Here is a 72,089-nt window from a genome sequence, read left to right on the forward strand (position 1 = left end):
ACAGGCTAAAAGCCCAAACCATAAAATCCCAGATGGTCCGTCACAAGCCAAAGCAAGCTTAACCCAATTCTTGATCCAATGACCCAAACCACTTTAAGCCCATCCTTGGCCCAAGTTTCCAAATTGGGCTCAACTCCTTATTGGGACTTGTCTAAAGGTCTGATCCTTTATTCAGCCCAAAACACATTTATCAAATTAGTCCAATAGGGCCCAAGTATCAAAGCCCAAAAGATGGCCCAATACCCGAAGTCCAAAGTCCGAAGTCCAAACAGGAATGTACTTTAGGCGTACCCCTTCGGTACTCTGGGCATACCACGCCTTTCCTTGACCCATTACGGGGGTTTGACTCCGAACGCGAGGCGTATAGAAAAATACGTGGGACGTACTCTCGTATGTCTTAAAACTTGCATAAGTTCTTAATGGATTAAGCACTTGAGCTCAAACTACAGATCCATGTTCCCATAATAGTCTATAACCATAAAATCTCAAACTTTAAGACTTTAGTCATCCAAAAAGGGCTTAATACATGGATTTTATCCATTAAGACCTCCTATAAAGAACTAGGGACCAAACTAGCTCAAGGAACCTTATTTTTATCCCTTAGGACCCATCCTAGGGTCTGAAAGGACAACTTAACTCGACTAAAACGAAGCATGTACAATATTGGGAATCTTGGGACAAGAAGGATGCCAAAAAGTGACCAAAACAAGATCCATACAGTTCAAGTATAAAGGTAGAGGCTTTATACCTTCTAAATCTTCCCAAGATGGTGATAACCTCAGATCTACAAACTTGATTCCTTCCTTGACTCCTCGATGCTCTTTCTTCTCATTCAATCACACCAACAGCACACTTTAGGCTCTAAAACTCTCTCTTATGGACTAGGGTTTGCTAAGAACGGATCAAAGGCTTGGAGGTTAGAAAAGATGAGAGGAAATGGTTCATAAGATGCTTAAATACTCCACAAACCCTAAAATTTAGGGTTTCTCCCTGGCAATCGTACGCCCAGCGTACATATGGGTACGCCCAATGTACTAGGTCACGCCCTAGTATGCTTAGTGTACTCACATGTACGCCTAACGTACTACTCAAGTCTCTAAAACCACCATTTTGCCACTAGGGCCTTCCTTTGCCACTTCTTTCCAAACCAAGGGCCAAAAATGACATGACATAATTTAAAGTCAATGGGATGAAATTGAAGTTACTTGAAAGTTGGGATGTTACAAATCTCCCCCTCTTAAATTCAATTTCATCCTCGAAATGATTCTTTACCATCCCCGACAACCCAACATCCTGAAGGGAGCATCCATAACCATGAAATTAGACGACCTTCGAAGGAGACTAAACCGGAAATAAATCTTTTCAATCCGAGGAAGACGAATCCGTAATCCCGTGTAGCAAAACAACCTTACTTCCTGAAAATCCACAATCTGGGAACTTATATTTGGTCTGACTTCCTGAAAAACCGCCCATACCAAACATCGCTAAATCCCTAAACAGATTACTCAACCCTGGAAACCTGGGGTTCCCACCAGAAGACAGAACCACAGATCATACACTGCTGCTGACAACTCTTTACTAGACAAAAGAGATTCGATAATCCTTCCATAGAAAACTAATTCTATTGATAAAATCTCCTAGGATATGATGAACAATGGGAGACAATTGGGAGATGAACCTTTTTGTGCTGACCGACACTACTTCCTTTAACTCCCGAACCAATATACACATTACTGCTAGCTCATAACAACAAACGCCCATGAATGGCCTGATCAGCCTCGGGCTAGAATACCAACCTGTCGTATCCAATCAACCATCAGGTTGAAATTCTTAGGGTTTGTTGGCCTACCGCCTCAACCCTACAACTCCTGCTGAGCCTCCGTGCCTACTACTTATAGTCAGCCCGCACCGGGTATCTTGGCCTACAACCTCAACCTTACTGCTCCTCCAGAGTCTCCGTGCCTACGACTTACAGTCGGCTTGCATTGGGTAGCTTGGCCTACTGCCTCAACCCTAATGCTCCTCCTAAGTCTCCGTGCCTATGAATTACAGTCGGCCCACACTAGGTATCTTGGCCTACTGCCTCAACCCTAATGCTCCTCCTGAGTCTTATCGTCGGCCCACACCGGGTATCTTGGCCTAAAGCCTCAACCTTACCGCTTCTCCTAAGTCTCCGTGCCTACGACTTATAGTTGGCCTGCACCGGGTATTTTGGCCTACTTACTCAACCCTCCCAACACAATGTATTGCCATAGATAGTCAGGAGAAAGATCTAACTCGGTTCCCAGAACTTGAAAGACAAGGACGCTCTAACCCAGCAACCCTCGATTTCCCATTGATGACATCATACATTTCGTCTGAAACTCATGACTCGCACCACAAACCAAAAGATTCCCCCATTTACCTCATTCACCTCCAGAATGCATGCCTCACACAGATACACTTGCGATTCCAAACAAAATTTTCCATTATAAGCCATCCTGAAATGGCCATCCATGAATCCACCCCAAGTTTCCGACTGAAGATACCATAAATCATGCAGAAAAGATCCTCAAACAGGTCAATAGTGAACCTCACCTAAACCGAATCCATATGATAGAAGAAAACCTTAGTATAACCCTGACTCTTTGCCATGTCATCACCAACCTTTGAACGACGAAAGAAGAAGATCAAACCAAGAACTTCCGCATTTCATCCGATCCAAACAACAACTTGCGAACAAACAAAAATACGGAGCAAACATTCCACATATTCATTCTGATACCTAACTGGCATTTTGAATGGCCCTTGACCATTCCCTTTCAAAACCAATTGATTTATGGATTCTCCGATCCTTGTCAACTTGTTACTACCGAGAGTATTATAAATAGATTAAATGAATCATCCAAGCCATTGGGCCCACAACCAATGATTGAATTTCTCCTAATCTTATACCGACCTTGAGGGGACCTAATCACCGTCCCACACAATACTGAACGCGCTCCACTATGTCGCAACCCTAGCAAGACCTTATAAACCCATGGTCGCACCCAACCCGAGGATAGGATAATGGTAGAACTCTTAACCCAATTCGAAGGCAATAACCCAACAGAACCATGCATATTCTTAGATAAAACCAACCCTCATTCAAAATGAAATATTTCCCGAGATAAAGCAACACACCGCCTCCACCAATAAAAGAAGACATCCACATCACCGATCGAAACAAGATCCCATACTTGATCGAGACTACACAGATTCTACCTACACGAAACTAGCCCGAGAAGAGTTCCAAGGCGATCTCAAAAGTTGCCAAACCCGAGTCTGCTATGAATAAGAAATTCTACTCTACCACTGAGGGCGAACTTCCCTAAGGACCAAGGGAAACATAAACACACTACACTGGAGGGTGGGTGATGCATTCCTTTCTCTAAACTGTCGCCTCTTGAATCCTTTGAGGAATTCCCGTTGAAAGATAAACTCAATGACCAATGGTTGAGGACATCCTGACACCTAAACCAGATAATCACAAACTCACCTAGAGCTGAACATACCCGCTTCTGGAAAGGTTCACCGGTCGATATCTGCCCAACAAATCTGAAAACAACAGTCCAAACCGCAACTGACAAAACCTTCAATGCATGGCACTCAACCTGAGAATTCCCAGTCCTCCCCCACTTAAGGTTCTAATTACCACCTAATAGTTAGATACCAACTCACAACTCAAACGGATCAACCCAGTATGATCATTCCTGACCATGGAATGAATAATATACACAAAATGATCCTCCCGCTACAAAACAATCGGAACCCAAGAGAAACTTGAACTTTAGCTGAAGACTTCCGACATGCAGAATGACATATAATGACCTTAATAACCCAAAAATAGCAGAAAGTCAGCCCGGGATATAACTTACCCAATCCAGCAAAATTCCAACACAATATAGTTCCTAATACAACCCCGAAGAACACAGGGGATGACACACCCTCAAAACATTCAGAGAAATCCTAACCTCTTCCTCCTAAGTTACCCTGACCAACCTGAGACACGCAGGAAAACTCCCTTTCGATCCCAAGTGACATGATCTAATCCCAATGATACTCCAACACCCGTCCTACCCGAGAATGTGGTACCTAACTTTACTCGCTAGATACTCATGCCACTTCGATCCACCTGTGCACATCGGCGGTGACATGTTGTTGCCAATCACTGTGACAAACAAACCTTGAGCTGAAAATACAACCTGACCATGGGGGTCACAATTCTACTCACTCCTTAGAACTCGGAAAAAATGGAAGGGCCTTTCCCTAGAAATCGACATTCCAATCCATCCATCAACCATCCTACTTGCATGTGCAAAGCTCAAGTTGATCATAATCATCGTTCCCTTCCTGAGTCCCGCGACTTGCATCTCGACCTCAAGCAAAACCCCTAGGCCTCAAACCAAAACTAACCATGTCTGCACCACACAACCTAAAATCCAAGATGTCACTAGGCTCACATACCAAGCCCATTCCCATGATTGAGCAGCCACAACCAAAAGATTGACAGGAACAGAACCACTGCCGCCAACCATGGTATCCAACCATGCTACCTCCCCTGACCAGCCCTTAGAATCCCTGAGATCTTCCTTGATTCGAGTATGGATCCTGTGCTTTCAGTAGTACGGGCCCAATACTACCTTCCACACCTGTCTATCCTTTCCTCAAGAATCATGGTACTTTAAGTCCTAGTCATAAAATACTTCGAAAACCTGCTCAACTGTGAAACAACCGCACTAACATACTTCTTAGGCTATCCTAGGACTCACCACACCTCCTCTGCCATCAGCTGCTGAAGAACCCCTACCAACGTCAACTAACCACTTCACGAATACAATTACATGCAACCATGCTTAAATAATCATTCGGCTAAAGGACCCAGCCTACAACGGTTGGACTCAGACGAGAGCTGTGCAATAGATCCAAGTCCTTTATCCTAATATTATTTAACCCTCATAGCATGTAATTTAATGTATCCATTTGATGGTTAGCTCTCATCAACACGGGCCCCACAAAGCACAAAGCTAGCAACTTTTGAGCAGAGAAGCCAACTAGCACTAAGATGCAATAAAATCAGACATATCCTCTCATGAAATCCTCGATCTCAGACTCCCAGTGTCTCGCGCACATCTTCGCCCTGCCCTCACTCTCTCTCGAGTGGATAATCCGTCCTCATGTTGACTCGCTATGAACCACAACCAAACCAGGGAAAACATCGCTACCTCATTCAATAACGCGACTGGTCGGCTGACCTTGCACAACTTATCCATACCACTTTTGCTACACGACCCTCCATTGGTGCCAGATGACTATCACATGAATACAATCACAGACCCCACCGTTTAAACAATCTTAGGCTTAAAGATTCAATCCTACAACACTTAGACTCAGACAAGAGTTGCACAATAGGACCAAACCTCTCAGCCTAAGACCTTTTAAACCATGTGACATGTGACTTAGCGTATCCACTCAATAGCCAGTTCACGTGTGAAAGAGACTGATAACAGCCAAACAAGGGAACTCTATACGAACTAAGGCATCACATAATCTGACAATTCTATCAAGCGATTCCTGAAGATCCCTAGCCTAATACTAGCATGTTGTTCTAAAATATCACAATATAAAATAACCGTATGGTATTTTGGGGTCTACTTACTGGCTCTGGTTGATCGTACACATCACATCCTCCCTTAGTATTTTGTAAACCATTTGAAAATCATTTTGAAAATCCTTTCCTTAGTTTGAGATTGGATTCACACGAGTGTTCCTCCAATTCACTCAAACCAAGGCTCGGATACCAACTTGTAACATCCGTATAATTCATGAAAATTAAAAACTTTTTCAAACATCTAAAAAACCATTTAGTTACAAATTGTTTTCAAAATAGTTTCATATCAGAATATCCCAGAAATCATAATCATAAAATATGAGGAGGTGCATGATCAAGCCTTTGCCTTCCTACAATCATCTTAAGTACCTAAAACAAAATCCAAAACAATAATATAACAACACTATACAAACCAAAACAATAATATAACAAAACAAAACAATAATATAACAAACAACATGCATATAGAGTTTGTAGTATAACTGGACCACCTTCACCGGGCCTTTAGTTTGTTTGGCCCACTCTCAGAACCTTCAACATGTCTGGTCCACCCTCCCGGGCCTTCAGCCTATCTGGACTGTTCTCTGGGCCTTCGGCCTGACTGATACGCCCCGATGGGTCTACGGTCTATATGGACCGCTCTGGATCTGTTGGCCTTCAGCACAAAGCAGGACAGCCTAAACCCAACCCCAAACATACAATCAATATATATATATATATATATATATATATATATATATATATATATATATATATATATATATATATATATATACTAAATGCTAGCTAGTATGTACAGACAGTCAAACCGATCTAACAGATCATTAATCATAGCATCATCCTATATACCAGGATACCGACCTAACAGGTCACTAAGCATATCATCATGCAATAACCAGAATAATGATCCAAAAAGGGCTAGCATTGGTGCCTTCGAACCTGTTAGTATAGTGAGGACAACTCACCTCGCGCTACCAAAACACGCAAACGATCCCTAACTGCTGACTGCCAGATCCCAAACCATCATCATCAAAACAATACCCCCAACAATAGTCGATTCCATGAATAGCCTCTAGCTGCAGATCCACTAACAGATACCAAAGTGACAACCATCAACATCTAGTCTCTGACCCATATAGTAAGTCCAAAAAAGAGTAAAAGACCTTTTTACCCTTCCTCAAGCTTGGCCCAAAGCCAAGGACCGAACTAGATGACAAAAAGTCGAATATCAAAATAAACTCCTTAAGTCCAATTATGGCCCAATTTTCCAAATTGGGCCTAGTAGCCTTCACTTAAGAAGATCCAACAGGCTAAAAGCCAGAACCATAAAATCCTAGACGGTCCATCACAAGCCGAAGCAAGCCAAACCCAATTCTTGATCCAAAGGCCCAAACCACTTCAAGCTCACCCTTGGCCTAACTTTCCAAATTGGGCCCAACTTCTTATTGGGCCTTGTCCAAAGGTCCGATCCTCTATTCATCCCAAAACACATTTATCAAATTAGTCCAATAGGGCCTAAGTATCAATGCCCAAAAGATGGCCCATTACCCAAAGCTCAAAGTCCGAAGTCCAAATAGGGGATGTACTTTGGGCGTACCCTTTCGGTATGTTGGACGTACTACGCCTCGCCTTGACCTATTATGGGGGTTGACTCCGAACACATGGCGCACTCTCGTATGTCTTAAAAGTTCCATAAGTGCTTAATAGATTAAGTACTTGAGCTCAAACTTCAGATCCATATTCCTTCAACACTCTATAACCATAAAGTCTCAAATTTTAAGACTTTAGTCGTCCAAAAAGGGCTTAATACATGGTATTAATCCATTAAGATCTCCTACAAAGAACTAGGGACCAAACTAGCTCAAAGGACCTCATTTTTATGCCTTAGGACCCATCCTAGGGTCTGTAAGGACACTTTAACTCGACCAAAATGAAGCATGCACAATATTGGGACTCTTAGGACAAGAAGGATGCCAAAAAGTGACCAAAAAAAGATCCATATAATTCAAGCATAGAGGTAGAAGCTTTATACATTCTAAAGCTTCCCAAGATGGTGATAACCTCATATCTAGAAGCTTGATTCCTTCCTTGACTCCTTGATGCTCTTTCTTCTCATTCAATCACACTAACAACACACTTTAGGCTCCAAAACTCTCTTATGGACTAGGGTTTGCTAAAAACGGATCAAAGGCTTAGAGGCTGGAATAGATGAGAGGAAATGGTCCATAAGATGCTTAAATACTCTCCATAAAACTTAAAAGTTAGGGTTTCTCCCTGGCACTTGTACGCCCAACGTATATATGGGTATGCCCAGCGTACTAGGTCATGCCCTAGTATGCTTAGCGTACTCACATGTGTGCCCAGTGTACTACTCAAGTCTTTAAAATCACCATTTTGCCACTAGGGCCTTCCTTTGCCACTTCTTTCCAAAACAAGGGCCAAAAATGTCATAATTCAAAGTCCATGGGATGAAATTGAAGTTACTTGAAAGTTGGGATGTAACATCGAAAAATGGTTATCTCTCGTATAAGCATTTTGGCCTTTCTTGATGATGATTTTACCGACCAAGGTATCCTTTCTTATGAGGAATCATGTTATTTTGTGTAACATCCCAAATTTCAGAAGTTTGAGTTAAGGGCTTAAAGTGTAAATTGAAGAAGGGACTCGACGAGTAGGTAAACTTACTCGCCGAGTCGGAGTGGGTTTTGGGTCGTGAATTAAGTGACCAACTCGCCGAGTCAGAAGCTGGACTCGACGAGTTGGTGCTGGAATGAGAAAAACCCTAATCTCGAGGGTTGCACCCTATTTAAAGGACTTTATATCCTTCTCTCAGCCTCATTATTGCCCTTGAGAACCAGAAAACCCTAAGCTCGTGTGTGTGACGCCTTTGGAGGAAGATTGAAGCTTTGGAAGTTGTTTCTAGTGGAAGAAACTTGAAGATAAAAAGGGCTTGCATCAAGAGAGTGGTGTGGATCCAAAATCTACTTCAGTTTGGGCACCTCTTAGAGGTAATAAGCTGTTACCTTCCCTCTTTTGCATCTAGATCTATTCATGGATGAGTTTTGGGGCCATTTTGGTATGTTTGAGATTTATTTTGGGTTTGGAGTTTAGATTTGAGGTTGCAACTTCAGAACTAGACTTGTGTTGGTCTAAAATGTCATAAAGCATCAGTCAAAGTGTTATTGGTAAATCCCCTTTGTCTTAAGCCCTATCCCTAGAGTGATTTGGACCTTTAACTCCTTGGTTTCATGTAAAGTTTAGAACTTTACGTGGGGGCTATGCCCTAGAAGAGTGGATCTACAGTTTGGAGCCCCTGCATAGCTCAAAAAGCCTCTGTATGGATGAAAGACTGAAGAGACTTGGCGAGTTCCTTGGGTGGACTCGGCGAGTCATATGAAGATGGGCATCGACTCAATGAGTTGGAAGAACAACTCGACGAGTCTGTTGAAGATTGCCTTGGACTCGGTGTAAGGTCCTGTGAATGGATCTTACCAGTGATCAATAGTAAACACAATCGAATAAAAGAGAATAAGAGTAGAAAAGGAAATAAATCAAGCTTGCACACGTTCTATTACTGAAAACGTCTGGTACAACTCGATATACGACCGTGAACTACTAGGCATCAACAACCAAAACACGACTGACTAAACCTCTATATATAGGGAACCATGACCAGAAACAGTTTACGGCCGTAAACTCATTACAGACTCGTAAACAAACATTAAACCTACCAAAATACTCTATCAACCCAAACCCACTATTATAATGCAAAGCCTAGACCGAACCATTAATTGGGCCCTTCAATCTCCCCCTTGGTTTGGTGCTAGCTTGAAGTTAACCTTTGCTGACTACCATAGCATCTGCTTGCCCAATCGCCCCACTCCACATATGCTTATTAAGAATCTCAGCAACCATGGTTGTATATACTTTAGCAACATCCTCAAAAATATCCTCCGCAACCAATATCTGAAAATAGCTCAGGTGATGAATGTCCCACTTTCGGAATTGTAACAAATATCTACGATCATAGAGACGGATGCATCCATTCTTGAGCTTGATTACAACAGCTGATGTAATCTCATCGAAAATCCAACACTCCATTGAGCATAGAGATCCATCTTGATAGTTCTGAAGCACAGGGAACTGTTTAACCTGTTTAGTTGCAGGCCACATCACAACTTGCAGAGGTTTGTCAGTCTTAGGATCAATAATATCAGGATGCTCCAACATAATGGACTCAGCAGTTTTCATGGCAGGAAATCCCTTTTTAACCTGATCCTCAAGGAAGTGCTTTGGATTATTTGTGAGATTCGAGAAAGGAGCTCATGATAATTCTGTCAAATCTATCCTAGTCCATGAGTTGAAATCATGACTATCTTTGTAAAGCTCAGAATTGCCACTCTTTCTTAGCACAATCCACATATTAAGAGGATCATGAAATCCCCAAGAAACAATTCCAGATCTATCACCGAATGTATCTCTAAACCGAACAACCTCAAGATCAGTAACAGTAATTGTTGGTTCATCCCAAGAAGCATTCTGGTTAAGGTTTCTTTTAAACAATAGTTGACCCCTCTTAGCAGCTTCTTCCTGCGCATCACGTATTATTGCTGAAACATGAGGAGCTTGGGAAGGCTCCTCCTCAATGTGATTAACAACCCTTGATGTCTGAGCAGTTGGCATGGTAACTAGAAAGGCTTGAGTATGTAAATTAATTTTATATTCATCAGCAAACGTTTTATATTTTTCACCGAGGTCTTCTTCAAGATTCTTCTTTAGCTCAAAATAACTTGAAGTCAAAAGATTGAAATGGTTTTGAAGATCAGAAATCTGCTTTGACTTTAAAGCTTTGTCTTCAAGAAGATCAACTACTTGCACATCGAGCTTTGAATTTTCAGATTGAAGTTCAGAGACTTGAACATTAAGCTTTGTATTTTCCACTTGGAGATCTGAAACATGAATATCAAGCTCAATATTGTTCTGACTGAGAACTGAGATCTCCTTCTGCAACCCAGGGATAGTAAGATTGTCTTCTCCAGAACTACCATCCCCAATAGAAATACCTTTACCACGAGGGGGAGGCATTAAAAATTGCTCCTCAGCCAAATGCATGGCTAATCTTGCGGAAGCAGCATCGTGATCAGGTCGAGGAGGAGAAAACCCTGGTGGAAAAGAAGATCCACCAACTTCAAAAGTGGTGTCTAGTCCTACAGTAAAGAGCTTGGTTGTAGTAAGACTAGGAGTAGTGGTAGGTGGTACTTGAAGGCCACTAACAAGATTCACAATTAGATCACTCTGCCTTGGATCCCTTCTTCTTCTTTTCAATGGGGGGTGACCAGTCTGTGTTTTTGTAAGATCACTCACAAATGGCTCTATAGTAGGAGGAACAGAAACAGGAGGAGGAAATCCAATAACCTTCTCCATTGGAGTGGAAGTAGTCGCCATTTGGTTTGAGACAGAAGATGTAGTTTCAAGAACTTCATCAGGCTTCCTTGTCTCTGTCGTTGGAGGAACGACTTCATCGACGTTGTTGAAGATCGAGTCAAGGTTCTCATTTATCACAAGATTAGAACTACTTGCAAGAGATGCAACAATATCATCATTGTCAAATCCGGTAAGATCAAGATTGTCAAAAGAATAATTTTTATCTCCTTCAGCTTCCGTCTCAGTTGCTACAGTCCTTTCTACATAATCACTTTGAACATGAGCAGGTATTAAATCATGTTCTTCCGCCACATTAGCTTCAGGAGTCGGAGTCTCTTCTTCTTCTTTATTCTCGTCATCAGATACGGTAATAACATCGTCATTTGGAGATGATTTCTCTGAAGATGCAGGCTCAGAAGATGCCTTTTCAGACGATCCATAAGACTCTGAGGACTCATTTAGTTCAACAAACTTTCCGAATTTCTCCAGTGGATACTTTGCTTGAAAGGTAATTTTTCCTTTACGGTTCTACTTGATGAGCCCTACAGTGTGAGGACCCAGAGATTTCATATCAAGAGTATCGCCTTCCTTCACCATATTTGGAAACTGAGTATTGATAAAAAATTGAATGAACCTAGGTTACAATAAGAAAGTATCCTGGGTTGAGGCCCTGATGTTTACCATAAACTCATCCAAGATAAATCTTGAAAAGTTGAACTTTACTCCAGCAGCAAGATAAATGATCGCTCCAGTATTCCTCAGAGAAATTTCATCAGCTCCTGATCTTCTTCCTGAAATGCAGATAACGAACACATGTGCCAAAAATCTCCAGTATGGAGGTAAGAGCTTCTTCAAAGTTGGGGGAGAAGTGCCTTCATACCCCATCCTCCTTAGAATTTTCTGAACATCCTCAATCCCAATCTCCGTGGGAAAGTTTGGTTGATCGTCAGTGAGCAATGCATTTATGGAAAAACTCTCAGTGATCACAATCTCGCGTCCTTTTACGACAGCTTTAATAGTAACAAGACCAACATCATCCATTTCCATCTTAGCAGTCGACCAGAACTCTCTGATCAAATTCTGGTAAACAACCGGATTCACAGTGATGGCTGATGCCAGACAACATTCCCTGAGTCTGTGGATCATCGACTTAAAGTCCGAGTGAGCAGCTGGAGGATCCGCCAAAACAATTGCCAGATTATGCATGTCTTCAAATTTGAGGTTCGCCATTGATCTGCACTAAACATGCCAAGTAAGACAAGAGAGCCGAATGAGCAATAAAAATTCTAAATGATTTAATTTTGACCCCAAAATGAAACAACAATTTTTTTTAAAAAATTAGGTCAAGGTCAAAATTGCAGTCAACATCAGAGTTTGCGGTCAACGAGGGTTTACGGTCGTAAACCCTTTGCCGTGAACTGATGACCATTTGGGGAGTTTACAGCCGCAAACACCTTGCGGTCGTAAACTCCGAAACCCATTTTTCGTCGATTTCAGCTTCAAAAATCGGTTAAACACAGAACGAGATGCATTTCCCTGGTCGAAAACTCATTACCTTTGAGACTATCGGATTAATTTTGTGAAATTTGATGGAAAAATTTTCGAGGAGGGTGAGAATTGGAGAGTCTTTGCGGCCAGAATCAAGAAACTGATGATGATTCCGACGGTAAACTATCTTTTATACCCATGTTACACTTACCTGATAGCCACACAGTATAAGGCAGGGTCCAACACAGTCCAATTTTTTTTCTTAAAAAATAATTCCTTTTGAGGCTTAATATTAAAACTAAAATTAAAAATAAAATAACATAAAATTAACTTTGCAAAATTTAAAATAAAAAATAATTGATAGATTTTTACAGTTAATAAAATAAATTAAAAATAAAAATAAAAATAAAATAATAAAAAATAAAATAAAATTAACTCCAACTAAAATATAAAACTTTAAAATATAATTATTGATAATGAATTTGTGACGCTGGGATCAAAGTTGTTGGACAGCCTTATTCCACTTGTCGGTACCCTTATCTTCACATCTTTATCTGATCGATCGCCAGTATTGTGGTCTACTTAAACATGAAAAATTTGTGACAATTTTTGGACAATTTACCAATGACATGATATATACTCATATAGATGATTATAAATTTTATTATCATGATTGGCCCTAATTCTTGAAGAAAATTTTCTTATGACCATTTAACTGACAAGGACCAGGGATATTGTTGTACACCTAAATTGAGCAGCGAGATCTACAGACAACCTGTATGTGTTCATTTTTAATTGTATTACAATGTGTTTCCCGCTTCCTGGCATGCCCCAACAACTCTCCGAAATCAGGGAGCTATAGGAGCAGCATTTCAGAGAGTTGTCGGTTAGCAGCCAGAGGGTTATCGGCCGAGTTCAGCAGTTCAGGTGAGTTTCCTTCCAGTAGGAACGGGTCTACGACCACAATGCCGACCCGTCTAGTTAGCAGTAGTTTCTGGACTTCGGTCCGATGCAGTAGTTCAGTGTGCTTGATGTCTTTGTGATTCAAGCATGTTTTTTTGTTATGTGTTCTGGACTTCGGTCCGACGCAATATGCAGTATATGGATTTATGCTAGTAGTTATGATTATGATATGCTATGTTCAGCCAGTTAGTACGGACTCTGGTTTGATGCAGTTAGCCGGACTTTAGTCCGATGCAGGGGGCAAGGCCCCTGTTAGTCCGGACTCCAGTCCGATGCAGTTAGCCGGACTTCGGTCTGATGCAGGGGGCAAGGCCCCAGTTAGTCCGGGCTTCGGTCCGATGCCGTTAGTCGGACTTCGGTCCGATGTAAGGGACAAGGCCCCAGTTATTCCGGACTTTGGTCCGATGTAGTGGGCAAGGCCCAGTATGTGCTTTATATGTTATTGTATGGTATGTGGTAGTTTGGGGGCGCTCACTTAGCTTCGTGCTTATAGTTTTCAGTTTTTGTTTCAGGTACTTTTGGTAACGGAAGGAAGAGCTCGGGATGATCGCATGACACATACCATATTTAGTCAGCCTGGGATGTTTCACTCTGATAATAAGATTATGTTTTGAATTAATACTCTGATTTTATGTTAAGAAGTATGTTATGGTTTGACAATCATGGTTTAAGTAATGTTATTCAAACTAAATTTTTAGTCATGATTTTTGGGTCATTTCAAGTTGGTATCAGAGCCTTGGTTTGAGCAAAATCAGCTGCTAACCAACAACTCTCCGAAATCAGGGAGCTATAGGAGCAACATTTCAGAGAGTTGTCGGTTAGCAGCCAGAGGGTTATCGGCCGAGTTCAGCAGTTCAGGTGATTTTCCTTCCAGTAGGAACGGTCTACGACCACAATACCGACCCGTCTAGTTAGCAGTAGTTCCGGACTTCGGTCCGATGCAGTAGTTCAGTGTGCTTGATGTCTTTGTGATTCAAGCATGTTTTTTTGTTATGTGTTCTGGACTTCGGTCCGACGCAGTATGCAGTATATGGATTTATGCTAGTAGTTATGATTATGCTATGCTATGTTCAGCCAATTAGTCCGGACTCTTGTCCGATGCAGTTAGCCGGACTTTGGTCCGATGCAGGGGGCAAGGCCCTTGTTAGTCCGGACTCCGGTCCGATGCAGTTAGCCGGACTTCGGTCCGATGCAGGGGCAAGGCCCCAATTAGTCCGGGCTTTGGTTCGATGTAGTTAGCCGGACTTCGGTCCGATGCAGGGGACAAGGCCCCAGTTAGTCTGGACTTTGGTCCGATGCAGTGGGCAAGGCCCAATATGTGCTTTATATGGTATTGTATGGTATGTGGTATTTTGGTGGAGCTCACTAAGCTTCGTGCTTACAGTTTTCAGTTTTTGTTTCAGGTACTTCCGGTAGTGGAGGGAAGAGCTCGGGATGATCGCATGGCATGCACCATATTTAGTCAGCCTGGGATGTTTCACTCTGATAATAAGATTATGTTTTGAATTAATACTTCGATTTTATGTTAAGAATTATGTTATGGTTTGACAATCATGGTTTAAGTAATGTTATTCAAACTAAATTTTTAGTCATGATTTTTGGGTCGTTTCAAGTTGGTATCAGAGCCTTGGTTTGAGGGATTCAGGCACACTTTCGGGTGTGTCTAAACTCAAACTGAGGAAATGGTATGAGGTTTTCAAAAGTAAAACACTTTCGAAAGAAATTTTTGAAAAAGAAACTTAAAAAGAAAGTTTTATCAAAAGCGAAAAGAATTTTTGGAAAGAAAGAACTTTGAAAAGAGAAAAGGGTTGTGGTGCATGCAATCAACCGAGCTCAAGTAAGTACTCCCAAATTACTCATACAAGTTTATGTTATGACTAAGGATCTAGAATAGGACTAAGGATCTAGGAGGATGCCTTATGTGCATGCTATATGTGTTACAACTTTATGAGAATTGCATGCTAGTATTGAGTAGACATCAGTAGGATAGCCTATTTAGGTTATGCCTAATAGTATGAGCTTAGCATTGTATGCTAGTACAGTTCTCGTTATGAGGATAGAATTGCTTGAGTAGTTTCCTGTGTCTAAATGTTGCTTGCTTTGTGCCTTGTGGGACTCTGAGTGATGGGAGTTAGCCATTAGGTGAATACGTCACATCACATGTGATCAGGGTTGAATAATCTCAGAGTACTGGATTTGGCCATATTGCGCAACTCTTGTCTGAGTCCAACCGTTGTAGGGACGTGTCTTTTACTCGAAGGATTATTTTAGCCTCGTCACATGTGATGGTATTCAGGTGATGACTAATTGGCATTATAAAGAGGCCTTCAACAGCTGAGGACTGGAATTGATTGAGTCAGAGATTTCTCTAGGGCAAGCCAAGGATGAGAGTTGCAGGGGTTAGTAGTAGTAGAAGGGACTTGGTGGAGTTAAGGTAACTCTTGAGGGAAGTATCGATAGATGTGGAACGTAGTATGGTCCTGTACTACTGAAAGCAGAGGATCCGTACTCGATTCAAGAGGGGCCAGGATGAAACCAGGGAATTTGTAGAGTATGTGTGAGACCCCTCAGTAGCGATGAGTATTCTGACCATTAATGTGAGATGTTTCCAGCATGGTGACGTTGCGCGAGATACCAGTTAGCAGTTCAGGTGCCATGGAGGGATCTGGCTTGTTAGGTCATAATATAGTGGTTTGGCCTAGGCATCTATCTTGTAAAGGTCTTGTTAGGGTCTTGGGATTAGTTATGGTGGTTGTATCTTTTGTGTGGCTGTGTGCGGCCGGACATGTGTGTGCGGCCGTACACCCTCTGTGCGGCCGCACACGCGTATGTGGCTGTACACTCATGTGTTGCTGGGTATGGTATAAATAGTAGGTTTCTATGTCAGTCTTAAGTGACGTATGTATGTGTGTGTTTCAAGGTGTACCTGACATTTGTGCGTAATAGATGTGTGCATGCTTGTTGTTATTCTCATTCTACTCCTTCTACACTCTGTTTGATTGCTTGCAATTCATTAACTACTGATTTAGATCTATAGATTGGGACTTACATGGCTCAAGCTCTAGAGCTAGACAGCATGATGATCAGATGAGAGATGTCATTTCCGCAGAGATTAAGTGCAACATCATTGATCAGACTCCTGTGATATTCAGTTTGGTTAGGGAGGCCATCGTGGAGCTTTTGGACAGTCGTCTTGAGGCCCTTAGGGTCGGTATAATTTCACGGCAGTTTGTGGCTCGTCTAGAGCCTGATTCTTATGGATCCCCGGGATCCATCAGGGAGGGGATCCCATTTTTAGCTCTTGCCATCAGGGTTCGGGAGTGATTGGGGCACCCTGTCCCCAAGAGAGTTCTCTGCATGATTGGGTTGTTGCGGAGGTTTCACGAGTCGTTCGCGAGGAGCTACCCGACATTATCGAGAGGGTCATTAATAGGCTGACCGAGAAGCTCTAGGATTAGACATCAGTTGTTAAGACGATTGATGGGGACGACGGGGTAACACATAAGTGAGAGATTGATCGGGAGTTAGAAAGGAAGAGGAAACCAGATGCGGTTCAGTGGCCCACAGGTTTGGTTAAAAGAACCAAAGGGCCAACTTCGAGATCGAGAGACTTCCAGGGCCGCAGCCGATGCGGTAAGTGTGGCAGGACGCACGGGGGTGCGTGTAGGAGTAGTAGAGGTGACGATCCTGGCTGTTTCAAGTGCAACCGGACTGGTCATTTTAGCAGAGATTGTACTGCTACCATCGCCCAAGAACTTTACCCAATATGTTTCCATTGCAGTCGGAGGGGCCACAAGAAGGCCCACTATCTGAGTTTTTGTTTAGGAGGGTAGGTGATAGCTCTTGCCCCTGTGACTTCGAGAACCGCCAGCAGACGTCAGGGTTGGGCCAGGGCGCCTATGGCTCGGAGCAGAGCATTCTGGTTGATTTCAGCAAGGATTCGAGCAGCACGAGATGTTGGAGGTACACATCTTTTACCTTCCTGTCAATTATTATTATTATTTATGTTGTTGTTATGTTACTGCACTGATTTAGTAGGTACATATATTAGAATATTATATTACCTACTTGCGAGTGAGTCATATGCCATTTCATATCTTGGATTTGGAGTGATAGCTGGAGGTCGTCCCCTGTAGAGCAGGTTCCTACGGATGTAGTAACTATAGAAAGTATGAGTGAGACTCGGTAGTATCTCACTACCTTCGAGACAGTGTCGTTCGGGTATAGATCGGTTATATTCCAGCACGAGGAGCACCTGAAGGAGGTGCTAGAGACTTTGAGGAGGGAGAGACTTTTTGCAAGGTACTCCAAATGTGAGTTCTGGTTGTGTAAGGTGCAATGTCTTGGGTACCTTGTCAATCAGAAGGGTATTCTAGTCCTCCCGACTAAGTTAGAGGCCGCGATACTGTGGGAGTTTCCGAGGTCTCCAATTGAGATTCAGAGCTTCCTGGGTCTAGCAGGTATTTATCGGAGATGTATTCAGATTCTTGGAAGTGGTGTGATCTTTTGGACTGGTTAGTATTGACACACTACCAATGGTAAGCGTGGTTTTTAGCAGATTGCGCATAGAATGGTAAGAAGGATTGAGAATCCTTTCAGCATTGTGTGTTGTAAGACGTTAGTTGAATCAAAGTGGGGGAGAATCATCCAAGGATTTAGAAGTAGGAGTAGTTTTGAAACTAGGATAAGTTTCGCATCCTTATCAGAAAGGAAGATGGTCCAGGCAACTGTGTGGTTTGAGGATAGTGTGAGATGGAAGTTTGGAAAAACTTGCCAGTAAGGAGATCGCGTTCCTGTAATGTTTGCTAGCAAGCCTTAGGGAACTAGGTTGGGGATTCCAGTCAGGAGATGGGTTCAGTATCGGATGATAGGTCGTGTGTATACTCGTCGTCGGATGTGTTCGGATCAGTAAATAGCGAATGAGATAGTTTCAGAGTGTTGTAAGTCTACGGGTGTAGCCGTAGCATTCACTAGCAGCTAGATAGTGTCAGAGTGTTGTAAGTCTATGGGTGTAGCCGTAGCATTCACTAGCAGCCTGATAGTGTCAGAGTGTTGTAAGTCTATGGGTGTAGCCGTAGAATTCACTAGCAGCCAGATAGCGTCAAAGTGTTGTAAGTTTGCGGGTGTAGCCGTAGCATTCACTAGCAGCCTTATAGTGTGAGAGTGTTGTAAGTCTGTGGGGCTAGCCGTAGTATTCACTAGCCGCCAGATAGTGTCAGAGTGTTGTAAGTCTGCGGGTGTAGCCGTAGCATTCACTAGCAGTTATATAGTGCTAGAGTGTTGTGAGATTGTGGGCGTAGCATACACTTGGCTGGTAGACAACATGAGCGCGTTGTTAGGACACGGAAGAAACATTAGCCCCCAGTTCAGGCATAGCAGTAAGGATGTGGAAATCCACGAAGTGGATTTCAGAATTATCTGGATGGACTAAACCTAGTTGCGCCAGTGATAAGACTGTAGGAATGCCGCTGCAGTTTTGAGATCGAGGAAGCAATGGATTGCTTCAGGTTACTTGTTATATAAGGCTACAATTGGTCATGAAACAATGACATTTAGCTGCGGGTTGGTAACATCAAGATTCGATGCTCGGACCCGATCGGTTGGATTAGGAGGTTGTTATAGCCTCAGTGACATGATAACTAGTGGCAACTAGTTCCAGGGGAGGTTTTGTTCGGAGGTCGTGTGAGGCGACTAAAATAAGGAGTCCTTTGGCTCCGCAATCGGGTTGGAACCCGATATTTCAGATGGCTGACGAATAAATTTAGACCAGGAAGGTGTCGAGAGATGTTGGAAAGCATCCATGTAGCAGCATGGTGTTCAGGCAGTTCAGTGTTTCAGGCAATCAGGGTTCCAGACAGTTCAGTGTTTTAGGTAGTTCAATTTTCAGGCAGTTTAGTGTTCAGGCAGTTCAATGTTCAGGCAGTTCAGTGTTTCAGGCAATCAGTGTTCCAGGCAGTTCAGTGTTTTCAGGAAGTTCAGTGTTTTCAGACAGTCTTGGGTCTCCAACAGTAATGGTATTTTGGATTTTCATGGATAGCTTGTGGTGTGGCAAGTCACTCATAGCACGATTATCTGAGTTATGGCCAAGTATAAGTGAATCATAGGGATAAGTGGATCTGTGAAATCTGTTATTCTAGTGGGAACCTGGGGTAGTTAGCATGAAAGGAATGGATTCAAGAAGAGGAAATAATGAATTCCAACCTTGCGAGTTGCTCGGGTTATCGTTATATATGGAAACAGGGAGGATAGTTTGGCACTGGAAGAGGACCCAGTGAATTATTGTGGTATATAACTTTCGCAAGTCACGAAAGTGTGTTCCTGTCAGGAAGGGGACAATATCATCGAGTGATACTGGGTTGTTATGTGTTGACATTGAGGCCGGTGGTCGGCATGGAGTTTTGGCAAGGATGCCACGCAATAAGAAGTTATTTTAAAAAGGGGTGCACTGGTAGGGTCTGGAAGGACCTGAGTTATTTAGGAATTCGGAGTCTGCAGTGCAAGTGGTTAGTTCGGAAGCGTATACTGAAGTAGGCTTCGAGGACGAAGCCTAATTTAAGTGGGGGAGAGTTGTAACATCCCAAAATTCAGAAGTTTGAGTTAAGGGCTTAAAGTGTAAATTGAAGAAGGGACTCGATGAGTAGATATACTTACTCGCCGTGTCGGAGCGGGTTTTGGGTCGCGAATTAAGTGACCAACTCGCCGAGTTGGAAGCTGGACTCGACGAGTTGGTGCTGGAATGAGAAAAACCCTAATATCGAGGGTTGCACCCTATTTAAAGGACTTTATGTCCTTCTCTCAACCTCCTTATTGCCCTTGAGAACCAGAAAACCCTAAGCTCGTGTGTGTGAGGCCTTTGGAGGAAGATTGAAGCTTTGGAAGTTGTTTCTAGTGGAAGAAACTTGAAGATCAAAAGGTCTTGCATCAAGAGAGTGGTGTGGATCCAGAATCTACTTCAGTTTGGGCACATCTTGGAGGTAATAAGCTGTCACCTTCCCTCTTTTGCATCTAGATCTATTCATGGATAAGTTTTGGGGCCATTTTGGTATGTTTGAGATTTATTTTGGGTTTGGAGTTTAGATATGAGGTTGCTACTTCAGATCTAGACTTGTGTTGGTCTAAAATGTCATAAAGCATCAGTCAAAGAGTTATTGGTAAAGCCCCATTGTCTTAAGCCCTAGCCTTAGAGTCATATGAAGATGGGCATGGACTGGACGAGTTGGAAGAACAACTCGGCGAGTCTGTTGAAGATTGCCTTGGACTTGGCGAGTCTGTTCTTGGACTCGGCGAGTCAGGTCATAGACCCCCAACCTCTTTTGGTTAAGCTTCGGATCTGTGAGTCAGTTGGCGACTCAGTAAGTTGGTCAAGACGGAAATCAGAGATCGTTCAACTCGATGAGTCCTGGGGCGACTCGGCGAGTTGAGTCGTGTTATGAAAGTTTTCTGAGTATAAGAACTCGACGAGTCGACGGGTTGACTTGGCGAGTAGAGTCAATCAGGAAGGTTGACTTTGACCAGGACTTTGACCAAAGTTGACTTAGTTGACCCCAGGAGGACAGTTCAGTCTAAGTGTTGTTATTGGTATTGGTTGCTCAGGGAGCTATAGGAGTAGCATTTCGGAGAGTTGTCGGTTAGCTGCCAGAGGGTTATCGGCCGAGTTCAGCAATTCAAGTGAGTTTCCTTCCAGTAGGAACGGGTCTACGGCCACAATGCCGACCCGTCTAGTTAGCAGTAGTTTCCGGACATCGGTACGATGCAGTAGTTCAGTGTGCTTGATGTCTTTGTGATTCAAGCATGTTTTTTTTGTTATATGGTCCAGACTTCGGTCCGATGCAATATGAAGTATATGGATTTATGCTAGTAGTTATGATTATGCTATGCTATGTTCATCCAGTTAGTCCGGACTCCGGTCCGATGCAGTTAGCCAGACTTCGGTCCGATGCAGGGAGCAAGGCCCCAGTTAGTCCGGACTCCGGTCCCATGCAGTTAGACGGACTTCGGTCCAATGTAGGGGGCAAGACCCCATTTAGTCTGGGCTTCAGTCCGATGCAGTTAGCCAGACTTCGGTCCGATGCAGGGGGCAAGGCCCCAGTTAGTCCGGACTTTGGTCCGATGCAGTGGGCAAGGCCCAGTATGTGCTTTATATGTTATTGTATGGTATGTGGTAGTTTGGGGGAGCTCACTAAGCTTCGTGCTTATAGTTTTTAGTTTTGGTTTTAGGTACTTCCGGTAGTGGAGGGAAGAGCTCGTGATGATCGCATGACATGCACCATATTTAGTCAGCCTAGGATGTTTCACTCTGATAATAAGATTATGTTTTGAATTAATACTCTGATTTTATGTTAAGAATTATGTTATGGTTTGACAATCATGGTTTAAGTAATGTTATTCAAATGAAATTTTTAGTCATGAATTTTGGGTCATTTCATTTTGGCGATGATGACAATGAGTCTCTAAGACTCAATGGAGCCTTTCCTCCTAAAGCTGTATTCAGGCCCTTCGATCCTCTCGTTCAGCCGAACTTCGTTTCTCCCACTTGGGTGTGCTTTAGGGTAACCGGGATTTCATATATCCAGGCCATGCCAATTGTTTGGAGGACCCTCTATTGGGTTGACCAAATAAATGAGTCAAAAGGTCTGGATATAGGCCCTTCCGAATTGGCCTGCATATACAATCTCACCACCTTTGGGAATTCCCGTTTCCTCCTCAAGGTCAAAACTCTCAGATTCCCTCTAGTCTTGAAAACCAAGCACAATGATGGAGCTTGGAAGTGGAGATACCTCTTCGTGAGACGTGACTCTGTTCCCAATTGGGATCTCTTACCCATAGATTGGGTTAAGAAGTGTAGGATTTCAATGCTTTTTCTTATGATCCTAGAATCTTATTCTTATTTATTTTTTTCTTTGTAGCCTTCAAATTCGAGGAACTTGTCTCCGTCACTGAGGATTCTGAAGAGAATATTGAAAAGTTATTGACCTTGTCTGAAGTCGAGAGATCCTTCCGATTCGATCAAGCCATCCCGCGGGAAAGCTCCTACGCTACTGACCTCATCTCAATGGGTAGGGATCCTTAATTTTTTCTTGTTTGTGGTGAGGATCCTTAATAATCTTTTGTTGTATACAGGATCCAAGGTCACTTGCTCCGGTGCCCGCTTTACTCTTGTTGATCTCGATACGGCCATTTCAGGAGATCAGCTAGTAGTGAAGAAGGAGAAGAGTTCATCCTCTCTTCCTCCTAAAAGATCATCCATGGATTTGATAGTGAAGACTTTGGGATCCCGAAAAAGGGAAGTTGTTGAATCCACAGGGTTATCTTTAGAGAGCCTTGGAGCTGACGAAGCGCTCCAAAAGTTGGTCTCTTTTTCTCAAGTTGTAAGTCTTGATTTTGTTCTCGCTTCATGCATTTTGAATTTTTGCAGATTTACCATATATCTTTGTCATAGGTCTCTGATCATGTTCCGCTAATCTTAGGATCCAGTTGGAGAGGGTTGAACAAGCCCTCCAGGGTCAAGAGAAGATGTGGAAGGTGACCAGTCAAGATCTTCTGAGGAGGATGTAGCTACTCAGCAAGGAGAAGGCCGAGAGAGAGGAGGATCATGTCCATGAGATGGAGGAGGGGATATCAGATGCGAAGGTTAGCGATGCGGTGGCTGTTTAGGAGGCCAAGATCCATCTTGTGTAGGATCTTAAAAATACAGGTTCCTGGGACATGGTTGGTTGGCACGAGGCACTGACCAAGTTAACTAGGAAGCCTGCTACCACCAGCCAGGATCCTGTACTGCGACTCACCGGGGGGAGGGGGGGGGGGGAAGAGAAGAAGGCCGATGATGACCAGGCTAAGGTCTAGGCCTTTTAGGTGATTAGGGTAGTATGATCTTTTGATGCGAACATGTGACTTTTTTTAAGGATGTAGGCCCTGTTTATCATAATAGTTAATTTCTTTTATGCCTCCTTCTTTTCGAATATAATGGTTGATCTACTTGCATAACACGATACTAAGATCCTCACTTGGTTAGGATCCAATCGAAGCTCGATGAGGATCCTTAAGGGCAAGGATCCATACTGTCAGAGATCCTTAAAAATAAGGATCTTAGATCTCATATGGGAAATTTCCCCTTAGGATAACCTGTTTAGATTATAGACTTTAACAAAACAGATTACATGTTAATTTTATATTCTGGGGAGGATCCCAACCCTTGATACAATTCGTGGGAGAGATATTTATTTAAAATAACATGAAAATGTTACAATTTGATTGTACTCTATGGGGAAAATTTCCAACGTGTTATTGTTGGGTTTTGAGTACTATAACACTCCTATGGTGCACATGCAACCCTAAATGATTTGGATCTATGTTTTCTCTAATTGTACATGCATTTTGTTTTTCCAAAGCATTCACCCTAGCTAGCATACAATTGAAGCTATATAATATAAAACTTAGTTTGGATGCTTACCTCTTGAGTAGGGTAGAGTTCTTGACGTTTGAAAGCTCGAGCACCTCAAGTGTGATGCCTCTAATGGTTCACAAACACCAATATGCAAGGGGAGGCTTTAAGAGAATAAGATACTTGACTCCAAAGAGCGTTTCCTCGATTTTGGCTTATGGGGTCACTATTTATAATGTGGCAAATGCTAGGGTTACACTTTGTAAACCCTAATAACCCATGACTTTCCACATTCTCATGCTCCATGGGTTTAACCTCCATGGACTATCCATGGATTAGTTTAGCCTATAATCATGGATCATTGGCCTACATTACAAGAACCATTGATTTAAATAATCAATCCCCATTTATTCAATTAGTCTCTTTTGATCACAAAATTACTTCCAAATTAATTCTTGATCACTACTAATTAAATAATATTAATATATTAAACTTATAATATATTAATAAATCACAATTAACCTTATTCTCAAAAATCCACCCTATCAAATTGCACTGGTGAAGGAAACCCTAAAGGACCATGCTACTATCGAGTCAAGTACATCCTAATTATAGTTAAGGGCTTAGACACCAAATCCAACAGTCTCCCACTTGGATGAGTCAAATAACTATATCTGCCAATGTGACTTTAGGATCCGACTTAGCAATCGTAAGCTTTCAAAAGCCGCTGTCAACTCTGACCTAGTCAGTGATGCATCCTTTAGATAAGGGATCGTATAATCCTTTGTTCTCAAGATATCAGTTGGAAAAATACATGGAACAACGTCATACTTATTGTCCAACAGTTTGTTTCCTGATTTCCGATTCGACTGCCATAGAACATAACTGAACAAATCAATTTAGTTCTGACCGGGCCCGACACATAAGTCAAAACAATATCATCAAGGGGCCCAAGATATCGCTTTTAATCCTCTTAGGATAAAAGGTAACAGATAAACTTCGACATTATATTCTTGTACTAACTACTCATTAAATCATGCACAAGGACACATTTTATAACATCAAGTTACTGATGTGTTTTTGTACCATCAATGCACAACTAACTCATAGTCAACAAGTCATATATCTAGGTTTGAAGACTTATATGATATTATCATTTGACGATCACTCGTGATAAATTCCATGAAGTGATTCAAGTGAGCGTAGGTTGATCCAATACTTAAATCTTATTTCAGGAGTACTCATGAATGGTGTAGCAAACCTGTTGCTATGTCTAACTCCTTAGACAATCCAACAAATCTAGCTCATGACAATCTTCTTTCATACCTACTTCCAACGTATGATCAACTGTGGATAGTGTGAATAAATCTTATTATTCTGGAAGTCAAAACATGCAAAGTGAAACAATAGTAAATGATTGACACAAGACAGTAACTTTACTTATAAAAAAAAACTCCTTTTATTCATCATCAAATGTCAATTACAATTTAGCTATTACAAGTTTTAGTTTATCTAATCACTAAAACTAATATCGCCCTTTAGCCCAACGCCCCTCGCATGCTGCAAGTTGTAACATCTGTAAAATCATGCCAAAATTTAAAATTTTTAAAAACATTTAAAATACCAATAGTTATTACAAAAAGTATCCAAAACAGTTTCATATCAGAGTTCCTAGAAATCATAATCATAAACCGAGGAAAGTGTACGGTCCCACCTTCGCCTTCCCACGGTTATCCGCCAAACCTGAAACAATAATCGATAAATGTAAGCTCGAAGGCTTAGTGAGTTACCCCCAAAATACCAACCTCATATAACCATAAACATATCATATAACAAGCATCGAACAACCATGCATCTCGAGTCTATAGAGTGACTGGTTCGCCCGCACCGGGCCTTCAATCCACCTGGTTCACTCTCTAAGTCTACAGTATAACTGGACCGCCCGCACCGGGCCTTCGGTGTATCTAGTCCACTCTTCGAGCCTCGACACGTCTAGACCGCCCTTGCGGGGCCTTCAGTATATCCGGACCGCTCGTCGGGCCTTCAGCCTGGCTATGTGTCCTCACGGGTCTGCAGTCTATCCGGTTCGCCCTGGGTATGTTGGCCTACAGCATGAAGCAGGACCCGCCTCAACCCAACCCCTATACCAAACAATCATGTGCACATAAAGAGATAATCACAGAACAGTCCATATATAACAAACCGATCTAACAGATCATATCACATAACAACATTCTATACAGGATACCGACCTAACACGTCATTAACATAGTACCATCATATATACTAGGATACTGACCTAAACCAGGTCACTAACATAATACCATTCTATATACCAGGATACCGACCTAAACCAGTTCATTAACATAATATCGTCCTAATTACCTGGATGCCGATCTAACAAATCAATAAGCATATCAAACAAATACAAGTATACAATCCGAGAAAGGGCCGACCATGGTGCCTTAGACCCTGTTGTTATAGTGAGGATAACTCACCTCGAAATGCTGATCTGAACCGAAGAAGCAGATTCCCGAACCACCGCCTCACCGACAATCCCGAACTATCCAAAATAGCGAAAAAGAAGTCAATAAACGAGAATATAAATCTTGACCACGAATCCCACATATTACAATAGTCCAATTTGCCTTTCCTCTAATTTGGGCCAAGGCCCAACACCGAATCCATTATCCTCAAGTTCATATGACAAGGCCCATCATTGGCCTAACTTTCCAAATTGGGCCCAACCACCTAATTGGGCCTAAACCCAAGATCTACTACCAAGACTTGGCCCAAAATACCATATCCATAAAGTCCAGCAATGGTCCAAGCCCAACTAGTCCTTAAACGACCCAACACTCGAAGCCCAAATAACATTAGCCCAACAGAGGAAGTACGCGGGGGGTACTCCTCTGGTACGCGAGGCATACTCTGATTCATGTTGACTGGAAAATGGGGCAGTTGACCCTGTACACTGGGCGTACAGCTTCCTACGCGGGGCGTACGCGAGTTTCACAAAAATCCTCATAAGTGCTTAATAGCTTAAGCACTTACGCCCAAACTTCAGATCCATCGACCAAATATGCCTAGGACTCATAAAGCCTCGAACTTTATCACTTTGGACGTCCAGAAAGTTCTTAATCCAAGGTCTAATCCATTAAGACCTCTCTACTACTTGCATGGGACCTCATAAGCCATTGGGACCTCATTTTTATCACTTAACACCCGATCACATGTCTAAAAGGACAGATCATTTCGTCTAAAACACAACATACATCATCTTGGAACTTTTGGGACAAGAAATGATCCAAAATGCTAGAATGGCTAGATCTATGATATACAAGCATAAAGTTTGAAGCTTTTTACCTTCTGGAGCTTCAAGGGCACAAAACAACTCCAGATCTACAAGCCACTCTTCTTCACCAACTTCTTGATGCAATGCCTTCACCTCCAAGAGCTCAAAAGACCCACCAACTCACACTCCGCGTACCCTTATGTATGTGCATCATACTCCTCCTGGTCCCTAAAATTAAAACTTACCCCTTAGGCTCTTATGGCTTTACCCTTCCATCCCGAGGGACTACAAATAACAATTATTGGGATGTTACAACTCTCCCCCACTTAAGCAAGGCTTCGTCCTCGAAGCGCTCTATAGCAAAATTCCAGATGACGCTCTCGTAACTCGGACTCCGGCTCCCATGCTAATCGGACCATCTTTGTGGCTCCCACTACATCTCTCCAAGGTACCACCTTGTTCCGCAGAACCTTTTACCCATTTCTCTCTAGAGTGGCCATAGGCCTCTCAACCTAACACAGACGCTCACCAGCCTGAATGTCATCCAATGATACTACCGCCTTCTAATCCATGACGCACTTTTGCAAATACGAAACGTGAAAGATGATGTGAAGCCAACTGAACCCTTTGCTCTGATAGAACTATGCATCCTTCAGCTCTCAGAATATCATATATAGAAAATGCACCAATGAATACGAACACTCATTCCTACCCCAAACAGCCTCGGGCTGGGATACCAGGCAAGCCTACGACGGCTCTAATCATCCATAGGATGGAATACCCTCGATTAGAAAACCTCCATGAACATAACTGGGGTCTACACATAACCAGAGATCCAAGGATTTATCCTTGCGCCTTATCCACCACCCTTAGATTCGCCAACTGGGTGCAACTCCCACGAATCTTCAACAATACATCCAACCCGAATGCGCTCCTACAACAGACATAACCAACATAATCTCTATGCCCACAGCCTATGACTGGAATACCCTTACGTGGTCCTCAGCATAGGTCTGGATTGTCTCTGAGCCCACAGCATGAGTCTGGTATTCCCTCCCCGACCCTCAACTCAAGACTGGAATACTCCCGATGACCAATCGACACTACTATCGTCATTTCAGTTACCCAACACTCTGACCTTGCAAATATCCACTTTCCTCCGCCACTCGAAGGGCCTAATCGACGCTTCTCTCATCAACGGACAACATAAAGATACAAAACTACTACCACACAGGAATCCCAATACACATCACAACAACTCAAACCATTATCAACATTCCTATAACTACTGACCAACCAGTATGGCACTCATATCTAGCCCATATCACCCCCTTCGGGTTAGAACACGAACATGTCTAATCAATTCAACTATCACGTCGAAATCCTCAAGGTTTGTTGGCCTACCGCCTCAACCCTACCGCTCCCTTCGAGCCTTTGTGCCTATGACTTACAGTTGGCCTGCACCGGGTGTCTTGGCCTACTGCATAGAGCAAGACCGCCTTAACCCTAACCAAATCCTATAGACGATCATGAGATAGATCTAACCCGGTTCCCAGAACTTGAATGACAGGATATTCTCATCCCAAAACTGACGAATACCCATTCAGATCCACTCTCAGTCCCCAACTGCAGTATTACTCGATCCAAGAAGATGAAGCCTCGGAGATACTCCAAACTGATGAGATCACCAAGATCCTCTGCACTCAATCTGACTTTAAATAACCGATTCTGATCAAACCAGAAATACACCAGAGTATTCAGCATAGCTGGACCGCCTCGCCAAGCCTTCAGCCTATCTGGACCACTCCCTGAACCTTCAGCATGTCTAGACCGCCTCTATGGGCCTTCAGCCTGTCTCGACCGTTCTTGAAACCTTCAGGATGTCTGGACCGCCTCTCTGGGCCTTCAGCCTGTCTGGACCGTTCTCTAAACTGTTGAGCATCTCCATGGACCCCCTTCTTGATGCTCTCTCCCATGCATTCCGTTCTCCCCCACTTAGGTCTTCGAACTCCGGATCTACTCTGTGGACTATATCCCCAGCCTAACCCGAGGCCTTATGCTGATCGTCCACCCTCTCAGAAACCTGTGGTCTGATCCCTAACCCGCATATCTACCACATACGCTAAATCCCGCATACGCATGTTGAGGTACTTCCTGACCATGGCAGTTAATCGAACCCTCAATGATTGATGCTCCGTCTAAGAATTTCCAATTCTCCCCCACTTGGGACACTAACCACCGCTTACTGGCGGTGAAACCAAACACAACTCAACCGCCCTTACTAGGTTTGATCATCCTTGACTACCGATCGATTAACCTTGGAGTGAACCACCACCAACCTTCCCGGCATGGATCAATCGAATTTCAAAAGAACCCGAATCCCAGTTGAACACTTCTGCATCTCCGATGCACAACTACTAGCTCTGGAATAGCGATCCTATATCCTAAGTTTGATTGTCAACACTCATAGATACTGATCGTCTACAACCCCTTGATACTAAATTCCTCAAATTCTCCTATGTTCTAATGTCTCATTCAGGAACAATGCACAATATAATCATAATAATAAGATAAAAGATAGCAACATACCAGCAACTGCATCTTGTGCTGCCCTGGACTCCTCTGCTGTTAGCTGGAAGGCACGTACCTGAGCCTTCGAGGGCTCTGCTCCACCTTGACCCCCGCCAGTAATCCTCAATGTAGCCAGTGCTGGAGCCTGCACCGGTCTCGCAACAAGTTGTGGAAAATTGGAATTTATGTGGCCAACCTGATGGTAGAGATGACAAATCCTCATGTCCTGAACCGAGGTCAACTGGCCACAATCCCTTGCATAGTGCCCCTCCTTTCCGGACTTGCAGCACGCACCACCGGACCTACAAACTCTGGAAAGCCCCTTCCCATACTTCCCACAAGTGCATCCGCTCTGTCCTTCAACCTTAGAATCAACGTTCTTGGACCGCTTTGGCGTCGGCTGCGACTGCACCGGGGCATGTCTCTACTCTCTCAACTGTAACTCAATCTCCAGCTCACGCTGCCTAGTGGCGTCCTGTAAGTCCAGCAATGTATCAAATCGCTGGGTAGCAACAAACTTTCTGATGTCATCCTTGAGCATGCTCAAATAACGCGTCATCTGAGCTTGCTTGGAAGCGAACTCCTGGCAAAACATCACCCTCTCAGTGAACATACGGGTGATCTCCGTCACCGACTCCGTACCCTGTCTCAACTCCAAGAACTCCTGAGCTAGCCACTCACGCTCGACCCGAGGAATGTAGTAGGAGTAGAACATCTCCCTAAACCGATCCCAAGAAACTGTAGCTCTCTGCTCATCCGAATAAGATCCCATCATCAACCTCCACCAATTCTTCACCCCGGACCCCAACATGTTCAGGGCACACCTGACCTTTTGGTCAGTCGGTCAAGAACATGTGAAAAAGCATCCCTCAATGTTTGATAGCCACCTCATGGCTATGATCGGGTCCTGAATCCCATCGAAATTTGGGGGCTTCGTATTATCGAAGTCCCGATACTGAAAAGCCCCACCAGCTCCCACTCATGTCGTTGATACAGTTGCAGTACCTGCCACGACAACCGCCTCCGAAAGGGCTGCATAGCGCTCATCAAAGTACTCAACCATGGCAATCTTGATAGACCCAAACATCTCCGACAACTGTTCCCGGAACAGTGTAGTGACCTCATCATGCAGGATCTCCTGAATCCTGGCGTCCAACTCATCCGTCCCCATCTGAACAACGGTCTCGGGCACTGGTGCATCCTGATCTCCCTCTCCTGATCCTGACCCGGATCCGGTCACGAAACGCGTCGTAACTACCATGCTGAAATATACCAGGAAAACATCAGATATTCCATATAACAATACCAGAATCAACACTCAAACAAACCCTAGGGGTTGTGACTTCCTTGCTACGCATATAGGTCCTGTGCTTTCAGTAGTACAGGCCCATACTACGTTCCACACCTACCCTTATTTGTCTCAAGTATCACCACAACACCCTAACAATATATACAACTATATCGAGCACTCAATCCTCACCCCTGGAGGGAACTACTATCTCATAACTGGCCTCTCGGCCTCTCACAACCCATCCATGAAGCTTCCACCAACCCCTGCAGCAATAGTGTATGTTGGCCATACATAATGCTGGACCCTATAGACTTTCGAATATCTGACTCTAACCTAAGCCCGCAATCATACAAGAATAGAACAAAAGGCTGAACCAAACATTCTCAGGCTATAAAATCTTAATTATGAACAACCGTGATGCATACATTAAGTAACTACAGTAATTATGTCAATTTCATATAAGGAAAACCCTAGGCTACTAGGCATCATGTAATCAGGCAATTATATCATGCAATTCATGAAGATCCCTAGCTCAGTACTAGCATATTGTTCTAACAAACCATCATGTCAAATAATAATATGGTATTTTAGTGTCTACTTACTGGCTCAGGCTGATCATACACTCTGCATCCTCCTTTATTTATTTTGAAAACCATTTCGAAAATCATTTGTTTAAAGTCTTTTTCCTTGATTTGAGACTGGATTCACACGAGTGTTCCTCTAATTCACTCAAACCAAGGCACTAATACCAACTTGTAATATCCATAAAATCATGCCAAAATTTATACTTTTTAAAAGCATTTAAAATACCAATAGTTATTACAAAACCAAAACAGTTTCATATCAGTGTTCCCAGAAATCATAATCATAAACCAAGGAAAGTGTACGGTCACGCCTTCGCCTTCCCGTGGTCATCCGCCAAACCTAAAACAATAATCGACAAATGTAAGCTCGAAGGCTTAGTGAGTTACCCCCAAAATACCAACCTCATATAACCATAAGCATATCATATAACAAGCATCGAACAGCCATGCATCTCGAGTCTACAAAGTCACTGGTCTACCCGCACCAAGCCTTCAGTCCACCTGGTCCACTCTTTGAGTATACAGTATGACTGGACCGCCCGCACCCGGCCTTTAGTCTATCTAGTCCACTCTCTAAGCCTCGGCACGTATGGAACGCCCTCACGGGGCCTTCAGCCTATCTGGACCGCTCGTCGGGCCTTCGGCCTGACTATGTGCCCTCCCAGGTGTGCAGTCTATCGAGTCCGCCCTGGGTATGTTGGCCTACAACACAAAGCAGGACGCACCACAACCCAACCCCCATACCAAATAATCATGTGCACATAAACAGATAATCACAGAATAGTCCATATATAACAAACCGATCTAACAGATCATATCGCATAGTGTAACACCCGTCAAAATTAGGTCAATAACAATCACATGTGATTATGCCAATCATGTAATGTGATTTTGTAACACTAGTAATGTGATAAACTTACTATGTAATTAATGTTAAAGTATGAACTTTCATACATAAGTTATAGAGAACGTCTAAATCTAACTTCGTGTGAAGAAGTTATGATAAACCGAACACTATAAATATCTATAATAAGAGGAATTTAAAATATACTTTGAATTAGCTATTAGAGTCTAAAAGAGAGTTGTAGTACTCGTAAATACCTACGTGTGGATATAAAGAACGTCAAAAACAGAGTTTGTATGCAAAAGTTATGGCCTTCCAAAGATGTCGCTATCAAAAAACCCTAATTTGACTGAACTCACGAGGTGAGCATAAAAACTCACGACGTGAGTAGTCAAACCGCCATATTTTGGATATAGAAGGTGTGATGAGGCAACGGGGGGATACGATCCAAACTCACGACGTGAACAAGGAATTTTTCACGTCGTGAGGGCTCATTTTGCCACCTTCGGAAGCTAGAAGACGGATGGCAAGTCTACGAAGAGATAAGATCCAAAATCACGACGTGAACAATGAGTTTTTCATGTCGTGAGGTCCAAAAATCTTACTATAAATAGCAAGATTGACCCCAGCCATTCTTACACCTGATCTCCTTTCTCCTCTCTCATTTGCTGAAGCCCTCTTGCATCCCGAGTCCCGACGACCTCGTACGCTGACCGTTTCTACTTAGATTACACAAAATCATGCTGCTAAGGTGAGTTTCACGGCCCCACTTTCTAATATTTTCGGGGGAAAATGCATGCTAAATATTATATATACGTTATTATTATGTCTATATGATAGTATATTAGTATCAACATAGATAGTTATAATAACCGCGATATAGTTATTTCGTATACGAAATTATACAACTATCGTAAAGTTGTTAGTATGTTATTGTTATAGTAGTATACTAATGTAGATCTTGAGTTATACTTAGGATTCTATATATATTATGTGTGCGATATAGTTCCAGAGTTATACTCTGAAGTCCTATATGTTAATTGATAAATATGTTTATTATTATTGGTTTTATGTCAAGATAAAACCATGTTTGTTATATGTTGTTGTTATTGGTTTTATGTCAAGATAAAACTGGATATGTTATATGTTGTTTTTGATTAGTTTTATGTTAAGATAAAACTTAGTATAGCTATTGATAGTTTTATGTCAAGATAAAACTAGGAACGTTATATGTTGTTATTATTGGTTTTAGGTCAATATAAAACCTGGTTTTACTTCAAGATATAGCTGTTATACTGCCTAAATGTTATGAAGTTAGGAGTAATGTTTAAAAGCATAGTCTAGTGACTTAGGGTTTTAGACATGAAAATGCTTTTGTTGTTAGAGCTATAGGAAGCCGTCAAAGTCTACATGAGCTACCTCATTCATCAACTAAGATTGGGTATCTTAGTGGAAGTCCTTTGACCTGTAACCGTTAATCCCGTGTGAGCAAGGAAGTCGTGTGTGTGTAAGATACGGGTTCACGACCCCACTCTTGGTTGATTACAACCCAAGACAAGCGAGTGACAATTCGTTCCTTTTATTTTTATTCTGGCGTCGATGAAGCGCGTGATGTTTGTTTCTCATGGTAAATCATGAGTGTATTGTTTCTCATGGTAAATCATGAGTGTATTGTTTTGTCAGAGGTTTTGTTGTCAAGCAGTGATTACGGACTCATGGTAGCAAATTGTTAGAAGCATTATACTTTTTTGTTATACAAGTATTAATGTTAAGTATAAGTTTCCCCCTACTTATACCCTATATACTACTTATATATTAAGTAGATAATTATACCTAACACACATACTCGTATAGAATTGAAATAGATTTGTACGTAGTGGTTTTACTCGTATAGAATTGAAATAAGATTTATACGTAGCAACTCTCGTTTGTATGGAATTACAAACACTTATATTCATAGTATATGAGACTTATAGGTAAACTACTTATTTGGTAAGTAAACTTTTATACCTAGGATATATATATACTAAACGTTGGAGAGTCAAAATGATACTTTCAAAATTGTACTTTTGAACTTGGAAAATGTATTATTTTTATATGGAGTCAAAACCTATGGACTCACCAACTTTATGTCGACGTATTTTAAATGCATGTGTTTTCAGGAAGTTGATAACTATGATACGAGAAATGACGTTACACCGCCCGGTGTTTCCGCCGACGGCCGGGGTGTGACAGATTAGTATCAGAGCTATTAACTATAGTGAATTTGTACTTTCTTAGGAAAGCACGACTATAGTTTAGGGCTTACTCTGTTAGGTTTAGTTATATCCCTTAACCTACAAATAAAAGTATTATTAAATTATACTACTGAAGGACTACTTACGGGAGCGGTGACAGGATTGACACGTTGCTTGGGTTGCTGGATTTCGAAACGGTTATATGCTAAAATGATCCTGCCCACCGACTATCCTAACTAGCCGGTGCCTTATCAGCTAGACCTGAAGTAACAAACAATAATTAATAATACCCATGAATACAACAAACATAAAGATATAGAGTTATGTATGAACTCAGTCCCACGATGAGAACACATGTATAACCCAAAAATATAGAAAACCCAAACCCTCGATAAGAATTCAACCCAAGGTTTTAGGTCAAACTACTTAGTCGAGTTTTATTGTACATGGGCCGAACCACAACTAAACGTAGACTGATCACCTATGTTTAAATATGGTCAGACCGATGCGCAACTTGGATATGGTGTTTGATAGAGTAAAACACAAGAAGATTTTAGAAGATTCAAGATAGATCTCAGATCAGGATACCATCAACTCGGAGTACGAGAAGACAATGTTATGAAAACAACATTTAGGAATCGGTATGGTCATTAAGAGTTCTTAGTTATACCTTTGGATTGACCAAAGCTCCAACAATGTTCAAGGACCTCATGAATAGTGTTTGCAAATACTTGGATAAATTTGTGATAGTAGTTATCAATGATATATTGATATATTCACAAACCAAGAAAGAACACGGTCAACAGTTGCAAATATTCTTGGAACTACTAAGAAAAGAAAAGTTGTACGCCAAATTCTCCGTGTTGGGATTAAAACCCTAATTGAGATTTGATGAACAAGATGCGGAAAATAAGAACAAATACAAATATGAAGATTATGTCGAATAATCATTCGATTTATTGAATTGTGATGAACAAATTACACTTAAGAAATAAGAATCTAACTCTACAAGAAACCTCACAACGTGGCGGCTACATTTTGCCTCACTCTCTTAACCCTAATTGGGAATAATACATGACTATTTATAGGGAAAAGACAAGTCTTGGGCTTTTAACCAAGAATTCATCAAAGGGGCCCATTGCCATCATCCATGGAGTGCTTTGAAACCCTACAATCTCCCCCTCAAAGTATGGAATGGATGACAATGCTTTAACTTCCAAAACAAGCATCTAGCAAATAAAAAGATCTGCAACGAGGAATATATGAAGCAATCCACGAATCTTGATTCTTCAATAGTCTTCAAACACGGGCTCTAGGATATATAAATCAAGCACTGAAGTAATGTCTTTAAACTTCATTTTTGAATGTAATCCCAAAGAATCTTCATGAAAACCAAACCCGCCATAAAAACCCATTTCAGAACAAAGAGACCGAATCACTTCTTGTGTTTGAAGAGCTCCCCCTCCAAGTCACAATGATCTTCAAATAAGCTAATGATATAAGCCATCAAAAAATATCATGTAACAACCCAAACTTTAAGATTCGTAACGCCACTTGATCGAGAAAATACAAGAAGTCGGAGATATAACAAGTCCTTAGCAGAGCTCGATAAAGAACTTCCGCTGTAAAGGATACTTCTCTGTAAAAGCTTTAGCAGAGCTCGATGAAGAACTTCCACTGTAAAAGCTACCTTCATAATTCTACCACAAGCTTTAAAAAAAATCATCAACTTTGAAAAGTCACAAATCCAATTTCGAATGGCCATACCAAATTCTCCCCCGATTTATAATCAAAAACATGATTATAAAGCCTTCAAATGGTCATGAGAATGATCTTGAATGGATAAAAAATTACTATGCTCCCCCGCGACAAAATGATATATAAATGAAGTATAAAATCCGAAAAAGTCGTGAAAAATTGTCATTATCACGAAAAATGACTTTCCGAATTGCCAAGACTTGATGGAATCATTATTTTGCTGTTCACGAAAAAATATGAGCGTCGAAAAATCCAAAACTGTTCACCGGCCCTCGATGTAGTAAACTTTTCTGAATATTGGGCCGAAACTGTCACTTGCTGAAAGACAGGGGTTGGAATGGTAATTCAGCATCAATATATCCGTTTATTTAAAACAAAAACTTGAAATGATCCAAAAATACCAGTCTGTGAAAACAGCAGGGACCAAAGGTTAAACTTTACTATCTTCTTCCCCATTTAGACGTAGATGAAAGAGCACAACATCATACTCCAGTTGATATTTCAATGATGATTCAAACTAGACGCGAAACCTTGAAATTGGCACATATAAACATCGACTGCAATAGGTTCGCTCTGAGTACAAGCAACCAAAACCAAGTTCGGTCCAGGTTCATTGAACCAAAACCATGTTCGGTCCGAGCACAGGTTCGCTTTTGGTTCATCCTCCGTTCGCTCCAACCATTAACAAGCGAACCCAAAGTCGTTGTTCCAGGTTCGGTCCTAATTCATCAGCTTTTACCACAAGGCGAACCCACTCACAGGTTCGCTTATTGTTCTCACTCTACTTTTGCTTCAAGCCCTTTAGATCCGAGTTCTAACACATGAACACAGATTCGTTCCGAGAACAAAGACGTTTGTGAAAAGCGAATAGAGATAACAGGTTCGTTTTTCGTTTCTAGCACAAACACGCGAACACTAAATCGTTCCAGGTTCGTTTGTGGTTCACCTCCAATAGTTAATTTTGACTTTTTGCCTTGACTGGTGTTCTTCCAATTGAGTTCCAATTCCAATTTCATTCGTTCCTAGTGAGATTCGATTTCAATCGTTCGCAACTAAGTACATTCAAACCGATTTTGACTTTCAGGTTTGAATTGTAAGGACATCTGTTCAATTGATTGCGAGACTTGAGTCCTGATTCTGAGTACCATTCATTACAATACGATATTAGCTTTTATGTACGAGACCCTCCAACACTGATACACAATCTGATGCAAAACCAAGAAAAATTGCGAGATCAACATAACTCAATGAGACCTAATATGCGAGAGCAAGGAAATCAATTCCAATTACAAAACTTCCGTCGCATATAATTCCTTCGTTCCGATATCAGGGCTTTTCAATTCAAGAGCATTCACTTTTGTCATCATTCATTCAGTTCCGATTCCAAAAAAATGATGCTTTCATCTCGCTTTTCATTGTTCTGATTCCAATCGACATGGTTCCGATCACATTCACCGTTCCAAACAAAGTTTTCACAATTTCAGTTTCATTCGATCGCATTACACATCCAGTCACGAATCTGATTAAGATTACAATCCGATTTTGACTTTCTATGGTTTGACCCTCCAAATCGAGATACGTTGTTCATCCGTTCATCATTAGAATTTGAAATTTCCATTGAACAAACACCCAATCGACATGTGGAACAGATTAAGCAAATTGATTCAAACACCATAATCAAATAAAATCAAAAACGATTTTGAGAATGAAACTATTTAGAAATTTTGACTCCAGAACAGAAATCGATTAGTAAATCAAATTAGAACAAATGATTAAATAAGAGTCGTGAATCATGAATTCAATCAGAATATAAGAACGAATTGCGAAATCGAGATGCAACATTCACAATTTTGAGATGTGTCGACTGCGTGAACCAGAACGTGCGATGTCAAAGAACAAGTTAAGGGCTTATACCAATGAACTCGGCTAAATGAATAAAAATAAAAATACAATTGGGCCATTATTGACAAAATAGACGATTTTCAGATCCAAAACTAAATACAGTGAATATGATGAACAGGAACATGATTCTTTGGGCTAAATCAAAAGAGATATTATTGATCGATTTTGGATCAAACAATCGATCAAATCCAAAAAAAAATACGAACATGATTAATAAAGAATTACCCAGATGAACAGTGGATGAACAATCCCCATGAACAGAATTTTGATTCGATACCGCCAAAACACCAATAATCTTCAATATATGTGCAGAAAATCACCAAACCAAGAACCGATACTTCAAAAATCAATAGATCTTCAAAGACCCGCTTTGATAACACTTGTTGGGATTAAAACCCTAATTGAGATTTGATGAACAAGATGCGGAAAATAAGAACAAATACAAATATGAAGATTATGTCGAATGATCATTCGATTTATTGAATTGTGAGGAACAAATTACACTTAAGAAATAAGAATCTAACTCTACAAGAAACCTCACAACGTGGCGGCTACATTTTGCCTCACTCTCTTAACCCTAATTGGGAATAATACATGACTATTTATAGGGAAAAGACAAGTCTTGGGCTTTTAACCTAGAATTCATCAAAGGGGCCCATTGCCATCATCCATGGAGTGCTTTGAAACCCTACACTCCGAATGTGAATTTTGGATTAGAGAAGTACAATTTTTAGAACATGTAGTTAGCAACTAAGGGATTCATGTCGAACCTTGCAAGATTGAAGCAATTAAGATTTAGGAAGCACCAAAGATGCCAACAGAAGTGCGTCAATTCTTAGGACTTGATGGCTATTACCGTAAATTCACAGAGAGTTTCTCCAAAATAGCCAAGTCGTTTACAACACTAACCCAGAAGGATACAAAGTTCAACTGGGAAGAAAAACAAGAAGCTGCTTTTCAGAAACTGAAGCAAATGTTGTGTAGTGCACCAATCCTATCCCTTCCAGAGGGGACATAAGATTTCATCGTATACTGCGACACATCAAATCATGGATTGGGATGTGTGTTGATGCAAAGAGGAAAGGTTATCGCCTATGCATCACGACAACTTAAGGTGCATGAGAATAATTACACTACCCATGATCTTGAATTGGGAGCTGTAATTTTTGCACTAGAAATCTGGAGACATTATACAGTACTAAGTGTACTATTTTTACCGACCACAAGAGTCTCCAGCACATCTTCGACCAAAAAGACCTTAATATGAGACAACGAAGATGGGTCGAATTTTTGAATGACTACGAATGTGAGATTCGTTATCATCCCGGAAAGGAAAACGTGGTAGCAGATGCCTTGAGCCGGAAATAATATATTAAACCCCGTCAGGTACCAACATTAACCATAACTATCCATTCTAAATTTACCGCACACATTAGAGAAGCTCAACTTGAGGCTCTAAAAGAAGAAAACATCAAGAACAAAGCTTTGCGAGGAATGGAAAAGCAACTTATACAAAAAGATGACGGAACACGACACTTTATGAACCGAATTTGGACGCCTAAGTTCGGTGGAGTCAGGGACTTGGTCTTAGAAGAAGCCCACAAGTCTAGGTATTCCATACATCCAGGCTCTGACAAAATGTACTTAGATTTAAAAGTACATTATTGGTGGCCAAACATGAAGGATGAAATTGCCACTTATGTGAATGGAAATGGGAGCAGATATCAATGGACTTCATCACTAAGTTACCTAAAACTCCTAATGGGTTCGACACTATTTGGGTAATAGTCGATAGATTGACTAAGTCCGCCCATTTCATACCAATTAAGGAGAACGACAAGATGGAGAAGCTGACTAGAGTTTATCTTAAGGAAATTGTCAGATTGAGTTCCAAATTCTATTATTTCTGACCGAGATAGTAGATTCACTTCATGATTTTGGCAATCATTACAAAAATCCTTAGGAACATGTCTAGATATGAGTACAGCTTACCATCCACAGACTGATGGTCAGAGTGAGAGAACCATTTAGACTTTAGAAGATATGCTCCAAGCCTGTGTTATTGACTTTGGAAATGCATGGGATACTCATTTACCATTAATTGAGTTTTCCTGCAACAATAGTCATCACACCAGCATCAAGGCAGCACCGTTTCAGGCTCTTTATGGACAAAAATGTCATTCCCCAATATGTTGGGCAGAAGTTGGAGATACACAAATGGCCAGAGAACATATAGGTGATACCTTATGTGCCGAGCTAGAAATAATCCACGAGACAACTCAAAAGATTGTGCAAATTCAGGATCGATTTAAAGGCATCATGTAATCGTCAAAAGAGCTATGCTGACGTAAGACGTAAGCCTTTGGAATTCTATTTTTGAGATAGGGATTATGTCAAATGTCTATTCTTGGAAAGTCGTGATTCGATTCGGGAAACTAGGCAAACTAAACCCACGGTATATAGGACCTTTTGAAATTCTAGCAAGAATTGGTTCTGTCGCATACCGACTCAAGTTACCTCAAGAGATAAGTCGTATACATAATATTTTACCCAACTAATTAACCGTTCCCCATCCACAAGATAAATTTCGGGACAAAATTTCTTTAACGGGGGGAGAATGTAACACCCGTCAAGATTAGGTCAATAACAATCACATGTGATTATGCCAATAATGTATTATGATTTTGTTAAACTAGTAATGTGATAAACTTACTATTTAATTAATGTTAAAGTATGAACTTTCATAAATAATTTATGATACAACTCAAAGTATACGTCTATACGATTTTAAAGTTATAGAGAATGTCTAAATCTAACTTTGCGTGAATAAGTTATGATAAACCGAACACTATAAATATCTATAATAAGAGGAATTTAAAGTATACTTAGAATTAGCTATTGGTGTCTAAAAGAGAGTTTTAGTACTCGTAAATACCTACGCGTGGATATAAAGAACGTCAAAAAGGAGTTTGTATGCAAAAGTTATGGCCTTCCGAAGATGTCGCTGTCAGAAAACCCTAATTTGACTGAATTCACGAGGTGAGCATAAAAACTCACGACGTGAGTAGGCAAACCGCCATACTTCGGATCTAGAAGGTGTGACGAGGCTACGGGGGGATAAGATCCAAACTCACGACGTGAACAAGGCATTTTTCACGTCGTGAGGGCTCATTTTGCCACCTTCGGAAGCTAGAAGACGGATGGCAAGTCTACGAAGAGATAAGATCCAAACTCACGACGTGAACAATGAGTTTTTCACGTCGTGTGGGCCAAAAATCTTACTATAAATATCAAGATCGACCCCAGCCATTCTTACACCTGATCTCCTTACAAGTATTAATGATAAGTATAAGTTTCCCCCTACTTATACCCTAGGTACTACTTGTATATTAAGTAGATAATTATACCTAACACACATACTCGTATAGAATTGAAATAGATTTGTACGTAGTGGTTTTACTCGTATAGAATTGAAATAAGATTTATACATAGCAACTCTCGTTTGTATGGAATTACAAACACTTATATTCATAGTGTATGAGACTTATAGGCAAACTACTTATTTGGTAAGTAAAATTTTATACCTAGGATATATATACTAAACGTTGGAGAGTCAAAATGATACTTTCAAAACTATACTTTTGAACTTGGAAAATGTATTATTTTTATATGGAGTCAAAACCTATGGACTCACCAACTTTATGTTGACGTATTTTAAATGCATGTGTAATCAGGAATTTGATAACTATGATACGAGAAATGACATTACACCGCCCGGTGTTTCCGCCGACGGCCGGGGTGTAACAGATAGCAACATCCTATCCGGGATACCAACCTAACAGGTCATTAACATAGTACCACCCTATATACTAGGATACCGACCTAAACTAGGTCACTAACATAATACCATCCTATATGCCAGGATACCGACCTAAACCAGGTCACTAACATAATACTGTCCTACCTCTTGTATCCCGAGCCTCGACGACCTCGTACGCTGACCGTTTCTGCTTAGATTACATAAAATCACGCTGCTAAGGTGAGTTTCACGGCCCCACTTTCTAATATTTTCGGGGGAAAACGCATGCTAAATATTATATATACGTTATTATTATGTCTATATGATAGTATATTAGTATCAACATAGATAGTTATAATAACCGGGATATAGTTATTTCGTATACGAAATTATACAACTATCGTAAAGTTGTTAGTATGTTATTGTTATAGTAGTATACTAATGTAGATCTTGAGTTATACTTAGGATTCTATATATATTATATGTGCGATATAGTTCCAGAGTTATACTCTGAAGTCCTATATGTTAATCGATAAATATGTTGTTATTATTTGTTTTATGTCAAGATAAAACCATGTTTGTTATATGGTGTTGTTATTGGTTTTATGTCAAGATAAAACTGGATATATTATATGTTGTTTTTGATTAGTTTTATGTTAAGATAAAACTTAGTATAGCTATTGATAGTTTTATGTCAAGATAAAACTAGGAACGTTATATGTTGTTATTATTGGTTTTAGGTCAATATAAAACCTGGTTTTACTTCAAGATATAGCTGTTATACTGCCTAAATGTTATGAAGTTAGGAGTAATGTTTAAAAGCATAGTCTAGTGACTTAGGGTTTTAGACATGAAAATGGTTTTGTTGTTAGAGCTACACGAAGCCATCAAAGTCTACATGAGCTACCTCATTCATTAACTAAGATTGGGGATCTTAGTGGAAGTCCTCTGACCTATAACCGTTAATCCCGTGTGAGCAAGGAAGTCGTGTATGTGTAAGATACGGGTTCATGACCCCACTCTTGGTTGATTACAACCCAAGACAAGCGAGTGACGATTCGTTCCTTTTATTTTTATTCTGGTGTCGATGAAGCGTGTGGTGTTTGTTTCTCATGGTAAATCATGAGTCTATTGTTTCTCATGGTAAATCATGAGTGTATTGTTTCTCATGGTAAATCATGAGTGTATTGTTTTTGTCAGAGGTTTTGTTGTCAAGCAGTGGTTACGGACTCATGGTAGCAAATTGTTAGAAGCATTATACTTTTTTGTTATACAAGTATTAATGTTAAGTATAAGTTTCCCCCTACTTATACCCTAGGTACTACTTGTATATTAAGTAGATAATTATACCTAACACACATACTCGTATAGAATTGAAATAGATTTGTACGTAGTGGTTTTACTCGTATAGAATTGAAATAAGATTTATACATAGCAACTCTCGTTTGTATGGAATTACAAACACTTATATTCATAGTATATGAGACTTATAGGTAAACTACTTATTTGGTAAGTAAACTTTTATACCTAGGATATATATACTAAACGTTGGAGAGTCAAAATGATACTTTCAAAACTATACTTTTGAACTTGGAAAATGTATTATTTTTATATGGAGTCAAAACCTATGGACTCACCAACTTTATGTTGACGTATTTTAAATGCATGTGTTTTCAGGTCACTAACAGGTCATTAACATTGTACCACCCTATATACTAGGATACTGACCTAAAGTAGGTCACTAACATAATACCATCCTATATGCCAGGATACCGACCTAAACCAGGTCACTAACATAATACCGTCCTATTTACCAGGACGCCAATCTAACAGATCAATAAGCATATCAAACAAGTACAAGTATACAATACAAGAAAGGGCCGACCTTGGTTCCTTAGTCCTTGTTGTTATAGTGAGGATAACTCACCTCGAAATGCCAATCTGAACCGAAGAAGCAGATTCACGAACCACCGCCTCACCGACAATCCCAAACTATCCAAAATAGTGAAAAAGAAGGCAATGAACGGGAATATAAATCTTGACCACGAATCCCACATATTACAATAGTCCAATTTTCCTTTCCTCTAATTTGGGCCAAGGCCCAACACCGAATCCATTATCCTCAAGTTCATATGACAAGGCACATCATTAGCCCAACTTTCCAAATTGGGCCCAACCACCTAATTAGACCTAAACCCAAGATCCATTACCAAGACTTGGCCCAAAATACCATATCCATAAAGTCCAGCAAAGGTCCAAGCCTAGCTAGTCCTTAAACGGCCCAACACTCGAAGCCCAAATAAAATAAGCCCAACAGAGGAAGTACGCGGGGCGTACTCCTATGGTACGCAGGGTGTACTCCGATTCATGTTGACTGGAAAACGGGGACGTTAACCCTGTACATTGGGCATACAGCTTCCTACGCGGGTCGTACGCGAATTTCACAAAAGTCCTATTAAGTGCTTAATGGCTTAAGCACTTAAGCCCAAACTTCAGATCCATTGACCAAATATGCCTAGGACTCATAAAGCCTCGAACTTTATCACTTTCGATGTCCAGAAAGTTCTTAATCCAAGGTCTTAATCTATTAAGACCTTTCTACTACTTGTATGGGACCTCATAAGCCATTGGGACCTAATTTTTATCACTCACACCCCATCAAGAGTCTAAAAGGACAGATCATTTCGTCTAAAACACAACATACCTCATCTTGGAACTTTTGGGACAAGAAAGGGTTCCAAAATGCTAGAATGGCTAGATCTATGATATACAAGCATAATGTTTGAAGCTTTTTACCTTCTGGAGCTTCAAGGACACAAACTAACTTCAGATCTACAATGCAATCTTCTTCTCCAACTTCTTGGTGCAATGCCTTCACCTCCAAGAGCTCAAAATACCCACCAACTCACACTCTCACACAAGAACTAGATTTTGGGACATTTCTGAAAGGATGGAGGCTAAGAGTGATGAGAGAAAATGAACCATAAGGATGTTTATATAGCTGTCAAACCAGGACATTAGGGTTTCCATCTTTTATGAGTACGCCCAGCATACTAGGGCGCACCCTAGGACGCTCAGCGTACCCTTATGTATGAGCAACGCACTCCTCCTGGTCCAAAAAATTACAACTTAGCCCTTGGGCTCTTAGGACTTTACCCTTCCATCCTGAAGGACTACGAATAACAATTATTAGGATATTACACAAAGTGTTTAACCCTTGTCAGTCTCTTTGTAGGGGATCTACTGGGTTGTCCTCTAACGGTATCCTTTTCACAACGAGGTGCCCTTCTTCTACTTGATATCTTATAAAGTGGTACTTTTTTTATATGCCTGGATCTTCCATGATCTATTGGTTCCTTAGTTAAGGCAACCGCCCCTTCGTTATCGCAGAAAATTTCCACAGGCTCCTTTATGGATGGAATAACTCCAAGGTCTCCGATGAAGTTTTTAAACCATATTGCCTCCTTCGAAGCTTCGGTTGATAATATGTACTATGATTCACACGTTGAATAAGCTACAGTCTCTTGCTTGGAACTTTTCCATGTCACTACTCCTCTATTCAGAGTAAATATCCAGCCCGACTGAGATTATCTTTGTCGGTCTGAAAGCTTGCGTCGCTGTATCCTGTTACTCTCAAGTCATCACTCCTACCGAGGGTAAGGACCCAGTCCTTAGTCCTCCACATGTACTTAAGAATATTCTTAACAACATTCCAATGGGCATTACCAGGGTTCCCTTGATATCTTCTAACCATGCTCAAAGCAAAGGCCACATCAGGACGAGAACAAGTCATAGCCTACATGATCGAACCAACTGCGGAAGCATATGGTATATGACTCATTTCTACTCTCTCAGCCTCTGTACTCGGACTCTGAGTCTTACTCAGTTTGGTATTGCCTTTGATAGGTAAGTCACCTTTCGTGGAGTTCTCCATGCTGAAATGTTTCAACACCTTGTCCAAGTAGGTACTTTGACTAAGTCTAATTAGTCTTTTACTTCTGTTTCTCAATATCCTTATCCCTAGGATGTAAGCAGCTTCTCCGAGGTCCTTCATACCGAAACACTTCCCAAGCCAGGACTTGACCTCCTGCAAGGTTGGGATGTGATTTCCTATGAGCAGTATGTCATCGACATATAATACCAGAAAGCTCACTATACTCCCACTAGCTTTAACATAAACACAAGACTCATCTTCGCTTCTCGAAAATCTAAACTCTTTGACTTTCTCATCAAAACAAATATTCCATCTACGAGATGGTTGTTTCAACCCATATACGGATTTATCAAGCTTATACACTCTATTAGGGTACTTTGCATTGACAAAACCCTCTGGCTGACTCATGTAAACATCTTCAGCCAACTTTCCATTAAGGAAAGTGTTTTTGACATCCATTTGCCATATTTCATAGTCATGCAATGCAGTTATTGCTAGCATAACCCTTATTGATTTAAACTTCGCTACTGGTGAGAAGGTCTCATCATTGTAAACTCCCAGAGTTTGAGTAAAGCCCTTCGTAACTAGTCATGCCTTATATGTGTGTACATTCCCATCCATGTCGGTCTTCTTCTTGAAGATCCATTTACACCTGACCGTCTTACAACCAAGTACATTTTCAACCAAGTTCCAAACTTGATTGTCAAACATGGACTGAATCTCGCTGTCCATAGCCTATTTCCATTTAGCAGACTCGAGGCCTGCCATGGCTTCCTTGTAGTTGTTAGGTTCATCTAAATTTATCAGTGTGCTATCACTGATAAATGTATCACCTTCAGCTATTATATGAAAACCATATAACATAGGTGGAACACTAACTCTACTCGAACACCTTGGAAGTACCGAATTGTCAATTGGTTCAATGGGAGTTTCCTCCTCGGGTTGAGTGCTAGTCTTTGAGGTTCCTTCATCACTTAACTCTTGAAGCTCTTCATGGTTAATTTACATCCCACTGTCTTGTTGGAATATGAGTTCTCTCTCACGAAAGACTCCTCTCCTCGCAACGAAGACAACATTGTCACTTAATCTATAAAAGAGATATCCAAAGGACTTCTGTGGGTAGCCGATGAAAATACATTGCTCACTACGAGGTTTGAGCTTGTCGTGAGTCTCATGTTTCACAAAAGCCTCGCAACCCCAAATTGTGACGTGGTCTAACGAGGGAACCTTCCCTGTCCACATCTCGTGAGGTATTTTGGAAACCTTTTTGGTAGGGACTAGATTAAGGATATGGGCGGAACTTTCTAAGGCATACCCCCAGAATAAGATAGGTAACGAAGATCGACTCATCATGGAACGAACCTTATCTAGCAAGGTTCTATTGTGCCTCTCAGCCACACCATTAATCCGTGGTGTCCTAGGTGGCGTCAATTGTGAAAAAATTCCACATTCCTTAAAATAGTCAAGGAACTCGATACTAAGATACTCTCCTCCTCGATCGAATCGCCGCATCTTTATCTTCTTGCCCAATTGATTCTCCACTTATTGCTTAAACTGTTTGAACTTTTCAAAGATTTCTGACTTATTCTTGATTAAGTAGACATAGCCATATCTACCGTAGTCATCAGTAAAAGTTACAAAGAAGCGATTAGCATCCCTTGTGGCAGTTCTGAATGGTCCACACACATTAGTATGTATGAGATCCAACAGACCTTCACCCCTTTCACAAGTACCCGTGAAGGGTGACTTGGTCATCTTTCCAAGTAAACAAGATTCGCAAGTGTCATCCGACTTTAAGTCGAATGACTCCAAGACTCCATCGTTTTGGAGTTGGGCTATGCGCTTCTTGTTGAGATGTCTAAGTCGAATTTGCCACAAGCACGCCTTGTGAAAAACATTGGATGAGTCAATATTCAACACGTTATTTCCTAGGTTATCTACAACATTCACAGTTTCATATACACCATTGCAAGGCAATGCTTCAATAAGCTATGAAAGGAAATAATATTTCTCGCCATATCGGCGAGTAACAACAATTTTTCAAATCTAAATTTAAACCATTATTAAGCAAAAAAGAATAAACTCCAATCTTGGTCACAGGCGGCATTTTCCCATTTCCCAGAATTAAGTTTATCTTCCGCTGCTCCACATCCCTACTTCTTTTTAGTCCCTGCAAATCAGAACATATGTGAAATCCATAACCTGTATCAAGGACCCAAGAATTAGCATGTGATGAGTTATTAGATTGAATAGTATAAATACCTACAAAAGAGGGCTTGATCTTCCCATCCTTTATGTCCTGCAATTACTTGGGGTAGCTTCGTTTCTAGTGCCCTTTTCATGACAATGGATGCAGTCAGCATCCTTCGGATTGGAGGAGGGATTAGCATAACCAACCTTGGTCCCAATAGAAGAGGATCCATCAAGATACTTACCCTTGTGGCTCTTGGAGGGAGCCTTCCTCTTCGTTCCCTTTCCATGTCCCATTGCCAGAACAGGGGCAGAAGTAGTAGTAGGAGTAGACACAACCGACTTGCCTTTAAGGTTGCTTTCTGCAGTCCTGAGAAGACCTTGAAGCTTTCTGAGAGTGACCTCCTTTGTAACATATTGAATTCGGGTATGCTAATTTAATTATTTATTCAGTGTTTTATTGAGGAACTCAACGAGTTGATGCCTCAACTCATCGAGTAGACTCTGATCTATTGGAATATTTTCGCGAACGGACTCGACGAGTTGGGACCCGACTCGTCGAGTCGGTGCTGATTAGGAAAACCCTAATCCTCGGGTTTGGGAGCCTATTTAAAGACCTTTATGGCCTTCATTTGTGGCCACCTTGTTCCAGAGAAACCCTAGATCCGAGATAGTGAGTTTGAGGGCAAGAGGAGGCTATTTCTTCATCTTTTTGTGTGGTTTTGCTTGAAGGAAGATAGGAGCACAAATCTAGAGTGTGAAGGAGTCTGGATCTGAGCTAATCATCTCGTGATATCATCTTTGGAGGTATAATCCTTTCCATTTTGTGTTATATTGGTTGGACTTCTTGATTTTAGGGTTTTTACCCTCATATTATGCAAGATCTAGTGAGTATGAGGTCCTCTTCGGGATTATGACATCAGATCTGGACCATGAGATGTCCCTAGAGTCATTACCTTCTAGCTTTTTGCAAGCAAATAAGCAATTGGAGACTAGGTTGCCATTTCTAGTGTTATTTCTACATTTGAGGCTTGTTTTGGGTTGTATGCACGTAAAAGTTGCACCTTTACATGACTTTTGAGTGTTTAAGGGTTAGATCTATGATTTGGCTAAGCAGATCTGACCTCAGAAAGTTGTATGAGCAAGTCCATGGAGGAAACTCACCGAGTCCATATGTACACTCGACGAGTCGGACCGGGTTGCCTCGGGTCTGACTCTAGTGGCGACCTGGTGAGTTGAGGGGTGACTCAGTGAGTCGAGTGAGGCTGAGAAAGGAAAAGTCTGTGGGTACGATGGGAGTCGCCAAGTCGTCGTATGCACTCGACGAATCTGCTCAAAATGAACAGTTGACTTTTGGGTTGACTTTTAGGGTTGTGAACAAATGGGCCTCGGGCCTGTAGAGGGGTAGAATGGTCTTTTACCCTTCCAGGGATTTGCATGAGAGAATATCCAAATATGAAGAGACATTTATTTAGTGAAATTTATTATTGTGACTAGGCGGAGGCTAGGGCAGTATTCTGATATCTAGATTTTACCGAGATTCCCGAGGTGAGTCTTCTTACTATACTTTACCTAGAGTGGTAATCAGAGCTATGTGACAGTGTATCTTGTATGCTATTTATATGTTGTGATTCTATGTGATATGTCATATGCATGATTAAGAGTTTACAGAGTTAGGACTAGTGGGTCCACAGAGTTATGGAACTAAGAGGGTCCTACAGAGATATTCGACCAGAGGGTCATCAGAGTTACAGCCTTGAGTGGCTGATATGTGTTTATGTGGTATTTTGGGGATCTCACTAGGCATTTATGCTTACAGAGTTTTGTGTATGTGTTTCATGTACTAGTGATGATCACGGGAAGGCGCCGACATGATCTGTACTCGCTCATGGAGCTTTTGTTTATATGATTCTGGGATATGTTTTTCTATGATGACAGTGGATACACTATGTTTATTACTATTTTGTGAATGGAAGTATGTTTTAAAATTGTGAAAAGTTAATTAAAAATTTTGGTTGTTACATCCTCCTTGTTTATATGATAAGTAATACGAAATTGATCATAAAAAGAAGGCAAAGAGTTTAGAATTATATGCGTGGCCAACTTCATTAAACTTAAGCAAGTGGTCCACGAATCTCTGCATCTTTTGCAAGTAGGCCGTGATGGGTTCACCATCCTTTATTTTGGTTGTGATCATGGAGGCAATGATCTCATACCTCTCCTACCGAGCACTTTGATGGTATCTTTCTATCAAATCATGATACATTTCATAAGGATAGTAGTCCTCATAGGACTTCTGTAGCTCTGCAGTCATGGTTTCAATCATAAGACACGACACCTTTGTTGCATCCCTCTCATGAGTAGTGTGTTCAACGATTTTTTTAGGGGTTGTAGTGGTCACATCAATCTCCTTTAACTCTTTATCAAGGACATATTCTTTATCCTCATAACAAATATCCATTTTGATGTTACGAAACCAGTCATTGAGATTTGAGCCATCAAAAATGACTCTCCCACATAGGTTAATGAGGGAGAAAGAGCCTCAAGTAATTGTTGTTGAAGCATTATTTGGGATATACATCTGAAAAAGAAGAAGAACAAAGTTTAGATTAGATGAGAATCCTTAATAATACACCCAACATTAATATTAAGGCTAGGACCCAACACAATATTCTACAATTGCGAAGAGAGATGTCGTAATCCAATTGTAAAGTATTTGAAGGTAGGTAAATGATGATTTACCAATTTCCACCATGAAAAACAAAATAGTTTATTAAGTTTTAATTGGTTTGAAATTCCTAGATCTTTGAGATTCATTGATCTTTTCAATGACATGTTTAAATCTCAATTGTGCCCTTCAAGTTTGTGACTGGGATGCCGAGGATCACAAACAAGGTGTGAATAACCATGCAAATTAACTTGATACACCCAATGTTACAAATCACCTAATCAATGTGCCGGTTAACAACACATGCTCCATTGATCTATGATAAACACCAAGCCACACATTGTCAGTCCCAAATTAGTGTGTCGGTTAACCACAAACGCTCCACTAATGACTTAACAAGGTGCAAAGTGTAATTTCATGGATTAGCACCATTTTCACATTTTTTCAAAAGTAACTAAGATTGGGAATTTAATAAAATTTTAGTTACTTTATATTTATCATTATACTTTTAATGAGGGAGAATTAATGTCCTATCCTACCCGTTCGACTAACGACCCTCCACCAGTCAAGGAAGCGGTGGGTGAGAGTGGACACCCATTAAACCACCATTTTATTGGTAGTAACCTTATACCCCCCTTATAGACCGGTTTCGTGAATGAGGCCTACTAACGATAAGACTGACTAGTCTTATATATATATATATATATATATATATATATATATATATATTATTAAACTTATAATATTATAGTATAAGGGTTGAATTTTAACTTTTAAAACTCTAGGGTTTGGAATTGATGTTTCAATGATGAGACTTTACAAATTCCAAAACTTGAGGGCAAGTTTTGAAACTTGTCAAAACTCTTCACATTCATAACTTATGAGTTTAATTTGATTTTAATGTATGAGACCTTTCATTTTCCATAACTTGTGGACAAGTTATGGAGGCCATTAAAGCATTTAGATAATTTTATAACACCTAAAATTATCATATAATTCAAGGATGATCTAACTAAACTCATAAACAAGATAAGCCAAGTCAACAATTTACAAGCAACTATGTTTATCATATAAAACAACAACTTCTTAAAACTTTGACAATAATCTTGTGGCCGGATAAGTACAAGCACTACCATGTCATAAAAAAACATTTCCAATGATCCAAAATAGTTTGTGGTAGTGTTCCAAATCCAAACCAGGCCAAGAAACTGGAAATTCTGCACACAGAGCCTTCAACTCGTCGAGTGCATGAACTGAACTCGGCGAGTTGCTCTGTTACTGAGTGGACTCGTCGAGTCTATTTATGGACTCGGCGAGTTCACCCATCAGAGGCCAAAATTTCGACTTTTTCAGCTTTGAAAAACTAGTGAGCATCAAATATAATGGAAAACAAACCTGACTCTGATACCACTGTTGAGTTTTGAGCACTATAACACTCCTATGGTGCACATGCAACCCTAAATGCTATGGATCCATGTTTTCTCTAATTATACATGCATTTTGTTTCTCCAAATCATTCACCCTAGCTAGCATACAACTGAAGCTATATATTATAAAACCTAGTTTGGATGCTTACATCTTGAGTAGGGTAGAGTTCTTGACATTATAAAGCTTGAGCACCTCAAGTGTGATGCCTCTAATGGTTCACGAACACCAATATGCAAGAGGAGTCTTTAAGAGAATAATATACTTGATTCTAAAGAGTGTGTCCCCAATTTTGGCTTATGTGGTCACTATTTATAAGGTGGCAAATGCTAGGGTTACACTTTGTAAACCCTAATAACCCATGACTTTCCACATTCTCATGCTCCATGGGTTTAACCTCCATGGACTATCCATGGATTAGTTTAGCTTATAATCATGAATCATTGGCCCACATTACAAGAACCATTGATTTACATAATCAATCCCGATATATTCAATTAGTCTATTTTGATCACAAAATTAATTTCAAATTAATTCTTGATCGATAGTAATTAAATAATACTAATATATTAGACTTGTAATATATTAATAAATCACAAATAATCTTATTTTGAAAAATCCACCCTATCAAATTGCACTGGTGAAGGCAACCCAAAAGGACCATGCTATTATCGGGTCAAGTACATCCCAGTTATAGTTAAGGGCTTAGACACCAAATCCAACAGTGATAACATGAAGATATTATGTAATTTCTGGTGTAAGATCCTAATCTTTGATAACATGAAAATGTTATAAACCTCAAATAATCACTGGGGTTGGATTCTAATTTCTAGATAACATGAAAATGTTATAAACCTTAAGTAATCATTGGGGTTTGATCCCTGTTTCTGGATAACATGAAAATGTTATAAACCTTAAGGATCTTAACTTGTGTTCAAAGATAAGAGGGTTGCCAAGCCATTGAATCGTGAAATGATCCCTTTACCCATATCCCAAAGTTAGATATCATCCGTCCAGGAGAGATGATCAGTCTCTAGCTTATGTACATGATAATTTACATATTACATTGTTAAATATAATGGATTTCACCAAGTATTGAGATCTTCATCTGTCAAGATCCTGGTGTTTCAGGGTGTTCAAACTTGAGGATTCTGATGTTCCAGGATCTTCGATTCTGAGGATCCTGAAGCTTCAGGATATTCAATCTTAAGGATCTGTATGTTGTTCTGCATAGAAAACGTTAACTAGGGGTGGGCATTAGTCTAGCTAATGCCCCTCCAATGCTTAAGTTAGTAACGTATTCAAGGAGAAAACCAGTGATAAAAATTTTAAGGTAAAGAACACGTGTACCTTGGTTATGTAGCAGATCATTCGACCCTACTTACATGTAGTATGAATTGAGCTGTATAGCATTCCAGGATCTTGGTAGAACGTCTCTTTCAAATGTTGCTAGCAAATATGCTCCTTTTCCTGCTTCAACATCTATAAGATTTGGTCTTTCCCTTAGGAGCCAATTTTCCTGCACTGGGATCTTTAGTGTTTTGGAATATTTTCCTTAATACCAAGTCTTCTATTTGAAAACTTCTGACTCTTATATTCCTATCGTAGGCTTTGGTGATCCTTTGCTGATGAGCTGCAATGCGTATTTTGGAAAGATCCCTAAGCTTGTCAATAGTGTCAAGATCCTGTGTTGTACGAAAGCTTCAACTTTGATCTATTTGGAGAAGTAATCAGTCATCACCAGCATGAAGACTTTTCCTCGTGGGGCCACTGGTAATTTTCCTACTATATCCATTCCCCATTTCATGAATGACTATGGGGAGATAATAGGATATGTAAGTCCCTGAAATCAGATCTATCAATGTATCAATGCAATTGTTTGATTTGATGTGGAGTCTTAATCAAACAATGATACAAAACAATCGATAATATATATCAAGAACACGTTTCAAATGAATGCACACAATTCTATTAAGTAACTGTCAAGTACATTCAATCATCCTTCAGCCGTGAATAACTCTTGTTCACTCAAAAAACATATCCTCGTAAAATAGCTATACACATAATATATATATATATATATATATATATATATATATATATATATATATATATATATAAACACATACTAAACCGATTAACCTAAAGCCCATACATAATAAGCCCACTGAAAAAACACACTAAGCCCACCGAAATCACTAGGTGATTTCGGTCTAAAACCGAGAACCATATAAAACATTCAAAACAAAGCATAACCCACTAAATATAGCCCAACAATCTCCCTCGTGGTTTATTGCTTTATGTTCTCTTCAAGGTTTCTCTACGAGATGCACATCTGCTTGGTCAAAAGCCCTTTCCCACAGCTTCTTGTCAATTATTGTAGCTACCATTCTAGTGAAGGCTTATGTGTCGGGCCCGGTGTGGACTAAATTGATGTGTTCGATTAAGTTCTATGTCAAACGAATCTGAGATTGAGAAACAAATTGCTGAACAATAAGTCTGACTATGTTCCATGTGATTGTCCGCTCGATATCTAGAACAGAGGATCATTCGATCCCTTATCTAAAGGACAGGATATTGATAAGATCAGAGTTCGACATCGTCTTTGAGAGCTACGATTGCTAATCGGGTTCTACTTGAGTTTATGGTTACTAGACTTATCTAAGTGGGAGACTGTTGGATTAGTGTCTAACACCGTAACCATATTTGGTAAGTACTTGACCCGGTTGTGCATGGTCCTTTTGGGTTGCCTTCACCGAAGCAACTTGACTAGAGAAATAATAGAGAAAGTGGTTATTATGATTTATTAATATATTATAAGAATAATATATTAAAGGAGAGATTATATTATTTAATTACTATTAGTCATAAATTAATTAAGAATTAATTTGGTAACTAAAAGAAATTAATTAAATAAAGGGACTTAAACTGTCAAATGTGTGATAGTTGGATTTTGGGCTGGGAAACCTAATAGGACAAAGGGATGAACGAAATTATGATGAGAGCCCATCATATTTTCGTCCATGGCCTTATTCCAGAAGGTTCCATGGGCTGCTTAATGTCTAAGCTGTCGATTAGGGTTTTGGAGGAAACCCTAGCTGTCCGGAAGTATAAATAAGGACCCTAGGCTACAGAATTCGACTACTTGCTTCTAAAAGAACCCTAGGGACGAATTTTGTAGCCTCCTCCTTCTCTCTCTTGCCTCTCCATTTGCTCTTGGTGTTTGTGAGCCATTAGAGATACTACACTTGTGGTGCTTGCTTTCAAAGATAAGAAGATTGAAGATTTGAGTTGTTATTACAATATAACAACAAGAGGTATGTAATCCCTTCTACTATCTAAATTTTGAAATACCTAGGAGCATTCTAGGGTTCTTCATGTGTTCATAATGTTGTGTATCTAAGAGTGAAAACATAGATCCAAATTCTAGGGTTGCATGCACACATATGATTCTTTGTATAAACCCATCAGTGGTATCAGAGATTATGGTTTTTATTTTCAATTAGAATTATACAATTGTATGAATTTGACACTTTAGGGTTTATAGCCAATAAACCCTAGGAGGCAAGGATTTCGAAATTAGGGTTCTTGAACCCTGTTTTTCGAATTGATAAGGGCTTTTTCAAACCCTTTTCTTAGCCCCATGATCTCGAAATCTAGGGTTTGCAAACCCTAGGGTTTTCGAAATTTGCCTCCTCCCCAAGATAAGATCCTAAATTTTAGGGATTTGGATAATCCCATATCTTGTAATTATCTTTTAATAGTTTAAATATGGTAATTAAAGATTTTGAATTATCTCATCCCATATTTTCGAATTTTAGGGGATTTAATGGATTAGGTTAAATTAATTGCTTAATTTAAAAGATAATCCTTCTAGATTTGATAATTTAAATTATTTTTTTAATTTAAGGAGAATTATCAAATCAAGAGTTTTAATATTTAAAATTTTAAAATTTGAAAGTTTTAAATGTCGAAAATTTTAAAATTGAAATTAAAACCCTAGTATTTTGAAATCTTTAAAATACATTCTATACTATTATATTATTACAAAATTAATATATATATATATATATATATATATATATATATATATATATATATATATATATATATATATGTAACGACGTAAATTTCAAAACAATTTTTCACATTTTAAAACACACTTTCATTCATAATTGTTATAAAAATTCCATTGTATCACATAACAATCCATAACATCACATCCCAAGATCATAATATATATATAACTCCTCATGTGTGTACTGATCAAGCCGGCACCTTCCCGTGATCCTCACTGGTACCTGAAACACATAACACAACACTGTAAGCATAAATGCTTAGTGAGTTCCCCAAAATACCACATACAACACATATCCCTTTCCAGGCCATAACTTTGTGGAACCTTCCGATTCAAGTGTCTTAGGGGACTTCCGTCCCGATATCCCGGTAGACCTTCCGGTCCTACCCGCATCGACCTTCTGGTCCGTAACCTCCTGACCTTCCGGTCCATGTCATCTTGACCTTCCGGTCCATATCATACATATCATACATAACACATACATATCACATATCAGCATGTAGCACATATATCTCATAGCATATAAGACCTTCCGGTCACACATAGGTACCCTTCCAGGTACAATATAGTGAGAAGACTCTCCTCGGTATCTCGAATAGTCTCGAACTTGAACGCACTGGTCTAGCCTACGCCTAAACACATAACAATACTCTCCAATGAATGACGGCTCTCAAAGGCTAGATTAAATACACTATACAATTTCCACAGAAGGGTAAAAGACCATTTTACCCCTCTCTGACCCAAAAGTCAAAGGTTGACCAAAACCCTAAAAGTCAACGAAAGTCAACAAAAGGCAGTACGCGGCGCGTACCTTCTCTGTACGCGGGGCGTACATCGGCAAACCACAATCAGGGTCTCAACCGGCGCGTAGTGAGAATTACGCCCAGCGTAAATCTCAGTTTCAACCATTCCATGGATTTTGGTCTTAAACGGTTAAGACACTCCTTCAACTTCCAGATCTGGCTCTCCTTAAGCCTCTTATCCCATAAAGTCGGAACCTTTAAGCCTTGGCATGGCTGTAGAGCTCCCTACATCTTCTAACACCTTTCCTTTTTCCTCCAAAGGTCTAGATCTCATGCATGGCTCAATATTTACGTCCAAGATTGCATTTTTATGAACATACAACTCTTATAGTCCTGAAATATGATAGATCTAGGCCAATGGAGACCATTTGCTCATAAAGTCTCCATCTTGGGACCGAACACCCTAGAAATTGGTCCAAGAAGCACACAACACAAATGACAAGGCAAATTTTGATCTTTTTACCTCAGGAAGAAGCTCAAACCTCTGAAAAGCTCGGATCTACTCTTTCCCACAAACTTCTAGCCTCCAAAATGACCTCTTCTTCTCTTCCACCACCTTGACATGACACTTAGAAGCTTAGAACACCAACACACTAGCTATAAATGAAGGAGGAGTCTCTATTAGGGTTTTCCTCTCTGGAATGGAGGCTGAGGTCAAAGCCATAACATTCCTTTTATAGTGCACAAGCCCCAAATTAGGTTTTACACCTTGGATCGCTACGTCCAGCGTACCCAGGCGAGTCCACGTCCAATTTAAGCATGTGAGTACGCGCAGCGTACTCCTTTATACGCCCAACGTACTCACTAGCCTAATTCTTTTATCAAAGGGACTTAACTTGACAACTTTGGAAAAGGAGAAGGGTTAAATAGCTTTACTTGAGTTTCGGGATGTTACAATATATATATATATATATATATATATATATATATATATATAATGAATTATAAAAGTAACTAAATGTTTTTACAACAATTCCGAATTTTAGTTATTTTAGGAAAAGTGAATTGGTGCAATTCCTTGAAATTACACTTTGCACCCTTGCTAAGACATTCGTGGATCGCATGTGGTTAACCGACACACTAATTGGATTCTAAGCATAGGTGGCAAAGGGTGACTCATTGTTTGTCATAGTTTGATGGAGCGTGTGTGGCTAACCGGCACATCGAATAGGTGACTGTAACAATGAGGGCACCTTGTACATTTGCATAGTTATTCACACCTGCTTTGTGATCCTCGGCATCCCAGTCACAAATTAGAGGGGCACATCGAGATTCAAACATGCCATTGAAAAGTTCAATGAATCTCAAAGGAATCTAGGAGTTTTCAATACGTTTAAAACTTAATCTCCTTTTTGTTTTTCATGGAGGAGAATTAGATCGTCATTCACTTACCTTCAAATTATTTGCATGTTAGATTACGACATCCCTCTTTTAATTTGTAAATAATGTTGTTGGATCCTAGCCCTAATTTTTCATTTGGGTATTTAATTGGGGATTCATTTCTAATCAAACTTTCTTCTTTTTCTTCTTCATATGTCGAACTCAAACAACAACGCTTCAGGCTTAACCTCATCCGGCTCATTCTCACTCATGAGCTTTTATGGGAGAGTGATCTTTGACGGGTCCAATTTCAATGATTGGATCTGTAACATCTGAATGGTCACTCGTTACGAGGACAAAGAGTATGTCCTCGATAAGGAGCTAAAAGAGGTGAACATCAACACTGCTACTCCTGAAGAAATCGCTGCTTTTGAGGCCCATGAGCATGATGCCACGAAAGTCCATTGCATCATGCTATCGATTATGAATGTTGAACTTCAAAAGTCCTATGAGGACTACTATCCCTACGCGATGCATCAAGACTTGGTGGAAAGGTACCACCAAAGTGCATGGCAAGAAAGGTATGAGATCATCACTTCGATGATCACTACCAAAATGGGTAATGGAGAGTCCCTTACCGCTCATATGCAAAAGATGCAGAGATATGTTGATTGCCTGCTGAAGTTGAATGTTAACTTCGATGAAGAGCTGGCGATTGACATTATCCTTCACTCCTTGCCTCCCTGCTACAACCAGTTCCGCATGACCTACCATATGAATAAGGAAGAGGTCACCTTGAGCAAGCTTCAAGGCTTGTTAAGGACTGCTGAGAGCAATCTCAAGGACAAGTCTGTTGCATCGACTCCCACTCCCACTATTGCGCCTATCTTGGCAATAGGTCAAGGGAGGGGCAAGAAGAGGAAGGCTCATTCAAAGAGCCACCACAAGGGAAAATCCTAATATGGTACCTCTTCTAGTGGAACCAAAGTTGGTTCTGCTAAGCCCAACTCTAACCCGAAGGAGGCAAAGTGCCACCACTGCCACAAGATAGGGCATTGGAAGAGAAGCTGCCCGTAATATCTGCAAGCCATCAAGGATGGGAAGATCAGGCCATCTTTCGCAGGTACTTACACAATTAAATCTAATGATTCATCACATTCTATTTCTTGGGTTCTTGATACAAGATGTGGTTTTCACATATGTTCTGATTTGCAGGGACTAAGAAGAGATAGGGATGTGGGGGCGTGGAAGGATAAATATAATCATGGGGAACAGAAGATCGTCTCTTGTCACCAAGATTGGAGTGTATTCTCTAGTGGTTAGTAATGGATTAGGATTAGATTTAAATAATTGTTGCTATTCGCCAGATATGGCAAGAAACATCATTTCATTTCATGGTTTGTTTAGACAAGGATTTAGATATTCATTTGATAATGAGAAAGGTTCTATTTATGCTTATCTAAATGGTGTTTTTTATTTTAAAGCATTGCCTTGTAATGGAATTTATGAAAATGTGTTGGTTGTAGATAACCTAGGAAATGATGTATTGTGTATCGATTCTTCCGATAGTATGGATAAAGCATGCTTGTGTCATTGTCGTCTTGGACATGTCAACAAGAAAAGCATAGCCCAACTCGAAAAGGATGGAGTGTTGGAGTCATTCGACCTTAGGGACGATGACATCTGAGAGTCTTGTTTACTTGTAAAGATGACCAAGTCACCCTTCACTGGCACTTGTGAGAGGGGTGAGGGTCTATTGGATCTCATACACACCGATGTGTGGGGGCCCTTTAGATCCACCACAAGGGATGCGAACCACTTCTATGTGACTTTCACTGACAATTATAGCAGATATGGGTATATCTAATTAATCAAGCACAAGTCAGAAACCTTTGAAAAGTTCAAAGAGTTTGAACAAGAAGTGGAGAATCAATTGGGTAGGAAAATCAAGATGCTTCGATCTGAGAGAGGAGGAGAGTACCTAAGTCTTGAATTCCACGACTACCTCAAGGAATGCGGAAAAGTTTCGCAATTGACGCCACCGAGGACACCACAGTTGAATGGTGTAGCTGAGAGGCGTAATCGAACCTTGCTAGACATGGTTCGTTCCATGATGAGTTGTGCTTCACTGCCTATCTCATTCTGGGGGTATGCCTTAGAGACTGCCACCCATATCCTTAACTTAGTACCTACAAAGAAGGTTGCCAAAACACCTCATGAGATGTGGACAGGGAAAGCTCCATCTTTGGAACATATCAAGGTTTGGGGTTGTGAGGCTTTCATAAGACAAGAGACTCACGACAAGCTCGAACCTCGTAGTGAGCGATGTATTTTCATCGGCTACCCGCAAAAGTCCTTTGGGTATCTCTTCTATAGACCGAGTGACAATGTTGTCTTCGTTGCAAGGAGAGGGATTTTCCGAGAGCGAGAACTCATAAGCCAAGGGGACAGTGGGAGGAAAATTGATCTTGAAGAGATTCAAGAGTCGAGTGATGAAGGAACCCCTAACGCTGGCTCTCAACCCGACGAGGAAACTCCGGCTGAGCCAATTAATGAGTCCTTACCTCTTAGACGTTCCGAAAGAGTTAGGGTTCAACCCCAATTTTATGGTTTTAATATTACTATGGAAGGGGATAAGTTAATTAGTGATAGTACACTAGTGAATTTGGATGAACCTAACAGCTATAAGGAAGCCATGGCAGGCCCAGAGTCTGCAAAATGGAAAGAGGCGATGGACAGTGAGATTCAGTCCATGTATGACAACCAAGTTTGGAATTTGGTTGACCATGTGCCCGGATGTAAGACGATCGAGTGCAAGTGGATCTTCAAGAAGAAGACCGACATGGATGGGAATGTGCACACGTATAAGGCGTGATTGGTTGCGAAGGGCTTTACTCAAACTCCCGGAGTTGACTATGATGAGACCTTCTCACCAGTTGCGAAGATAAAGTCTATTAGTGTGATGCTGGCCATTGATGCATTTCATGATTATGAAATATCGCAAATGGATGTCAAAACCACTTTCCTTAATGGGAAGTTGGCTGAGGATGTTTACATGGCTCAGCCAAAAGGTTTTGTCAATGAGAAGCATCCCAATACAGTGTGTAAGCTTGAGAAGTCCGTTTATCGACTTAAGCAAGCGTCTCACAGACGGAATCTTTGTTTCGACGAGAAAATCAAAGAGTTTGGGTTTCTGTGAAGCGAGGATGAATCATGTGTATAAGTAAAAGCCAGTGGGAGTATTGTGAGCTTCCTTGTATTGTATGTCGATGACATACTGCTCATAGGAAACGACATCCCGACTTTGTAGGAAGTTAAATCCTGGCTCGGGAAGTGCTTCGCTATGAAGGACCTCAGAGAAGCTGCATATATTCTCGGAATAAGGATAGTGAAAAACAAGAGAAAAAGACTAATAGGGCTTAGTCAGAATACTTACTTGGACAAGGTACTAAAGCATTTTAGTATGGAGAATTCCAAGAAAGGGGAGTTACCAATCCAAAGTAATGCCAAATTGAGTAAGACTCAAAGTCCGAGTACCGAAGCAAGATAGCAGAGATGAGTCGAGTACCTTACGATTCCGTAGTTGGGTCAATCATGTATGCTATGACTTGTACTCGCCCTGATGTGGCCTTTGCTTTGAGCATGGTCAGCAGATATCAGGGGAACCCTGGCAAAGCACATTGGACCGCAGTCAAGAATATTCTGAAGTACCTTCGGAGGACCAAATAATGGTTTTTAGTCCTCGGTGGGAGTGATGACTTAAAAGTGCGAGGGTATAATGATGCCAGTTTTCAGACCGACAGGGACAACTACCGTTCGCAGTCGGGTTGGGTCTTTACCCTTAATGGAGGAGCAGTGACTGGGAAAAGTTCCAAGTAAGAAACCGTAGCTGATTCAACGTGCGAATCAGAGTACATTGCACCAAGCAAAGCAACAAAAGAGGCAATATGGCTGAAGAATTTCATTGGAGACCTTGGAGTTGTGCCAGCCATACCAGAGCCCATGGAAATTTTCTGTGATAATGAAGGAGCGGTTGCCTTGACCAAGGAACCGAGGGATCATGGTAGATCTTGACATATCGACAAAAAATTTCACTTTATTCGACATCGGGTAGAAGAAGGACTCCTCGTAGTGAAGAGGGTATCGTCAGAGGATAACCCAGCAAATCCGCTTACGAAGGGATTGAGTAGGGTTAAGCACTTGCAGCACGCTAAGAGCATTGGGCTGAAGGACAATATTAGTTTAGGTTAGATAGTTTAGAAACGTGTAATAGATAAATGTAATTGACATTTGATGATTAAATAAAGGAGTATTATTTATAAGTAAAGTTACTGTCTTATGTTAATTGTTTATTTATTGTTTCACTTTGCATGTTTTGACTTCCTAAATAATTGAGTTATTTAAGAATAATCGAATTATTCGAACGGTCCACAGTCGTTCATATGTTGGAAGTAGGTATGAATGAAGACTGTCATGAATTGGTGTGTAGATTGTCTGAAAGGTATTAGACATAGCAAAGGTTTGCTACAATGTTCATGAGTGCTTATGAACAAGTTTTGAGCAATGGAATAAACCCACGCTTGCTGGAATCACTTCATGGAATTTATCACGAGTGATCGCAAGACGATAATATCGTATGGTCTTAAAACCTAGATATATGGTTTATTGTTTGTTGATTCGTTGCGCATTGATAATGCGAAAACACATCAGTAACTTGATGTCATAAACACATTGTTGTGTATGATTTGATTAGTGAATAGTAAATGCATATATGTCGAAGTTTATCTATTCCTTTTATCCTAAGAGGGTAAAAGCGATATCAGGGCCCCTCGATGATTTAGTTTGAATTATGTGTCGGGCCCGGTCAGGACTAAATTGATGTGTTCGATTAAGTTCTATGTCAAAAGAATCTGAGATCGAGAAACAAACTGCTGGACAATAAGTATGAATATGTTCCATGTGATTGTCCACTCGATATCTAGAACAGAGGATCATTCGAACCCTTATCTAAAGGACAGGATCTTGATAAGATCAAAGTTCGACAGCGTCTTTGAGAGCTACGATTACTAATCGGGTTCTACTTGAATTTATGGTTACTAGACTTATCAAAGTGGGAGACTGTTGGATTAGTGTCTAAGCAAGTAACCATATTTGGTAAGTACATGACCCGGTTGTTCATGGTCCTTTTGGGTTGCCTTCACCGAAGCAACTTGACTGAAGAAATAATAGAGAAAGAGGTTATTATGATTTATTAATATATTATAAGAATAATATATTAAAGTAGAAATCATATTATTTAATTAATATTAGTCATAAATTAATTAAGAATTAATTTGGTAACTAAAAGGAATTAATTAAATAAAGGGACTTAAACTGTCAAATGCGTGATAGTTGGATTTTGGGCTGGGAAACCCAATGGGACAAAAGGGATGAACGAAATTATAATGGGATCCCATCATATTTTCGTCCAGGGCCTTATTCCAGAAGGTTCCATAGGCTGCTTAATGTCTAAGCTGTCCATTAGGGTTTTGGAGGAAACCCTAGCTGTCCACAAGTATAAATCAGGACCCTAGGCTACAGAATTCGACCACTTGCTTCTAAGAGAACCCTAGGGCCGAATTTTGTACCCTCCTCCCTCTCTCTCTTGCCTCTCCATTTGCTCTTGGTGTTTGTGAGCCATTAGAGGTACTACACTTGTAGTACATGCTTTCAAAGACAAGAAGATTGAAGATTTGAGTTGTTATTACAATATAACAACAAGAGGTATGTAATCCCTTATCTTATCTCAATTTTGAAATACCTAGGAGCATGATAGGGTTCTTCATGTGTTCATAATGTTGTCTATCTAATAGTGAAAACATAGATCCAAATTCTAGGGTTACATGCACACATAGGATTGTTTGTATAAAGCCCATCAACCGGGGTATTTTTCTCAAAAAACGGGCTTCATGTGGGAAGAGTTTCGTCTCGAAAAACTATTTTTCTTGGGAACTTCGGAGCGTCGGGACTTGCTTTGGGTGTCGGGATTGATACTAGCACTTCGGAGGTATTTCTTAAAAACTAGAAGAGAGCTTAGGGGTGTAAAGGTGTAAAGAAGTAAACAAAATACGCCTGCCATCGCATCCCTTATATAGGGTCCGATGCAACTTACTATGTGGGGCGTAGTCTCGTTGTATGCGGGGCGTACGAGGCTACGTTTCCGATTCTCGGAAGGGAGGGCACGTGGCTCGGACATGTCCGTTACGTGGCCAACATGCGAAGATCCGTCGACGTGGTCAATCCGAAGCCCTACCATGCGAATGCTGGGCGTAACTTCCGTACGCTAGGCGTACCCTTCGGACCAGCCTCGAAGTTTGTGCCATAAACTTCAAAAATTCGTATCTTTTGCATACGAACTCCGTTTTTGTTGTTCTTTATATCTATGCATAGGTGAAATTATACTTTACAACTTTCGTTCAGACTCTGTTGGCTAATTTTGACTTTATTTTTAAAGTTATATTTTAACAGGTCGGATAGAAAAAGTTCGTCAAAAATTCATAACTTCTTTATTCGATGTCCATTTTCGTCTGTCTTTTTTACCGTTGAACTACAATCGACAAGATCTTCAATTCTCGTTTAGATTGTTTCGGCTAAAAATCACTCTATCTAAAATTCGAGCTTTTAGCTGTCTATTGCTAAGCTGAAACTTAGAAAAACAATAACTTCCACATACGAAGTCAGATTTGGACGTTCTTGTAACACCCATGAAATTCAAGCCAAATTTAAACTTTTTAATAAATTTTAAAACCATTAAGTTATTACAGTTTTTTTCAAAATAGTTTAGACATCAGAGTATCCCCAGAATCAACCATGAAAATATGAGGAGGTGCACGAGCACGCCTTTGCCTTCCCGCAATCATCAGAAGTGCTTGGAACAAAATCAACAACTGTAAGCCCAAAACTTAGTGAGTTTCCCCCAAAATACCAAAATCATATAACCAATACAGAACAACATGCATAATGAGTCGTCAGCCTGACTGGACCGCCTCACAGGCCTTCAGTCTATCTGGACTGCTCTCCGAGCCTTCGACACGTCTAGACCGCCTCGCAGGGCCTACATCCTATCCAGACCACTTGTCAGGCCTTCGGTCTGACTGAATCCCTTTGCAGGGCCTTCAGGTTATCCAGACCACCCTGGGTATGTTGGCCTCCAGCACAAGGCAGGACCGCCTCAACCCAACGCCAAATCAAACAAACATGTGTACATAAATATCATACACTTGCATATATATATATATATATATATATATATATATATATATATATATATATATATATATAAAATAGTCATATCAATCTAACAAATCATCAATCATAGCAACATCCTATAACCAGGATATCGACCTAACCAGGTCACTAACATAGTATCATCCTGTATACCAGGATACCGATATAACAATCATAATAGCATAACAACATCCTATTTACCAGGATACCGATCTAACAGATCATAATAGCATACAACATCCTATCTACCAAGATACCGATCTAACATATCATAACAGCATATAATCATACTATAACCGGGATACCGATCTAACAAATCATAATAGTATGACAACAACCTAACTACCAGGGTACCAATCTAGCAGAGCATAACCGCATAACAACACCCTAACTACCAGGTCATTAAACATATCATCATCCTAATTACCATGATGCAAATCAATAAGCATATCATGCAATAAACTCGAATACAAATCCAATAAGGGCCGACATTGGTGCCTTAGACCCTGTTGATATAGTGAGGAGAACTCACCTGGCACTGCTGAAGTCCCGCAGGTAAAACTCCAGTTGCTGGTTGACATCTTCCCGAACTGTCAGCATCAAACAATACCTAATTAATAATTGGTTCCAAGCCCAAAATCTAACTCACACACCAAATGCCCAAAAGTCAAGTAATGGGCCAAAGCCCAACATATGGCCCAATTTTCCAAATTGGGCCCAACTCTTATATGGGCCTTACCCTAAATCCCAACAACATATTCTAATCAATATGATTATTCTTGGATGGTCCATTAATAACCTAATTACCAAAACCCAATGGAAAGGCCCAACACAAAGCCCAAGTGAAATTAGGGTTTCACATAAAATGACAATCAGGGTTAAGTGTTTCTCACTTAACCCACTAAGGACTTAATCCATTAAGTCCATTATTGCCTTAAATTAATTTTCCAATAATTATATTTAATATTTCAAGTTTATTAAATAATTCTCGTATGTGTGTGTCCCGACCATTTCCCCCAAATTAGGGTTTTATGCCATTAGGGTTTTCCAAACCCTAATTAGGGTTTCCTACCCAATCTTAGCCATTAATAAATTGGTTGGGCTTTTAGGTCACTTTGGGCCTCATTGGGAGGGTTTCTTTGGGCCCACTAGGGTTTCGTTGGTCCCACATTGTCCAAACATCCCCCAAACAAGATCCAAACGCAATCAAAGCACACCACCACCCTACACAGCAGCCGGTGGCGGTAGGAGGCGGCAGCGACCACCTCACGGTGGTGGTTATAAGCTTTTTATTATTATTTCGGCCGATTACAATACATTACAATACAATCCAAATAACACACACACACACACACAAATAAAAACATACACACCCACAACCGCTCTGTGGCGGCAGGCGGTGGTCGGAAGTGCTAGCCACCACCTCACAGTGGTGGTGGTGGTCCCCTCGATTTAGGCCAAAAAATCACACCCAAACTCTAATACTCGCTATGAGTCAATCCACCTACCTAGTGGCGTGTGTTGACGGTATATAAGGTGACAGCAGCAGCAGTGTCGTCGGCGGCAGCCACCATGGGCGGCTGCCATGGTGGTTCTTCACGGCTCCCAATCGATAAAAACCACACACACCCGAAATCTCACTGCAACCACGAACTATAGCCACTAACACGAGATGAATACCAAGAACACACCCATCATTGCGACACATGGCTGAAACACACACATGACAGCCACCCTTGGGGGTGGTGGATGTCGACCGGAGTTCGAAATAAGTGTCCTATGAGCGGCGGTGAGCAAAGCTGGAACGACGCACCGGAGAAACGAAAAAGACAATTACGATTTGCGAACGACAGCAACGGAGATGACGACTTCAAACGCTAATACACACACGTCGGTGTTCACAACTTCAAAAAAAGATCTCCGACGGTCTCTCTCTAAGTCGATTACCTCATCCAGCAGCAATGTCCGTCGATGGCCTTGGGCGGTCGGAGTAGCGATATGAGGAAGGGAGGTGGCGGCTGGACGATGGGGAAGAAGATGGCGGCTGCACATGAGGTTTAGGGTTAGGGTTTGTGGCCGATGCATGTTGACGGGTTAAATACCCGATCATAACCAAATTTTCCTTCAATGCACACCTTTGGCCCCTCCTTCCCAATTCTTTTCATACTAAGGCTAGAATTTACAAATCAGCCCCCATCATCCAAGATCTTTCAATTTAAGTCCGATATTTACTCTTTAACCCCTGCTTCCATAAATTTTTTTATATTAAGTCCAAATGATACCAAATAGCCCCTGACTTCTAAAATCCTTTGTAAAATAAATCCCGAAATTATACTTTAACCCCAGAAATTCAAATATCGCCATTTGGCTTCTCGAAACAAACACCCAGCTAATTATCATTTGAGTTTTGACTATAATAATATAAAATAATTATAATAATTACTTCTCAGGGTTCCGGATTTATTATTTAATTATTCTATTTTAAACAGGATGTTACAGTTCTTTTTATGCACACTCTCGGTTTAACGAACACTACAAATTTCGTTTAGATTTCTAAAGCTAAAAAGCACTTTACCGAAAATTACAGCGTTATGCCGGTTCTGTCGCGAAACTTCGACAGGTCATAACTTCTTCGTTATAACTCGGATTTCGGTATTCTTTATATCTCCGAACTCCTTGTTTCAACCAGTATAGCTTCAATCTTAGATATCGGGATTATCTAATATTTATTTTTGACAGTTATTTTTATCTTTAACTTATTAAATCATAATAATTAAGCACATAATTCACATAATATTCACATAATTCCTCTTTATTACTTTAAAATGTGATACAAAGGTTGACCTAAACTATTACATTATATTTAATGCTTAGCCTAGAAACACAGGAGTTACAATTGTCTCCCCATCAGGATGATTCTGTCTCTGGAATCACACATCAGCAAACAAATGTGGATAGCAAATCATCATGTCATTCTCTGATTCCCAAGTGAGATATGGCCTATTCATATGTTTCCAATGCACAAGCACTAAATCGACCGTCTTGCGTCGCAACTTCTTAGTCTTATGGTCAACGATTGCCTCTGGTTCTTCTATTAGCCTCTTTCTTTCATCCAAACTTAATTCAAAAATTGGAATTATGTCGGGAACTTCTCCATGAATTTCCTCAGATAACACACATGGAAAGTGTTATAAATACCATTTAGTTCTTCTGGTAGTTCTAGCTTGTAAGCTTGGTTCCGAATCCTCTAAAGAACTTTAAACGGTCCAATAAACCCTAGACTCAACTTTCCCCTTTTACCAAATCTTATAAGTCCCTTCCATAGTGAGACTTTAAGTAAAACCGAATCACCAACTTCGAATGTTATCGGTTTTCTTTTCTTGTCAGCATAACTCTTTTGACGATCCTAAGCTGTTAACATCCTTTCTCTAATCACTTTCAACTTTTCAGCAGTCTGATCGACTATCTCAAGTCCCATAAACTGCTTTTCTCCAGCTTCAAGCCAACATGATGGCGTTCAAAACTTTTGTACATACAAAGCTAGATAAGGTGTCATCTTAATGCTCGAGTGGAAGTTATTATTATAGGAAAATTCTACCAAAGGTAAATGTTCATCCCAATTTCCTTGGAATTCTAGGGTACATGCTCTCAGCATATCCTCCAATGTTTGAATCGTTTGTTCGCTCTGACCATCGGTTTGCGGATGGTAAGCTGTACTTAGACATAATTCCGTACCCAATTCCTCTTGCAGACTTCTCCAAAATCTTGATGTGAAACGACTATCACGATCTGACACAATCATTAGGGGAACACTGTGAAGTCTCACTATCTCCTTTACGTAAGCATTTGCAAGCTTATCCATAGACCACTTCTCATTGGCTGCTATGAAATGTGCACTTTTTGTAAATTGATCAATGACTACCCAAATCATGTCGTGACCGCTTTTCGTTCTGGGCAGTTTAGTCACAAAATCCATGGTGATGTCTTCCCATTTACCCATGGGTATAGGTAAAGGTTCTAAACTCCCATACGGTTTCTGATGTTGTGCCTTAACCCTCGCACATGTCACACAACCCGGCACATACTTTGCAACATTGAGCTTCATTGTCGGCCAGCAGTAATAGGGTTTTAGATCCCTATACATTTTCACGCTGTCGAGATGAATTGAGTACATGGTCTTATGAACTTCCTCCATCAAAAGATCTATTATTCCTCCCATCTTAGGTACCCAAATCATATCTTGGAATTCCTTCAGTCCTTGACCATTTGTAACGAACACTAACGTTTTGTCCAAACGATCTTCTTTTCGGTTATTTTTCTTTGAGGCTTCCTCCTAAGCTTTCTTTACACTTTCCAAAATTGTCGAGACAACTTCAATTCTTAACGCTCTTGTCCTTTTCTTTTCAAGGTTTACCTTCCGACTGAGAGCATCAGCAGCAACATTTTCTTTACTAGGGTGGTAAAGTATCTCATACTCATAATCCTTGAGCAACTCTAGCCAGCGTCGTTGCCTCATATTCAATTCCATCTGATTAAAGAGATACTGAAGACTCTTATGATCAGTGAAAAGTTTACATTTTGTTCAATAAAGATAATGCCTCCATATCTTTAGGGCAAAAACTACTTCTGCCAACTCCAGATCATGAGTGGGGTAGTTATTTTCACGCTCTTTTAATTGTCTCGATGCCTATGCTATCACCTTATCCTTTTGGGTCAGAACACAACTTAACCCAACTACAGATGCATCGATATAAACTGCGAAGTCTTCAATTCCTTTGGGCAATGAAAGATGCGATGCTTCACATAATTTCTTCTTTAATTTCTCAAAGGCTTCCTTATGCTTTTCACTCCAAGTATAAGTAGCTCCTTTGTGGGTCAAAGTTGTCAATGGAGCAGCTATCGAAGAATGCCTTGGATTAACCTTCGGTAATATCCAGCTAATCCAAGAAAGCTTCGGATCTCTGTTGGATTCTTTGGTTGTTCCCACTTTGTTATAGCTTCAATCTTAGCTGGGTCAACCATAATCCCTTCTTGGTTAACCACATGACCCAAAAATTGGACTTCTTGAATCCAAAAATCACATTTGGAGAACTTTGCATATAGCTTCTCCTTTTTTAGAACTTCTAGCACTTCACGCAGATACTTGACATGCTCCTGCTTACTTGTTGAATAAATCAAAATATCATCTATGAACACTATCATGGATTTATCGAGGAATGGTTTACAAACCCTGTTCATCAAATGCATGAAGGTTGCAGGAGTATTGGTTAGTCCAAACGACATAACCAAAAAATCGTAGTGTCCATATCTTGTTGTGAACGTTGTCCTCTCAATATCCTTCTCTCTTACCTTTAGCTGATGATATCCTGACCTAAGATCGATCTTTGAGAAATAACTCAAACCTTGCAACTGATCAAACAGGTCATCAATTCTTGGTAATGGGTACTTATTCTTTATTGTTGCCTTGTTCAACTCTCTGTAATCTATGCACATTCTCATGCTCCTATCTTTATTCTTTACGAATAACATCGGGGCTCCCTAGGGTGATGAACTAGGTCTAATGAAACCATTGTCCAACAACTCCTGAAGTTGTGTGATAAGTTCCTTCATCTCCGTCGGTGCTAATCGATATGGGGCTTTTGCTATCGGTGTTGTTCCTGGTAACAAGTCTACTCTAAACTCCACTTATCTATCAGGGGTAATCCCGAAAGATTTTTGGCAAAAACTTCTGGATAGTCACACACCACTGGTATGCTTTGCATTTCCATCTTTTCCTTCTTGGCATCGATCACGAACGCCAAGTATGATGTATATCCCTTAGACAAACATTTTCTGGCTTCATCGGGGAAATGATTCCAGAATTCACCCTGTGCTTGTCTCTATACACCATAAATGATTCTTTTCCTGGCTGGTTTACCCTCACAATATTTTTCTTGCATAATATTTCGGCATCATTGGTGCTATGCTAATCCATCCCCAGAACGATGTCGAAACCATTTAACTCGATGGGTAACAGCTTCTCTTGGAATTCGTATCCGTTTAAGTCGATGAAAATGTTCTTAATATAATCGCTAATAGGTATGAATTAGCCACTAGCAACCTCTACAATTAGGGCATCATCTAGCTTTTCTATAGGCAATGCTAGTCTATCACCAAATTTATGTGATATAAAGGAGTAATTTGCTCTGGAATCGAACAATAAATTGACATGCAATCCATTTACAAGAAAGGTACCTAAA

This window comes from Lactuca saligna, chromosome 4 (genome assembly GCF_052625555.1).
Source record: "Lactuca saligna cultivar CGN05327 chromosome 4, ASM5262555v1, whole genome shotgun sequence".
Classification (NCBI taxonomy): Eukaryota; Viridiplantae; Streptophyta; class Magnoliopsida; order Asterales; family Asteraceae; genus Lactuca; species Lactuca saligna.